At 50.7% G+C, this 69,582-nt stretch overlaps 5 protein-coding genes across 8 annotated transcripts in view; 3 read left to right on the top strand and 2 right to left on the bottom strand.

Annotated features, from left to right (window-relative positions):
* Positions 1–602, bottom strand: part of LOC133342523 (ubiquitin carboxyl-terminal hydrolase 36-like) — a 1,512-nt gene extending 910 nt beyond the window's left edge. The window contains exons 1-2 of the mRNA XM_061551678.1: positions 537–602; positions 1–70 (exon numbers count right to left, since the gene is read on the bottom strand). The exon at positions 1–70 is cut by the window's left edge and continues 4 nt beyond it. Of these exons, the coding sequence (XP_061407662.1) occupies positions 1–70; positions 537–599 (133 nt within the window). The 5' untranslated portion in view covers positions 600–602. The remainder of the gene's footprint in view (positions 71–536) is intronic.
* Positions 603–1,480: 878 nt separating this feature from the next.
* On the bottom strand, positions 1,481–5,430 carry LOC133342507 (ubiquitin carboxyl-terminal hydrolase 36-like). The gene is made up of 6 exons (XM_061551660.1): positions 5,394–5,430; positions 4,208–4,323; positions 2,942–3,149; positions 2,427–2,627; positions 1,768–1,878; positions 1,481–1,587 (listed from the first exon to the last, which is right to left on the bottom strand). The coding sequence occupies exons 1-6, from the start codon at positions 5,428–5,430 to the stop codon at positions 1,481–1,483; spliced, it is 780 nt and encodes a 259-aa protein (XP_061407644.1).
* Positions 5,431–13,154: 7,724 nt separating this feature from the next.
* LOC133342740 (zinc finger protein with KRAB and SCAN domains 3-like) lies at positions 13,155–24,641 on the top strand. Of its 3 annotated transcripts, none has more exons than XM_061552096.1 (7): positions 13,155–13,538; positions 18,844–18,936; positions 19,020–19,519; positions 20,822–20,914; positions 22,032–22,118; positions 22,727–23,527; positions 24,520–24,641. In XM_061552096.1, exons 1-6 carry the CDS (start codon positions 13,351–13,353, stop codon positions 23,449–23,451), a joined length of 1,686 nt encoding a protein of 561 aa, XP_061408080.1. In that variant the 5' UTR covers positions 13,155–13,350; the 3' UTR covers positions 23,452–23,527; positions 24,520–24,641. The 3 variants fall into 3 exon arrangements, with proteins under 3 accessions (XP_061408080.1, XP_061408081.1, XP_061408082.1); XM_061552098.1 differs by lacking the exon at positions 13,155–13,538 and adding an exon at positions 14,085–14,168; XM_061552097.1 differs by lacking the exon at positions 24,520–24,641 and having other exon boundaries at positions 22,727–24,441.
* LOC133342506 (mRNA export factor GLE1-like) lies at positions 24,460–27,597 on the top strand. The gene is made up of 6 exons (XM_061551659.1): positions 24,460–24,710; positions 24,830–24,959; positions 25,170–25,274; positions 25,456–25,538; positions 26,015–26,078; positions 27,485–27,597. The coding sequence occupies exons 1-6, from the start codon at positions 24,460–24,462 to the stop codon at positions 27,551–27,553; spliced, it is 702 nt and encodes a 233-aa protein (XP_061407643.1). The 3' UTR covers positions 27,554–27,597.
* A 12,289-nt stretch (positions 27,598–39,886) lies between these two features.
* LOC133342739 (mRNA export factor GLE1-like) lies at positions 39,887–54,339 on the top strand. Of its 2 annotated transcripts, XM_061552093.1 has the most exons (20): positions 39,887–40,169; positions 41,811–41,955; positions 42,599–42,780; positions 43,814–43,958; positions 44,602–44,783; positions 45,813–45,957; positions 46,602–46,783; positions 47,764–47,908; positions 48,553–48,734; positions 49,139–49,193; positions 49,697–49,760; positions 49,956–50,071; positions 50,397–50,466; positions 50,663–50,805; positions 51,211–51,401; positions 51,514–51,643; positions 51,854–51,958; positions 52,140–52,222; positions 52,699–52,762; positions 54,170–54,339. In XM_061552093.1, the coding sequence occupies exons 1-20, from the start codon at positions 40,117–40,119 to the stop codon at positions 54,236–54,238; spliced, it is 2,451 nt and encodes an 816-aa protein (XP_061408077.1). In that variant the 5' UTR covers positions 39,887–40,116; the 3' UTR covers positions 54,239–54,339. The 2 variants fall into 2 exon arrangements, with proteins under 2 accessions (XP_061408077.1, XP_061408078.1); XM_061552094.1 differs by lacking the exons at positions 41,811–41,955; positions 42,599–42,780.
* Positions 54,340–69,582: the final 15,243 nt, after the last annotated feature.

The following is a 69,582-nucleotide window of genomic DNA, read 5'->3' as shown; positions in this document are numbered from 1 at the left end:
CGCAGGTGTATTCGTCCAGCGTCTCCTTGTTAAAAAACTCTTCAAATGCCTCCACAAGATCTGATGAGTTCTGTTGGTCGACAGAGTGAAACGCAAATGAGGACTCTAAGAAGCATTCCATGAACATCTGCAGAATGTTATTGTGACGGCAACTCCGAAAACCTGCATCTTGTATGAAATCGTACGACCAAAAAAAGAGATCACGTACGCTACCGGCAGTGTGTTTGGATGTTAAGTGGCTGATTCAGGTAGGCGTGTGTGTGGTGGATGTTGGCACAGCAGGGAGCACAGGTGGTGCATCGGCCAGTCATCTCGGTCAACCCATGGCACTTGGGTCTGTCCCGTGACCTGCCAGCGGGCGTTCGACACTTCATATGGCCTTAAAGCGCACTCAGGCTGGCACAAGCACCGTGGTGACAACACCGCCACTTAGTGGAGAATGGGGGTTGTTCACGTATGCGATGTATGTACGTTTAACTTATTTCGCACCGTACGTAGATCTTTAACTGTTAATCGATGACTTCGTCATTGCTTACATTAATATGGAGTGCAATGTCCAGGCACGTGTCAAAGGTGTCGGAGTGGTTGCAGCACTGCATGCACTCCACTGCAAAACACAAGCACACACGCATTAGGAAGGGACGTCACATGTTACTTAGTAAAACTAAATGCACGCTCCCCACTGACATTGGTAATTGGTAGTTTTCACCAACTGGTAAAAGGTTATTCTGTGTTACACGTGCGTGAGAGTGTGCAAACGCTGCGACGCGAGCACGTCTACACTGTGATGGTGCACTTGCTGCTCGCGGTTAACAAGTTTCTAGAGGAGTGCGCACAACTCACCACGTGATCGAAGGTAACCCCCGAAGATCTGGTAAATGAGGGTGGTAGCCTCCGTGTATCTGTCCAGCCTGCCAGTCACAGAGAACGACACCACACGGTGGTTACAGCAGCAGCAGTAGTAACACCTTTACCGGATGCACACGCGTGTGTGAGAGTTACACCATTGCCCGAGCTGTCGATTCACTCTTTCCCTTCAGCACTGCAACGCGTGCTCTGTAGCAACCAAACGTGGTAGTGTCTGCACAGGGCAGCCACCTTCACGGCACAGCCACAGAGCTGGGGGCACGCTGGCAGCCATCACGCGGTGCTGTTGCCCGGCGCTTTTGTTGTGCTCGGCGTGCCACGTGCCGCTCGTCAACACGAGGAATGTCGTCACGGGGCCACCGCACATCGAGACATCGATTTTCCGATATTTATCGGCAACGTGAAATGCGCAAACAAAAGGTGGCCCACGTCAGGGCCAAGGTGAAAGAACCGTGGTGCCAGCAGGGTCGGACCTCTGCATCTCCCAGGTTTTCACACAAAAGTGTGAGTAGCTTTTCACAGACGTTGAAGTACAATCGTGCAGAAAACCAAGAGGAAGCCGTGAGGTACCAAACTGCAGAACGACTGCCGCATGTTGACTGGCGCGCAGTACTCACTCGCTGTGGCCATAGAGGCATGAGGCTTGCATGCCATCTACCACGTATCGCAGAAACTCGTGGGCATCTTCCTGTCTCCCAATGCGCAGGTGTTTGGCGATGCCTGCAGAGAAATGGACATGGGGACAAAGTGACAGGTACAGGATCTGATGACATCCTTAAAGAGCTCCCCAACATATATGGCAAAAGGAGTGGTGCAAAGGACTTGGAACACAGATGGAGAAAGATCGCGGGGGATAACTTCTCCTGCGAGTGCAAGTGTGAACGTAGTATTGGGACTCACGCGTGATGTTCTTAGTTATGACCTTGGGTGTCAGCACTCTCTGCGAGTTGTTGAACGTGCTGACAATGTGATGCTCCATGACACACATCAGGCAAAAGTCGCTCTGTTGGCCTGCGAACGAGAGCACAGGTGGCACAATCCGTCAGCGCACGCCACTTGCACTCAGCCCAGCTGGGGAGTAACAAGAAAGGCTAGAATCCTGGCACCAGCAACAATCGCAATGAATGTTGCGTCTAAGTACCAATTGCATCACATCTGTCCGACCTATTAAAAATTATCGCCACATGTGCTCGTGTTTATCAAAATCATAATATTTATACTGGTGGAATCCGATAAGCTAAGAGGTTTTGTTTAAAAAATGTCGAGTAGGGGCACTGGGTCAGAACATTACAACACCAAACAATACAAAAAACGATCAGAGTACAAAGTATTGGAAAGGTAAACAAATCACCTTTTAAAAATCTACAAATAAAACTAAACTTATTTTTTCATCTTCCCAGATAAAGCCCACTGAGCTATTAGCTTCTTCAGAAGCGACCTGGACCACAAATGATGGCTCACGAAGTGGCTTATCATGTGGGAAATGTATCGCAGCAAAGTCACTGACATAATAACCTAACCCATGGGTAAACGAGAGTGCCAGGGGGGAGGGTACTTACAGGTGCTGCAGTGCTCTTGCAGCAGCAGGTAGTTGGCGAGCGGCGGCGTGTAGGCGAGGCACTGCAGCGTGGCGTTGAGGAAGCAGGTGTTCCCCAGGTTGCGCAGGCCGGCACCCTTGCAGACGTCGCTCTCCCACCTGAGGTTCAGCCGCTCCGGCGCAAACAGCGAGAGCCGTGCCGCTGGAATGCCGTCGTCCTCCTCTGCACAAAGGGCACGGTGGTGGCGGAAGCCGGTGTCATCGCAGGGCGCTGCACTGCCGATGGGGCTGGCGTGGATATTCAGTAGCCCCAGCCAGCACCCGTACTGCTACTCTTAACCACGAAGATTTTACTCCACATTTAAGTGTCAGGTTCAAGTTCGCGAAAAATATGATTTGCCTGTCGCGTTGGCTGCTGGGTGTTTTGAGCTCCCCGTGTTACTCGTGAACGGCAACAGCAGTGGCTCCAAAGCGGCCCTTGCGTTGGTGGCTGCCACCCTAATGAGATGCCACGACGTCGCGTGATTGCACACTCACCTTGGGGTGCAGGCACAGACACGCTGATGTTCTCTGTGGCTGGTACAGGGGAGGGCTCCGGCCGGCCATGGGGAAGGCAGCAGGGTTGCGTGCAGAGCCACTCGTCGGCCGCCGCCAGCACCTCGTTGGACGAGGTGGGGGCCAAGACCGTGAGGTCGTTGCCGGACGAGGTGCCCTCTGCTCCGCACGCCACAGTCGTGGTTGGGTCCTGCCACACAACGTAGTCAAAACATCCACAATTATTCCTCCCATCTGGACTGGGATCCCAACACACGTGGGACTGTTCTATCACCAAAAGAAATACAATTTTAGTCCATGAACCTATGGGAGATCTGCATGAATTGTCTCAGAAGCAAATATATATTTACAGTATACACCTGTATTTTTAAAGTAACCCCAAACTCACTTTAACTCGTAAAATATTATATGAAGAACGGCCATTGACTAAAGATGAACTAATTCAATTTGTTGTTATGCATGCGAGAGAGAAGGCAGCTGTAGTTTAAAAGAGGTCATAAATGCATTTCAGAAGATAAATCGAGCATTCATGTTAATCAAATTCATTTTTAACATTTGTTAAAATTAAACTAAATAATCCTCCGTGATTTGTTCAAATAAATACACTAATCCTGATTTTTCGGCCACCCTCTTACAAACGACGTCATGAAGGGCCAACTGTGATGTGCTCTGAAAAAGGGGCATTAACTGAAACGTCGCTTTTATATATTTAAGAATACTTTATATATGTAAAACACGTTTATACGGGAGGAATCCGATGAGCTATAAAGCTCTTTTTCACAGATGTCCAGTCGGGGCGGGTAAGAATGTTACAACAACGAACAACACAAACATCATAGGAGTGCAAAATACAGATTGGCCCAAAAGTTAAGACACAGGGTTACTTGATTTATCTTAACACTGACATTACATAGTTCTCATTATTTATTCGTAAAGTTAACAATTTAACTATCATTAATATTGATAACATCCTCTGTGACTGGTTCAAATAAATACGGTAACTTTGTGTCCTGACTTTTGGGGCAACCTTCTATAGGCGACGTTATGTAAATGAAAACAAATATTTGTGATGTGCTCTGCAGAAGGGCCATTGTCTGAAACGTCGCCTATCATTTTCCTGTAACAATTCCCCCACCCCCATGCACTCCCAGCGTTGTGATTGGCTGAGTGGCGCCAGCGGGCCCCGCCCCGCCCGCCACCCGGGCCCCGCCCCCTCACCTGAGGCTCCGCCCCCAGACGCGGCCCCGCCGCCGCCTGCGCGGCTCCCGTCAGCTCCGGCACGGCGACCCGCGCCGCGCCTCGGGCTTCATCCGGGGAGGGGGTCCCGGGCACAGCCCCGCGGGATCCCTCGCGGGGGTCGCCAACTGCAAGAAGAAGGAGAAGCAGAAGCACAGCGATCACATGTTACACTGCGGACAAACACACGGCTCTACATTTCCCACTGGAGACAGACATGGGCCTGTCGATCGCTTCTGAAGAACTAAATAGCTCAGTGGGCTTCACCTGGTTTAATAAAAAAAAAATAACCCGTAAAAACAAAGTTTTTCACTATAAATCCTTTATATGCGTGGCATCAGTTTCATTTTATTATTCATTTCTGTTTTTATTGAGTAAGAGTTTCATTTTTATCACATTGGTATTTTAAATAACATATGAATTTTTATTTTTCCTAAAAAATTAAACATTTTTTTACGAAAATAAATTGTCACACACAGCGAGTCTGTGTGCAAAATGCCAGCTCGATTGGATCACGGGAAGTGGGTTAAAAAGACGACCGAAAGATTTGCACGGTCGTAAGCGCGCAAGCAAGCAAGCGCGCAAGTGAACTTAATATAAAGGATTTAAAAAGAGTGGAGCTCATTTCGTTTTCGGGATTAACTTACTTTTCTCATACTTTTCACTTGTTGTTATTGGTGTAATTTCCTGAAATCGTTTAAAAGAGCTTTATAGCTCATCGGATTTATCCACGATTAATAAAGTTCATGATTTTGAATTGGTGAGTGACGGTTGGTAACTTACGGGTGGTCCATTGCCCCCCCCCCCCCATTGCCCCCCCCCCCCGTATGACGGTTGGTCACTCACGGGGGTCCTTTGCCCCCCCCCCCCCCCCCCCGTGAGTGACGGTTGGTCGCTCAGGGGGTCCTTTGCCCCCCCCCCCCATTGCCCCCCCCCCGTGGTGACGGTTGTCAACGCGACCGCTTCACCCCGACACGAATCACGGCCTACAACGACCACTTGGCCCAACCCCAAACCCCACACGCAGAGCTCGGCGTTTCGAGCCTTTCGAGTGACTATTTATCGCGAGATTGGTTATTTAAAGCGACCAACACGCAATTAAACCATACGGGTGGTGCTGCTGCTGCTGCTGCGTGGGCAGTGGCGAACAGGTTGCACCAGAACACAACCACTCAGCACGATCCGTGTCGATAGCGACACTGCGGCCTCCACAGGTGCAGGGGCACGTGGGTCATGGCCCCACTTCAACAGCGCCATCTATTGTGTCTGTTTCCCTTCGCAGCAGTGCTGTTGACGTGCTGTCGATTTAGTTTCACGTCGTCTTCTGACCAAATATGGACGAATAAATACTTTAACGATCGTTTTACCTCATCTATGTACAAAAACGGTACATTATTGAATGTGTCTGTTCGAAATGTTTAACATACTTCCCAACATGCAACAAACTTGATATTTGGCATGTGGGCAACTTCCAGACAGTACGCAATGGGAAAAATATAAAAATAGACTTTTGTATTTGGGGGGGGGGGGGGCACAATAATGATACATTTTGCACGGCCAGGGAGCGGTGACGTCACGCAGTATGCCTAGTGACGTCACGCAGTGTGCATACTGACGTCACGCACCCCCCCCCCCCCCACCCTCCGCGTATTAATCCAAGACAATAATCCAAGTCCCGGGCGAAGCCGGGTAGTAAAGCTAGTACAATATTAATTCTAGATCTAGTACAATATAATTAGAGTCACGTAGGTATATATTTTAATAAATTAAATCACGACGTTTCGGGCGCAACACAAGTGTCCGTCATCAGGTGGGACAACCACAGCAAGAAACAATTGCTGAAGTCCGTGACTTTACCGAAAGAACCAAAGAGTATGGATCCCTGCAGTCACGAAAATATCAAATCTAGAATATAATTAAACATTTAGCTTATTCTACTGTGCTGCCTGTCTCGTATGTGGTGTGCGTGTGTGCGTGTGCAGGTGTAGGGCTGTTATGGAGGGGCTGTTTGTACATAAGATCAAACGGCGAACAAACACAGTGGGCGGAGCTCCGGGAGTAAGCGAGGGGGGGTGCCCGCAACGACGTCCGCATCGGGCAGCCTGGGGGTAGGGCTGCCCGGGGTTGTGATCCTGGAGGGGGTATAAAAGGGGATGACAGAGAGAGCTCGAGGCTCAGTATTAGAACAAAGGAGGGAAGATTGAAGACCCGGGTAGCTAGAGCCCTGGACTCCCCTGAGACGCCGCCCTTGTCAGGGCCGCGCAGGACCGAGCCAGCGGCGTGGTCCCGTGAACCAGAGTCAGCACTCTGGGATTCCGGGTACCGTAGCCCGACTCACCAGTGTCGGGCCAGACAGCCTCCCCTAGCCCGTTAGTGGAGGACTCGGGGTAGGTCAGGGATAGCTAGTGGTGTATCCCCAGTTATACGGGTGAGGGGGCCGATACCCCCTCCAGTGCTGTCCTGTCGTGACGACCTGTAAAATAAATACACGTGTGCCTCAACCTCGGTGTCAAGCGTCCTCACCGGTACTTCACAGGGAAGAAATTGACATTTTTGGGGTAAAAATGTTGATAATTTCCCTTTAAAAGTCCGACGCTCACCTTGGGGAAGCTCTCGTGGCATAATCGGTCGATGGGATTCTCAGGTTGTTGAAAGTGTCGCCGCTGTTCACGTTCAAGAGAGCAGGGACGACGCAGAATCACACAAACACGTCTGCTCTTCTCGCCGTGCTGGAGTTCTGTGCCCGTTACGGGCCTCACGTGACCGTCGTGTCCCTTGGCAACGACCGCGATCATCAACATGGCGACATTCAAACTCGGCACGTGGTCCCTCGTCATCGTTACAACGTTGGAGACGCGAGAGGCACGTGGGGGGCACGGGAAGGGGCTCGTGGGGGGCACGAGGGGGGGGGGCTCGTGCCATCTCCCCCCCCCCCCCCGTGAGTGACCAACCGTCACCCCGTGAGTGACGCTGGTCAACGCGACCGCTGCTGGGTGGGCAGAGGCGGCCGGGGGCGGGAGGGAGAATGAATACACGTGGCCCCATCGTCTTGACTGTCAGCGAGTTCCTCTGATTATTACTCTTATTACTATTATCACCGTGGTCAATAGTAGCTCTGTATCCTATAATGCTGCTCTCTGTTGTGTGTAACGTGCAAGGTTTGCAGAAGTGTGTAACTCTGTGCAGTGTGCTCAAATGTGCATTCACGTGTTCATTGGAGAAACTTCGCCCCTTGTTAATGCGTGTCAGTGTTTATGTCTCCTAGAAGATTGGATGTTTTCTGAGAATCAAGCAGCACGAGTATTTGATTGTGACATTTTATTTTAAACCACTGTTTACTTCAACGGCTTCAATATAATTTAATTATCATCATGATGATGATTAAAATATAAAAGTCTTCATACCCTTTCCGACAATAACACAGGAGGTGTTACGAAGCGCAAACACCAAATAGACACCCCGACTACAGGGCATCGAGTCTGCATTGACCACACGTCGCGCTTGTGGTCAAGCATCCAAAGCGACGTGCTCTGATGATGCACGCCTTGTCCCTGACACGACAGTGGCCTCCAGCAGAGACGTCCTCCTTCATGGCCTTGACCCACCCACCAGTTGTCAGGCCAGAGAACAACGACACGAGGAGGCGATCGGCAGCACAGATGCGATGCAAACACCAATCCGTGAATGTGCGGTTAATGCAGACTCGACGCCTTGCAATCGGTGAGTCCATTTGGTGTTTGGGCGTCTTGACACCTCCTGCGTTTACACCATTGGAATATCATTTGCCAGTAAAAAATTATGATAATTGGCTTTTTACCCTTTTATCATCTGGTCCAACCCATGTGAGACTAGGCTCTAAGGAAAGCTGTCTCGGGTGTGGACCATCAACTTCAAGGACAGTGCACATTATCAGAGTTATGTTTTTTGTTTCCATCATGACTGCAGGTATTGTGGTCTATGCAAACATGACTCCTTGTAAAAAGGTGTCAGTTTTGTTGCCAGATAGAAGGGTAAAAACCCAATTATCACCTCCTGCGTTATTTCCGGAAAGGGTAAAACGCCTCTCTTCTGCCGACATCGCCATGTCGATACCGGCAACACAACTGGTCCCGTGGATGTGTAGCTCGTGATGTATATAGTGTATGCGGAGAGACAGATATGAAAGAGACTACGCCACTTGATCTGTTTCTATTTGATAAGCTCCTACCACTGTGAGGCAGTCGAGGCGTTCACTTGTGTGGGGTGCCACGGTGGCGAGGAGATGTTAACTTCCTCGCGTGGTATACAGGAGGTCGTGGGTTCGGTTCCGATTCTGACTCCTGCTGTTGTATATTTGGAGTTTGCGGTTTCTCTCTCCCCGTGATCGCGTGGATTTGTCTCCAGGTCCGTTTTCCCTCTACATTTAACAAACACGCGTCTCTTTATTTGCGTCTGCCATAAATGTCTCCGTGATAAGCCACTTCGTTGAGCTCTCACTTGTGACAGCCAGGCCGCTGCTGAAAAAAGAAACTCTACATAGCTCAGTGGGGCCTTACCTGGTAATTTTAAATATAAATACTTTGCTTTAGTTTATAATCTCAACCAGCACTGCTTCGCATTGAGCTGCATGCGACTGCACTGGCAGTGGTCTGTCTACAGACACAGGACTCACGAGGTGGCCTTTGCAGTCACGTCAGCTCATTTTCCCTCGAGCAAGAGACGACGGTGGTTGACTGTACGGTCCACAGCTTGAGTCGCGCTGTGGCTGCTCTTTAATGTACCTCTCTCTCTGCGAGTCTCTTATGGGTCTCTACGAGTCTCCATGTATCACAACGTGTGTGTGGGTTTGCTCTACGGTCCACAGCTTGAGTTGCATGACCACAGTCGCACTCCTGCTGCTGCGTGTTGTGGCTCGTCTCTAATGTTCCATTCGTTAAAACGTGCGCATCGTTCCGTTGATGTTCTGGTGCGGTTCCTGGTGACAGCGGTGTATTTGCGGAGGATTGTCCATGCCAGGAGGTGTGCGGTGGTTGATGCTTGGGTCTCGAACGCGGCGTTCATTCCGGACGTCCATGCTGTTCCACCGTTCGCCGGCGATCTTCCAGATCTGTGCGAGAGCCACAGCCCCGATCGATCATAGGTTTATCCACGTACTCGATAGCAGCGATTTCTCAACCCCTTTCATTGCAACGGGACACTTTCGAGCTCGCTCGATCTTCACGGCGGACCGAACCAAAGAGTCGGTCCTGCTAATTAGCACAACTTTGTGGCGGCACACCGCTCGAGATGCCACGAGGAGGTTGGGGCAGCTCAGAGGTCCTAGCGCCGAGCCGGCGCCACTGACACCGTGGGTTGGAGTGAGGGCTGCAGCCACTGCCTGTGATTGAACGGGTTCTCGAGTTTAACGAGTGGATGGCTTTGGCCCAACTAACAATGACTGCACCCATCAAATGTGTGTATACATTTTAGAATCAGGATTTTTACTTCATTTGGATAAATTCCACCGAAACATGCAATAAACGCCAATGTCGCAGCAGTGCGTTTGAAGGGAGGGAATGGGAGAGGAGGCCATGGGGGTGACGAGGGCCCGTCAGCAGCATAGAGCTGTGGATGAAGAGGAGAGAGTTGTGTGTGAAGGAGGGAGCTGTGTGTGACGGTGAAGGTGGAAACAATTGACTGGAACCCTTCCCTGTCTCCGCATGTTGGCGAGGGTAGCGTTGGCTACACCGTGCAGAACTCTCCGATGTTGCCCCCTGTAATGGGGGATTAGCCGTGAACATTCGTGTGTCCCCCTCTTGAAAGCCTTTTTGGGAACGTGTATTTCTCGTTTTCTTCCATGCAAGAGAGTTGCGAGGTCATATTCGTCGACGTCAAGGATCGGGCAAACCTGCGTCTCCGAAGCCACTTGCAGCTCTTTAAGCGACCGCTTCGTGCCGCTATTTATTAAGGACCCACCGTCTTGTATTCACGTGGCATGGCGGCTCTTGAAATTAAGATAGATGTTTTTTACTATCATTTACCAAATTAGAAAAATACAACGGCCCGTCCGTGCGGAAAGCGGCGTCATGTCGCGTGTTAAAAATAAATTGCTCGTGAATTCAAAATTGGTTCCACGACTCGTGACGGCCAAACAGCAGCGTGCTGCCACGCCTGGGAATGACCATCAAGGAGGAGTGAGCAACAGGAGCCTTGCGATGCGACCGTGTCAGCCACCACCACGACCACAGACTCTGCGGGACGCGTGTGTACTTTTTATTCGAAACAGAATATGTACAAAACACAGACGAGAGAACACGTTATTTTTGGAAGTGCCGTCTGTAAAAAAAAAACCTATACACCCCCCCCTTAACCCATTTCTGGTGCTGAGCGCACGCAGCCTTCGTGTAACAAAACCCATCATCGTTACCATCGTCGTAATCATCATAATCGATTAAAAAAAACAACCCCCTATCCCACCCAAGCTCCTACAGCTAAACGATACCACGCCCTCGAAACGTTTTGCGTCGACGGTATAAAACCCACCTCCCTGCCCCGCGCGTTTCATAATCATTGAGGGCGAGAGCGATCGTGGTGTAAAAGAAGAGGCGCTTGGAGAACACGAGAGACGCACACACGGACGGACAACACGAGACGACACGAGAGCGGCGACGGGCTACGGCGACGATCACAGCGCTGAGATGACGGACGACGATGCCGCCACGAACACACGTGTACAGAGCGACACAGCCACACGCGCCCGTGCGCATACACGGCCACGCGTGGCCACGTGTGGAGGGGGGCGGGGCGGAGGTGGTGGAGGGGCGATACCGAGAGCCTAAACCTCCGTGGTCATCACCTCGATAGTCATCTCATTGAAGGCCACCTCTGATCATCTGTGGTCACCTCCACGGTCATCATTTCGATAGCCATCTTGATGATCATGTCTATGATCATCTCCATTATCTTCACGGTCATTTCGAGGGCCATCTCCATGATCTCCATGGTCATTTTCATGATCTCCATTGTCAACTCCATGAATATATCGATGGTAATTTCCATGATCATCTCGATGATCATCTCCATTATCATATCTATGATCGTCTCCATTATGATGTCGATGATCATCTCAATTATGATTATCTCCATTATCATGTCTCCATCATCATCTCCATGGTCATTTCCATTTTCACATCGATTATCATCTCCATGGTCATCTCGATGGTCATCTCCATGGTCATCTTGATGGTCATCTTCATGATCATCTCCATGATCATATCGATGGTCATCTCGATGGTCATCTCCATGCTTATCTCCATGAACATCTCGATGGTCATCTACATGATCATCTCCATGATCATTTCGATGGTGATCTCGATCGTCATCTCCATGGTCATCTCCATGATGATATCGATGGTCATCTCCATGATATCGATGATCATCTCCATGGTCATCTCGATGGTCATCTCCATGGTCATCTCGATGGTCATCTCCATGTCAATCTCCATAATCATCTCCACGATCATCTCGATGGTCATCTCCATGGTCATCTCCATGATCATCTCGATGGTCATCTCCATGGTCATCTCCATGATCATCTCGATGGTCATCTCCATGATCATCTCCATGATCATCTCGATGGTCATCTCGATCGTCATCTCCATGGTCATCTCTATGATCATCTCGATGGTCATCTCCATGATCATATCGATGATCATCTCGATGGTCATCTCCATGATCATCTCCATGATCAGCTCAATGGTCATCTCAATGGTCATCTCGATGGTCATCTCGAGCATAAGCGAAACGTCCTACTCTGAAATGGTAATTTTCGTGGTTTGACGCTTGAACACACCGGTGGGCTAAAGCAGTGAACTATTAGTCTTTTATGAACGGGACACTTTCTTAGTGATTGGCCGTGGGGGGTGGTGGAGGGTTAGAACACATTAATAAAGAAGGCGATGTAAAGGCAATAAGGTTGTTTGTTATTAATGTTTGGCAAAGCGTACGTGTTACAAAATGACTGACTTTACTTATTAACCAGGCTACAGTGTACATGATAGACTGGCAGTACAAGCACCGAGCTTAATAAGCAGGCTACAGTGTACATGATAGAGTGGCAGTACGCTCACCCAGCTGAATGACAATGAGTACAGTGAAGATGTGAAGAATCGATTATTGGTGCGTGGGGTTTAAACATAATGATACATTTGTTTTCCAATCCTAAATGGTAATTGTAGTGTTGTAACGCTTGAACACACCGGTGGCGTAAAGCAGTGAACTATGATTGGTTCATCAACGGGACACTTTAGTACTGATTGGGCCGTGTGGGGTGGTTGGAGTGTTACAGCACGTGAATAAAGAAGGCGATCTAAACAGAATTACGGTGTTTATGAATAATGTTAGCGAAAGCCTAAGTGTTAGCAATCTACTAACTTAATAAAAGAACCAGGCTACAGGCAACATTATAGACTGGCAGTACACCCACTGTGCTTCATAAGCAGGTTACAGTCAGCATTATAGACTGTTAGTACACTGAGGCAGCTTAATAAGCAGGCTACAGTCTACATTATATACTCGCAGTGCACTGACGCAATGTAATAATGAGGCAACAGTGCACGTTATATACTGGCAGTCCGCTCATCCAGCTTAATGACTATTTGCACAGTAAACTTTAAAATAATTTATTTTTTGAGCGTGGGGTTAAAAAGTAATTAGACAGTAGTTTTGTCATTGGTATGTAATGTTTAAAAGATTTTGTAAGATTTAAAATGTATTGTCCGGCCGGGCAACGCTGGGTATATGGACTTTATACGACAAAGTCGTCGCTTGACACGGGTGGGGTGTGGAGGCGTAGTACTGCGCAGAGCCTCCGGCGTCGGCAAAATAGCCTGGCAGGCATGCGGCTGTGTCGGGGTGGTCTGTCCACGTGGGGCTCCCGCGCCCCCCTGTCAGACACCAACATGGACTCGTCCATCGCTGGTCCCACCTCCCCCACGGAAAATCATCGAAGTCAACGTACAGTAGGACAGTCCACACAAGCGGCATCAACAACAGCAGCAGCAGCAGCCGTCACCATTCGCCACTAAGTGGCGGTGACGTCCCCGCGGCGTTGGTGCCAGGCTAGGTGCACTCTTAGGCCACGCGAAGTGTCGAAGGCTCGCTGACAGGAGGTCACGGGGCAGAACCCTGCAGGTGCCATGGGGTTGACCGACTCGAGATGGCTGCAGACGCCACCAGCTGTGCCAACTCGCCGCGTTTTAGCCGCCCGCCTCTCCGCTCGTTGTTGTGAGCGTCCCTCACGAGCCTCCTCCTCCACAGAGGCCGATCTTGACACCGCCGGTACCGCTCATCGGCAAGTCCACTCAGCTCCACATCCTCCAACCAGGTACCTTTGTAGACCCGCAGTGATGCCCCATGCCGTGTTGGCAGTCCACTGCTGGATGAAGGCTTCGGGTCGCCACGGTGGCTAGGAGATGTTAACTACCTCGCCCGGTGTGCAGGAGGTCGTGGGTTCGACCCCGACGCCTGCTGCTGCTGCTGCTGCTCTAGATGTGGAGTCTGCGGTGTCTCTCTCCACGTGGTCGCGTGGATTTCTCTCCCGGTGCTGCGGTGTTCCCATCCACATTTAGAGTCGACGTGTTGAGAATATTTGGTGCTCTAAATGTCCACGCGAGAAGCCACTTTGTTGAGCTATCATCTGTGGCCAGGTCGCTTCTTATAAAAGCGCTATGGAGCTCAGCGGGACTTACGTGGTTAAAATTAAAAATATAAAAAAAATTAATCCGTAAAAACAAAGTTTTTCAATATAAATCCTTTATATGCGTGGCGGCTTGAGTCTTCTCGTCCTCTGGCTTGAGATGGCTGCCACCTAGCCATCTCGTGGTTGAAATAAAATAACAGTAAAAATAACAGCACCACCATTCCACGTACACAACATCTGCCGTGATCCTGACTGCAGTGCTCTCCTCGATATGGTCGATGAAAGTGAACTACGTGACGGCCGCTACGTTAAAAGGTACCACCTTGATGAGTCTGCGACTATTCCATCCAGAGTTATTGTCAAAAAACCACAAACATCCCAGAATCCTCTTCGTTTGGGGTCCAAATGTTGTCGCTTATTATATCCCATAAGAAACGTCGCATCGAATCAATGTAATTGAATTCTACTCGCCTGGACGAGCGGAATTGAATGGTGAAACTGGTTTTGCTGTGCTGTGTTAAATCAGATATTTGCATGACTGCATGTGTATTATTTTGAGAATAGCAAAAAACCGTCATCCCCATATTACATAGTGTTTTATTGGTCGCTCGTCTATTTCACTTCCCACAGCTTAACCACTCATATATTTTGATGCCGCTCGACGAGGCGAGTAGTACGAGTACCCCCTTGATGAGTCTGCGACTATTCCATCCAGAGTTATTGTCAAAAAACCACAAACATCCCAGAATCCTCTTCGTTTGGGGTCCAAATGTTGTCGCTTATTATATCCCATAAGAAACGTCGCATCGAATCAATGTAATTGAATTCTACTCGCCTGGACGAGCGGAATTGAATGGTGAAACTGGTTTTGCTGTGCTGTGTTAAATCAGATATTTGCATGACTGCATGTGTATTATTTTGAGAATAGCAAAAAACCGTCATCCCCATATTACATAGTGTTTTATTGGTCGCTCGTCTATTTCACTTCCCACAGCTTAACCACTCATATATTTTGATGCCGCTCGACGAGGCGAGTAGTACGAGTACCCCCTTGATGAGGTCTGCGACTATTCCATCCAGAGTTATTGTCAAAAAACCACAAACATCCCAGAATCCTCTTCGTTTGGGGTCCAAATGTTGTCGCTTATTATATCCCATAAGAAACGTCGCATCGAATCAATGTAATTGAATTCTACTCGCCTGGACGAGCGGAATTGAATGGTGAAACTGGTTTTGCTGTGCTGTGTTAAATCAGATATTTGCATGACTGCATGTGTATTATTTTGAGAATAGCAAAAAACCGTCATCCCCATATTACATAGTGTTTTATTGGTCGCTCGTCTATTTCACTTCCCACAGCTTAACCACTCATATATTTTGATGCCGCTCGACGAGGCGAGTAGTACGAGTACCCCCTTGATGAGTCTGCGACTATTCCTTCTAGAGGTATTGCCAAAAAACCACAAACATCCCAGAATCCTCTCCGTTTGGGGTCCAAATGTTGTCGCTTATTATATCCCATAAGAAACGTCGCATCGAATCAATGTAATTGAATTCTACTCGCCTGGACGAGCGGAATTGAATGGTGAAACTGGTTTTGCTGTGCTGTGTTAAATCAGATATTTGCATGACTGCATGTGTATTATTTTGAGAATAGCAAAAAACCGTCATTTCCATATTACATAGTGTTTTATTGGTCGCTCGTCTATTTCACTTCCCACAGCTTAACCACTCATATATTTTGATGCCGCTCGACGAGGCGAGTAGTACGAGTACCACTTTGATGGGTCTGCGACTATTCCTTCTATAGCAGGGGTCTCAAACTCAAATTACCTGGGGGCCGCTGGAGGCAGTATCTGGGTGAGGCTGGGCCGCATCAGGTATTCCACAAAAAAAACTTTGCTAAAAAAATCAAACTTCTCAAATGTCATTACTAACAGTTATTTAACTTCAATGGGTTCTTCTGAACATGAATAGAATATTGAAGAACATGAACGGTTCTCATGAACATGGCTTCTCTTGCCTACTTCTTGCTGCCGGAGACCTGGCAGCGCTTCCTCTCACATAGCTGAGCCACATTTGGCTTGAGGGAGGAAGCAGTTGCGACCCTCAGTATGGCTTGAAGATGATCATCAGTAAGTCTGGACCTGTACTTGGACTTATTGAAGTTCAAGGTGGAGAAGAGCTTTTCACACAAATATGTGCTCCCAAAAAGGCACATGGTCCGCTTGAACATTCGGGAAAGCTCAGGGAAGCTGGGGTTCAATTCTCGCAAAAATTGCCCAAGCTTGTCGTCTTTCCCACTCGCCTCCCTGAACTTGGCTTTGAGGTCAGAGTTGCACTGCAGGTCAATGAGCTCCATTTGAAGCACAGGAGGGGCATCTTGCACATCAAAGGAGAAGGGATCCGCAAACATTTGAAAAGTGGCTCTGTGCGTCTTGAAGTCTGCAAATCTGTGATCAAATTCCTCCTGTAGCCTCAAAATGGCATCAACATACTTCTCACCACTGAATGGTGTGCCTGCATTCAGGAGTGCCTTGCATGCTGGGAAATGGCAAAGGTTTGTCTGAGAGAGCTGGGCTTTCCATAACACAAGTTTTGTGGAGAATGCTCTCACGTTGTCATAGGCAGCACTGACGAGCTGCCCCTGGCCTTGTAACTTCTTGTTCAGTACATTCAGCTCATGCGTGATGTCAACAAGAAAAGCGAAGTCCATGAGCCATTTGGGATCACTTAGCACAGGAACAGCCACCCCATCCTTCTTCCATGAAGGCTTTCACTTCTGCTCTCAACTCAAAAAATCTCTTCAAGACGTTTCCCCTGCTGAGCCAACGTACCTCGGTGAAGTAGAGCACATCCTCATATTCTGACTCCATTTCCTCTAAAAAAGTACGGAACATCCGGTGCTTTAAGCCCCTGGATCTGATTTGGTTGATGCATTTCACAACAACAGACATCACATTGTCAAACTTCAGGCATTTGCTGCAAAGGGCCTGCTGATGGATGATGCAGTGCAGAGCAATGGCCTCCTCCACACCCTCCTCTTCTAGTTTTCTTTGAACAAGTGCCACCAGTCCATTTCTCCTCCCTGTCATTGAATGCGCTCCGTCGGTTGTTATTCCAACAAACTTCTTCCATGGCAAACCGGCATTCACAATGGCATCACACAGCTGGCAAAATATCTCCTGAGCGGTGGTGTGGCCATGCATTGGAATTACTGTGAGCAACTCCTCCATCACTTCAAAATTGTCATCAACACCACGGACATATATTGTGAGCTGGGCAGTGTCAGTGATGTCTGAACTCTCGTCAAGAGCGACTGAGTATGCATTGAAAAATTTGGCTTTCTCACGCAGTTGATCATAAATGTCACTTGACAGGTCAGAAATGCGCTCTGCCACGGTGTTAGCAGAAAGGCTGATGTTGCTAAACTGACCTTTCTTTTCCAGACAGACTATACTTGCAGCCTGTAAGATGCACTTTTTGATAAACTCGCCTCCTGTGAATGGCTTTCCTGCCTTAGCAATCATCTCACTAACCACGTAGCTTACTTCGACTGCTGCATTATTCTCTTTGGTTGCTTTCTTGAAGACATTTTGTTGCCTCAGTAGACATGTTTTAAGATTAGCAACCCAGTTGGCTCTCTCATCTCCCTGGTATTTTGCATACTCCTCAGCATGTCTAGTTGAGTAATGACGTTTGAGGTTGTATTCCTTGTGCACCGCAACTTTTTCTGAACAAATAAGACACGTCGGGGTGCTCATGTGCTCAACAAAGAAATATTGCATCTCCCACTTTTCCTGAAATTGTCTGTGCTCGTCACCAACCTTTCTCTTCACTGCAGGCTTTGAAAAAGACATGATTGGGGCTGTGTGACAAGATATATCTTCATTCCACTTGCTGTCGCTCACGCAATAAAGTTTCAGTCAATTGTTTAGCCAACCAGCGACGCACGGAGACGTAATTTCCGCAAATTCACGTTATTTCCACTTTTTCCGCCTTTGCTCAAGATGCCACTTTATTAATCACTGACACAAAGACTGATACCGTCACTGCAGTATAGCCTAAATAAGTCCCACTGCATTGTAAGTGGCATGTGTGTGCTGTTTTAAGCGTCGTTTTACAGTGCGTTTCGGGACCTGTGCTCGTTGTACCTGCGCTGTCATATGTACTTAGCGTTCCGGCACCTTGTGATTTACAAATGAAGCACTGGATACATCATGACCTGCCCGAAAGAGAGCGGAAAACTATGAATTTCACCCTCCTGCTCTCCGCACATCCAAAGCCACTCTTTACTCTCCCGGCTCTCTCTCTCACTCACTCTCACACGTACACAAACACACACACGACCCCGCCCCCCATGTCACTCACATGCATGCCGCATTCACTGGACAGGCACACAGTAGGAAACCAGAGCATCATAACATTGTCCCACACAGCAGCTAACAGCGGGGTTGCTACAATATAAAACTCGCGGGCCGCACTAACATTAAACTTTCATATTAAGGTGGGGGCCACAAAATATCGTCCCGAGGGCCGCAATTGGCCCGCGGGTCGCGAGTTTGAGACCCCTGCCTTAGAGCCTAGTCTCACATGGTGTTGGACTAGATGACGCCTTTTGGCGTCAGGAAAGCTGTCTCGGGTGTGGACCAATCAACTTCAAGGACAATGCATACATTATCAGAGTTATGTTTTTTGTTTGCATTATGACTGCAGGTATTGTGGTCTATGCAAACATGACTTCTTGTAAAAAAAAGGTGTCAGTTTTGTTGCCAGATAAAAGGGTAAAAAAACAATTATCATATTTTTCTACTGGCAAATGAGGTTCCAAAGGTATGTACACAACAGAGAGCTAACTGTGTGGTTGCTTTTGGGATTTCACGCTGCCCTTTTTGTTAATGGCCAGCTTTCAGCATTGCAAAATGGCATCGTTTGGCAGTGTTGTGACTCGCACATTTATGTTCTTGCTTGTGCTTGTGGCTGACCGCAGCCTTGATCCCAGCCCTGCAACAACCGTGACCTCAACACAGACTCCACGCCTATCTTCTTGCACGATACCCATAAAGAGGAGATTCTACATCAGGTGAGAACCTGCTCAGTTCCTTTTTCAAACAGCTAACCAAATTAATGACGCAACTAACGTGATATGTTTGCACGTCCCACCAGAATGGCGTGCGCGATGGCAACCCCAGTGCTTGAGCCTAGCAGGGACTTCCCGGCGTGGCTGGAGGCGCAGGGCGTGAACGAGGAGGTGGCCCGGGCCATGGACTCTGAGCTGGGCATCCGGGACTACGGGGTCCTGCGCGCCTGCATCGGGGACGGCCTCGTGCGTGCCGAGCTGCTTTCCACGGCGCGCGACCGCCTGCCCTTCGGCTTCTACGCCGTGCTGCGGCAGGTGGTGAAGGCCCTGCAGGGTGCCGAGCTCCACAACGCTGGGACGTCACCCTGGGACGCTGCGCCATCTCCGGGCGACGTGACGCTGGGAGGCCTGGTGGACGTGCTGCTCACACTTTTCAGCGGCTTGAGCCGAGAGCTACTGGTTTGCGCACAGAGGCTGGGAGACTTTGATGGTGCTGGGGCCAGTGCCGGACGCTCCATTTCGGACAGCAAGGAAATAATTTTTGAGGAAAAAGCAATGGATGATGCAGATGATCAAGATGTCGATGGTAAAAGTGCATTCGGCTCGCAAAGCAATAATATGTTTACGTTTAAAGTTGTACAATGAGATGTATTCACGCGGAGTATGATAAGTGACGTCGCGAAATGACGTCTAATGTAATGACATCGCCTTAGCAGACAAGGCCTTCAGTGCTGGTTGTCACCTATCCTTGTATCAATTTAGTCGATTTTATTATAGATAAGTTCATAATAGCAACACGACATTTGTGCTAAAATTTTGCTCATATTGGATCATCTTCACAGGAGTTATCGTGGCCTTCTGTTATTGGCAGACGATAGAGCAAATGCATTCACGCTAAACTAAACTATTCTTATTTTACCAGCTAAGGCCCACTGAGCTATATGGCTCTTTTTCAGAAGCGACCTGGCCACAAGAGTGATACCTCGACGAAGTGCCTTATCATCACGTGCAATTGTATGGCAGTCAAATACTTGAACGCATGATGTTGATTCTTAATGTTGAGAGAAAAACCAGAGGACCCGGAGAAAAATCCACTTGACCACGGGGAGAACACGCAACATCCAAATATACAGGCGTCTAGGTCGGGATCGAACCCACGACTTGTATACCAGGCGGGGTATTTAACATTTCCCCACGCTTTTCAACCTCATTTGTCAAGTCTATAAAAAAACGTTTTTGAGCCAGATACAACTACCTGCTCTTTTGGCAGAATCATTTCAAACTGATGAAAAAAAACACTTACGTGGTCGTATTTCTGCCAAATATTAGCCAAAGCAAGCATTGAGGCAGTGCTCATCTCTTTTTACAGCACTGATCCAATGGTGAATATTCCATATTCCTATGGCGGGGGCCAGGCTATTATAGAACAACAATTGTTAACTTCCCTACAAAGTCGTACTCATTTTATTGATCCCGGAGGGATGATGACCAAGTCATTCCACCGACCAGGATATAAAATTCCCAAACTCCCGATGGCGATCCGCTTGCTCTACTGCTGAACCACCTGGCCGGAACGCTTACGTCACTGATCATTTTCTTGGTTCTTTCGGTAAAGTCACGTAGAAGGGAAATAATAAAATAATGAGAATAAAACATAATAAAATACAATTCTCACGACGTTTCGGCCACAACACAAGCAGTCGTGAGAATAACATTTTATTATGTTTTATTTTTATTCTTTTATTATTTCCCTTCTACGTGACTTTACCGAAAGAACCAAGAAGATTAATCCCTGCAGTCACGAAAGCTTTAAATCAAAATTCACTGATCTTTGTTCATTTCTCCCCCTCCCCAAATGTTTGTGTGCCTTGCTCTTTGGCCTACACAGAAAATGATGGGCACACCCGGGCCTCATCAGAGGCAGGAGACTGCAGCCCAAACCCGTCGCTGCACATGATCAAAACCGAGGCAAGCTGCGCTGGTGAGTACTTTAAGACGAATAAAAGTGTACACTGTCCCATCCTATCTGTCGCCCCCTGTGATTGGCTGATTTGAGGAGACGAGGGTTTTAGTAACATGATGTGATTATGAAAAAATGACAAGGTTTGATAGAATAGCAAACTAAGACGAGGAAAAATCTTGAAGATGGAACAAACAGTTTTAGAAATGATCGTTGAATGCAGACTCCAGTGGTAGAACGCATTACAAAACCTTCAGAGGCGTGCACTCATCAGCGCGGTGAAGTATGGTTGGTTGAAGGACCCCTGTGACGGAGCACGGCGTGTGGAGGCCCTCTTCCAGCAATGGCTTGACAAAAATGGCTGTACATGTGTACACATGTGGTCATGTGCCGCCCAGGATAGAAACAGACACGTGCACGTGCGGAGGACCACGTGTACGTGCAAGTGTAATTCATCCTCAATAATGTTGAACGATTGCTGTTAATTTTTTTAAATTTACATTTTATGCATTTTTTTATTATGGTAAGCGCACAAGCCCGATAAAACGTGTCGATGATTTCTGCGGAGGGGTACAGAAAAACCAAGGGTGGCGGGGGAGGGGGACTTTTGGCACTTGAACATGTATAGGTGTGGGGAAGGAATGCTCGCTACCCCACCCTAACGGGGGGGGGGGGGGAATGGGAGCTTATGTTTATGGGGGGGGGGAAGATGAGCCGGGAGGAAGTAACCAACATTCTAGGGGGAGATCGGGTATAGTGGGAGGGGACTTGGAAATGGACCATGCTATAAATCATATAACATACATGCGGCTTTATGTGTTGGGGTGACAACCTCTCCTCTTCTGGGTCTGTGTTATCTCAACTGACGAAAGGATAAAAGTGGGGGTGGCGGGGGGGGGAGGGCAGTTCATTTACATTTTCTCTGATTGCTCTTTCCATCTTCTGTTGTTTTGTTCACGTTTACACACGATCGTTCACTTGATCTACGTAAAGTCTTCTGTAATTATCCGCCATCGCAGCCCAAGCTTCGGGCTGGGCACCTGTGAGAAAGAACTTCCCCTGGCTCATCCTGAGATGCAGCAGTGCCATTTTTAAATGTCTGCGTTAATCCACACGTCCGTTGTCTTCTGCCATTCAGACGGTGATCATCAGAGTCCCACGTCGGACCAGAGAGACTCCAGCCCCAGCCAGACGCCGCCCAGGATAGAAAGAGACGCGTGCGGAGGTAAAGATGAGTTGAAAATAAACAAATGTCTTACCGCGTGGAGATGTGACGATGCAAGCATTCATCGATTAATGTTGATTCTCACGCAGATACGTGCACTCAATTGTTTGTGTGGGAATGTTTTTTGCTTTTCGTATACGGCGAAATGTCCCGTGGTTAAAATTGTCTCCAATTATATTCGTGCCTTTGTTTCTCCAATCCAGTGCCATTATCACATTGCAACAGGTACTCATTTAAGGCCAAATCAACCTGGGTGGAGGGTCCCAGGACCGTTTCAAGAATCCTTAGATACTGATTTTCGCCATGGCTGGCAATCAAATCCATGTCGCCAGATTGGTATTGCAGTGCGCTAACCACTACGCCACTGCTCCCCCTCAAGACAAAGACAGACGCGCATGCCTAATGGACAAGTACTGCCCTTTTGTCAATCCGCTGCTGAATGAAGATAACCCCACGTTGGTCAGATCATGGGGGTTATTTGAACATACTTCATTGTTCCTGGTCAGTGCGGGTGGGTGAAGGAATTGATTTTGCCCTGTCGTGGCCATAAAATAAAACATATCCACAATATGACGTCTAAAGTGACTTCTCTGATTATTTTTCCCAAGGTAATGTGGGCTTTGTCATCCAACAAGTGACCTCGCTTCAGGAGATGGGACTGGACCTAACGAATGCAACCAATGTTGACTCCTATCCCTGGCTTCAACAGCAGCAGCAGCAACAACAGCAGCAGCTGCCGGTCGACAAAATACAAATTGACACTGGCTGCACGGTCCCGCCCATGTGTGCCGCTTACCTGCCCAAGCCGCTCACTGAAGATCACATTGACAGGCAGGATGAGGCACCGTCCAGGAGCGACACTCTGCCTCCTGCCGCCGCCGCCGCGTACCGCGTGCCGAACTTTAAGCTGGTGCGGCGGCGGCGCATGCTGCCGGTTCCCGTGCCGGCGATTGCGGGCGGTGAAGACAACAAGCCGTTCCGGTGCAGCGTGTGCGCCCAGCGCTTCTCGCAGCGCGGCAACCTCGAGACGCACCTGCGCACGCACACGGGCGAGCGGCCGTACCGCTGCGCGACGTGCGGACAGGCGTTCTCGCAGAGCGCCCACCTTAAGTCGCACCAGCGCACGCACACGGGCGAGAAGCCGTACCGCTGCAGCATGTGCGGGCAGAACTTTTCATACTACTGCAGTCTCAAGCGTCACCAGTACACGCACACGGGCGAGAAGCCCTTCCAGTGCTCGGAGTGCAATCGTGCATTCCTCGACCTGAGCAGCCTCAAAAGCCACCTCAACGTCCACCGACGCTACAAGCTCTCGCAGGGGCGGTGGCGGTGATGCTGGGATAATTGCCGCCGAGTCGAGGGTTGGATATAACACCGTGTGCGAAGCTCAAGCCGTTATCTTGGCTCAAGTAATAACCTTGAACAGAAAGCCTTGACTGAAACATACATAGCGAGTGTTTGTGGGAACCGTAATGCTAATCCTTCACGAATCCCCAGGCTCAAATCTATCTGGCTTGACCACCTGAATGTGAAATTGTAGTTGTTGCTCTGCGAAAGAAGAAGGCAAAACCAAATCCCTAGCCCCTTTCGTAATAAAACCTAGTCCTAATGCAATACAATACGAGCCCTAGCTTAGCAAAGACCTTGCCATAACCAACTTTTTCCTTACCCCGGAATTAATCCAAGGAATCCTTTAATGCTACCCCTAACCCTGACAAAATATTCTATCTCAAGTTTTAAACTCTAGCCACCTCTCTCCGAGCCACAGGCCACACTGTAATGTTTCCAATCATTAATTAATTAAGGCCAGGGTTGACAAACAAGGCATTGCTGTGAATACGGCGCCCGACAGGTGACGGATGAGCTTCACTTTTTGAAAACGCATGCCGTTACGGTGTCTTCGATGGACACCTGGTCTCGGTTTCAAATGACACTTGCGTTTCCCAATGAGCTCTTACTTGGTGAAACAAATCTGTTACTGACCAATGGCAACGAATGACCACCGAATGCCACCTCGGCTACAGGAACCGATGGATGGATGACGGATCGAAGGGATTCATGTGTTTTTACGGGAAGACAGACCAGGCAACACACAGCCGTTATGATAGATAATTGATGCACCGCAACAAGAGTGACAGGCTCATCACCAGTGATGATTTGTATCTGGGGCCAATAAGCCCATCCTTATTAACAACAGTTAACCCCCTGATGTGTCCTTCACTCATAGGCACTCGCGTTCAAGTTCAAGAGGTCATCATGGACAATGCCATTTATGCCATGCCACACCTCGCTGTCATTGCTTTCACTTCGGCCGGATCCTGCATTCCGGCAGATGGACTTAATGTTGAGGGTGTCGTTTTTTCACCTCACCCTCACTCCCCCTGCGTCTCTGCTTCTACAGAAGCAGAGCGAGGAGGAGGTGGGGTGGAACCACGCGGCGGCGTTCCCCATCGCGGCTGTCACCGTGGAACTGTGGCACCGGCACCCAGCCATCGGGGAGCTCCTGTTCGCTGACCTGCTGAGCAAGTGCCCCTACTTGGCCCCTTTCTTCCCTCGTCCCACGCCTGGGCAGAGCCAGGAGGACGCTTTCAGGTGAGGGCACTGGGGACATGGGGTGGGGGGTGGGGGGTGAGGAGTGAGGAGTGAACGGTGAGGGCTATGGGTGCACATGGCGTGTGCGTGATGCCCGTGTCTCCCCCCATCACCCGCAGGATCCTCGGTTACCGCTTCGAGGATGGGACACTAGAGGACGAAGACTTGTTCCTCCAGAGAATGTCGGGCATGGCGCGCCTGTACGCGGCCATCGTCTCTGCACCCGTGTCTCCCTCCAGTGGCGACAAGGTAGCCTCACCTTGCTCCAAGAATCAGACCTCACTCTCTTCGTCACGTACAGTTTGGTTCGCTCTGCTAGGCTACGTGTGACATTGTATGCATGCGATTTGCTTAAATCATAAGCCATTGGCTCCGTGTAGCGCAAGTACGAGAATGGGATTTTAAATTGACGAATCCCTCCCACCCCTACCCCACGCGCGTTGTGTGCGTGATTCGCAGAGCCACCCCCACGGCGTGAGTCACGGCTGGTCCTGGCTCACGCGGGTCCTGGATATGGAGCCCATGGCCAATGTCACCCCCACCGTGCTCTTCGGCTTTCTGGAGGTACGCAGGAGAGCACGCACGAGAGCACACTCGCATGAGCACACAGCTCGCTCACACAGCGCACGCACGAACACACGGCGCACACACACGAGCACACGCACGAGCACACAGCGCACAAGCGTTGTGATAGAGACGAGGCTGCCCTGTGACTTGTTGACGTGCTCCTGGCGTGTGTGAGCAGGTGGCAGGCAGTGCCATGGAGGTTGCATACGGCGATCAGCTCTGGGAGCTGCTCGATGTGTTAAGGAAAGAATACATCCCAAGGTACCTCTCACCCAGTGGCAGAACCTAGTCACCATCTCACCTTCACAGAGCCATTTATATTTGCACGTGTTCCTTGCATTTACGCCTGAAGTCGCGATTTTCTTTCTGTTTTTATGTTGTGGCAATAGACTGAATCACCTCGTCAAGTCGCCAGCTAATATCAAAGTAGCATTGCACTTGGACAAAGAGAAGGGTCCTTACACAGCCGTAACTTTCCCCTGCGGATCATAAACTCTGGCTCTTGGAAGACTCTTCACCAGCCCAGTTTTGCACCCACAGCAATTGGCAGGGAGGCAGTAGCGATGTGATCGACGTGACTGAAGTCAGCTGTCGACAGCAGGCTCCCGTGACAGTGTGTCTCTGAACGAGCTTCAAGCTGTGGTTGGTGATGCTCACCGGTTATGGACTGGAGCCGGGAGTTTGTAAGAATCGATGGATGTGCAACTAAACTCGCTGCGTCTGTTCTTGTCCTGCAGAATCGAGAAGGTGTCCACCCCGCAGCAGATGGGAGCTGTGGTCAGACTGAGGCTGTTCCTCGAGGTACCGGCTTTGACGACACAACTTTGACACATGCATATATTTTCCAGTGTCGTTGTCAAGACTCGCACAGCAATATGTGTAACATTACCTTAAGTCATAACAGCTGCGGAAGTTGACATCACGTAATGATATCTGAAGTCACTCAGGAGCTCCCTTTATCCATACTCGCAGCAATAGCCATCTTATCCTGAGTGGGCACATTGCGAGTTGGTCAGGAGACGTCAGTACAGCAGCGGATTTAACTTAACTATGCGGAGCTGTGTTTATCCAAATATGTTATGGGTTTTCTCCGGAGACTCTGGATTCTTCCCAATCGACAAACTTGCCTTCACGGAATTCGCCAAACATCCCAAAACAGGGCCATCCTGAAGTAGTGTTAACACTCAATGTGGCCGAAGTTACATTCATTCAGGGCATAGTTAGTACCATGTGTGTGGGTGTAATTATTGTCAAAGAATTTGTAAGTACATGTCAATCACATGAATGTTAGAGTTCGAAAATCCAAATTAGATGAAAACCTGAGTTGAACAAAGGTATTTTTCTTTGTGAAGTTATCTGTGACCAGGATAATACCTTTAACTCGCTACACTTGAGACTCCGGTTTAATCACAGGTGGCTGAAACCTCAATTCAAACCCAGGATCTGAGTGGTGCTGGCTTTGCACTCAAACACATAATTAGCCCCATATCCACTTAGTCACTTAATGCAAATTTTTCCGTGTCGGGAAGTTGGGAAACACTTCCCAGAAATAAATTAGTAATTCTCCTTTCATCGTGGCATGCGTACACACAAAGGGAGGGTTAATCGTTAATTGCCTGAATCACCAGGTCTCCCCTTCACACGGGGTTTCGAGTACATCATCAGGGATGTGTGCCAGTCCTACCCCAGGCTTGTGTATAACTCACAAATGACATCATTCCCAACCGCATTACACCAGGGATAGTGGGTGAGGTCATTACAATCATCGACCTCACACCTGAATGGGAGGAGCAGGAGGATGGGTGAAAGGTGATTGGCCAGGAGGGTTGAAGGGGAAAGGCAGGGAAGGGTTGAGGGAAGAGCTCGATGGTGGATCGGGACATTTGCCAGGCAACTCTTCACGCGTGTGCCGGACTGATCAATAAACACACAAATAGAACAACCACGCACGCGTCTAGAACTTCTCTACAAGTTCGGTTTGGGCTGAAAAAGCCTCTGACCGGCGTGCATTGCTTCCTGCACAAGAATCATCAGCTACATTAAAATAACTTTGTAAAATATTCACGTTAACAGCACTCAAGAGACCAGAGCGAGGCATTCTATTGGCACGCTGCCACTGGTTGGCCCTTCAAACCCCACGTGGGGCTGCTGGGCTGCCAGGAGTGTCCACATTAATCCCTGTGTGTGTGTGTTGTGTTTGCCTGCAGGACTGTTTTGTTAATCGGGAGATTCCTTTGCCAAGCGGGCATCTCTCAGAAGAATTTCGGAAGGCTTAACAAGATCACCTTCACACCTGTACATTATGTAAATATATATTTTTGTATGTAAGTAAAACCCTACGTGTTCAACTGTCAATTATTTATTCGTAAATGAAATAAAAATCCTGAAATTGTTACATTTTGTCATGGTTGCTTGTGTAATGTAGGAATTTGGGCGGGCGACGACTTGACGGGTAGCACACTTTTATTAACACCAACTCACTAACACGTGTGACCAACTGCAGCCATGCTACGAGGTTCCCCCGGCTACACACACACGGGCTCTTACGCCCCGTAGCTTCTAGGGAACCCACCCCAACTGGGGTCTGGGTCTCGACCACTGGGTCCCACAGCCTCGCCCTTACAAGGACGTCAGGCCGCGGGTCCCACGGTCTCGCCTCTGAGCCGCACAGGGTCCCAGCCCTTACAAGGACAGCGGGACTAGGGGTCTCAGGGCCCTGTCTCTTCCAACTCCGTCTTCGATCTTCACTGGTTAACAACTCCCCGAGCGCTCCCGCGCATCCCCCTTTATAGTGCTCCGCTCCCGGGGAGACGGAGCCCATGCGGACCTCGATTAGAGCACCCACCCCAGTTGACCAATCAACACGCGCTGCCACACGATCCTTTTTCCCATCTTGTGTCAGTGCACACAACCACTCACCACGCGCCGGCACATGATCCATCACTGTCAGCGCGCGTCACCACTATACCACGCGATGTAGCCACACCCGACGCGCTCACACACGCTCCCCCCTTGTCAGCGCGTACCGCCACTACACTTGTATGCAATATCTACAATGGTTTGTGTTCCTGGTGTGTAAACAGAAAAAACTAACTGCAAAACACGCACAAATAATCACGAAGATGAATAGCAAAACAAAAACTCACTGGGCATGACGCACCAACCGGGCCTTGATATGGGAAAAGGCAGCGGCAATAACCACGATGTGTTCATTGCCCTTTGCTGAAGGCTACCGAATGTTTGCAAGGCTCAACCAGGACACACAGTGAGTTGGTCGCCCCTCTATCTGTCCCCCTCCTACTTTACATAGCCATGCCTACACTGCCAACTGTTAATATACTCTGCCCACTGATCATAGGCCTTACTAGTCCATCTATCAGCAACGCCGGAGGACCCAGAGAAAAATCCGGGCTTCCACGGCGTTGGGGGGCGCAACCGTCGGAGTGGCAAAGCCTGCCCGATAATAATCCTATACGATGCAACTCTCTTTGTCCCGCGTTGAAATAATCGTGTCAGCTGCGTTGCGAAAACGAGACTAACGCGACGAGGCGAAGTGGATGTGGCCGAAATGACTCCCAACGATTGGTGGGAAATGGTGCACCGCGTGCATCATCACCACCATCACCACCACCGCAATCACCACCACCATCACCACCGCCATCACCACAGTCATCACCATCACCACCACCATCATCATCACCATCATCACCATCACCACCACCATCATCACCATCATCGCCACCATCATCATCGCCACCATCATCATCGCCACCACCATCGTCGCCACCACCATCATCACCATCATCGCCACCATCACTCTACCACAACCGTTCTCATCAAACAAGCGGAGGGTGAGGGGGGGGTAGGGGGTGTGGGGGGGGGGGGCTCGGCTCTCCCAGGAGGCCGTCAGAGCTGCCTCTTCAATAACGAGGTCGATCCTGGGGGGACATCCCGGGACAGGTGGCAACCCGAAGCAGACAGTCCCTGCGTGCGTTCACCTCGCCACCTCCGCACGCCGAGAGATTCGGGCGAAGGTTGCGGATTCTGGGACTCTGGAGTCGAGATTTATCATCTCAGGGAGGGAGGGGGGGTGAGAGTCTGCCTCGTTCGTGCCATCTCGGTTGCGTCGTTTTGTCCGATTGTTCGTGTCGTTTGTTCCGTCTGCGTTGGTGGTGTCGGTGTCGTTCCGTCTGCGTTGGTGGTGTCGGTGTCGTTCCGTCTGCGTTGGCGGTGTCGTTCCGTCTCGTGATTCCCGAGCCGACTGTCCAGCAACTCTGTTCGTTGCGGGTGCCTCCGCGTGCCGGGTTAAAAGTAATAAGAAGAATCGACACTCGTTCGCGGGCGTGAACATACTCTATGCAACATACCTGGAGCCAAAAACTAATCAATGTAAATAATCGATAATTAATCGATGAATAATCGTTACCCCCGTTTTCTCCGGAGTATAAGACACGATCCGGGAAGTAAGACACCACTCCAGATGTCTTCCCGGTATAAATAAAGTTAACACCGTACACAGCTACCGGAGTATAAGACGCACTCCCAAACTTTTGCTTTAACGTAGCGTGACGGGGGGGGGGCAGGGGGGGGGGGTTATTGAGTGCGTCTAACAATCCCGAGATTATTCTCATCGTCTATCCCTGGGCTGCTGGGGGGGGGGGGGGCTAGGAAGGGGGGGGGGTGATGCTGTGAAGGAGCGAGGTGGAGGCGTGTGCACCACACACACGCGTCCTGTGTATTTGTACATATCGCAGCGAGACGAGGTGCTGTTGATGACGACGGGAACAATCGAGCATTGCAAGGAACTAAAAGAGGATGTGGGGATGATTGATGACCTTGGGTGGTGGCCTCGGTTCTTAACTAGCGGGACATGACGTGAGGTCACCACTTGTGAGTCAGTGTTGCGAAGGCCAGGGCGGGGGTGGGGTTTAATGTTTGCGTAAATATTACAATGCCTCGCGTGTGCGTGGGGTCTAGTAGGAGGAGGGAGGAGATGATGAGACGTCAACCAGCCGGAGAGGCGGTGAGTGCCGTAGGCTTTGCACGGACCGACCAGGAGCAGAACTAAACTATTTTGTCAGTGTTATTGTATACCAGGTAAGCCCTCTGGCTCTCACAAAGCAGATGGCTCGACGAAGTGGCTGCTGATATCATCGCGAGTCAATGTGTTGCTGCACAAATAATACTCGAAACCCCGTGATGTTGATTCTAGAACGTGGAGGGGAGAAGCCGGAGACAAACAAATGCACGCGACCGCGGGAAGAGAGACACCGCAAACTCCAAATATACAGCAGGGTTCAAGGTGGGGATCGAACCCACGGCATCCTGCATACCAGCGAGGAAGTTAACATCTCCTAGCTACCGTGGCAGCGAGCGCGGGGGCACGAGGTGCCACCCCCTCCCCCCGCTGGTGGCCAAAGCTACGAGCTGGGCCCCCCCACCCCCGACAACCACTATGATATTTGATTTCAACAAGGGCGTCAAATAACAACAAAAAACTTGAGAACGCTGTTTACATTTTTTTTAATGAAAAGTATTCCATTTACGTTCCACGTTTTATTTCAATTCAGTTAAGAGCAGTAACGTAATGCTACAAAGAGGTGACTACGACTACGGAGCTGTAGTGGCTGCATTGTGTAGATGGAGCGCCTCCTACAGCATTAAATGTTCGCGACCGTGAGCGTACGGAAGATGTGGTTAGGGCAAGAGGAGTCGCGATGTCTAATAATCGCCTCTAGGGTTTGACTGTGCGAGACAAATCAAATATTGGGGCCTCACCTTGCTGCACCCGCTGAGCTGATAATGTAGTCACTACACCACTGATAATGTAGTTACTACACCACTGATAATGTAGTTACTACACCACTGATAATGTAGTCACTACACCACTGATAATGTAGTCACTACACCACTGATAATGTAGTCACTACACCACTGATAATGTAGTTACTACACCACTGATAATGTAGTCACTACACCACTGATAATGTAGTCACTACACCACTGATAATGTAGTAACTACACCACTGATAATGTAGTCACTACACCACTGATAATGTAGTAACTACACCACTGATAATGTAGTCACTACACCACTGATAATGTAGTCACTACACCACTGATAATGTAGTCACTACACCACTGATAATGTAGTTACTACACCACTGATAATGTAGTCACTACACCACTGATAATGTAGTCACTACACCACTGATAATGTAGTAACTACACCACTGATAATGTAGTTACTACACCACTGATAATGTAGTCACTACACCACTGATAATGTAGTCACTACACCACTGATAATGTAGTCACTACACCACTGATAATGTAGTCACTACACCACTGATAATGTAGTCACTACACCACTGATAATGTAGTTACTACACCACTGATAATGTAGTCACTACACCACTGATAATGTAGTCACTACACCACTGATAATGTAGTCACTACACCACTGATAATGTAGTCACTACACCACTGATAATGTAGTCACTACACCACTGATAATGTAGTTACTACACCATGATAATGTAGTCACTACACCACTGATAATGTAGTCACTACACCACTGATAATGTAGTCACTACACACTGATAATGTAGTCACTACACCACTGATAATGTAGTCACTACACCACTGATAATGTAGTCACTACACCACTGATAATGTAGTCACTACACCACTGATAATGTAGTAACTACACCACTGATAATGTAGTCACTACACCACTGATAATGTAGTTACTACACCACTGATAATGTAGTCACTACACCACTGATAATGTAGTCACTACACCACTAATAATGTAGTCACTACACCATTGATAATGTAGTAACTACACCACTGATAATGTAGTCCACTACACCACTAATAATGTAGTCACTACACCACTAATAATGTAGTCACTACACCACTAATAATGTAGTCACTACACCACTAATAATGTAGTCACTACACCACTGATAATGTAGTCACTACACCACTGATAATGTAGTCACTACACCACTGATAATGTAGTTACTACACCACTGATGATGTAGTCACTACACCACTGGTAATGTAGTCACTACACCACTAATAATGGAGTCACTACACCACTGGTAAAGTAGATACTACACCACTGATAATGTAGTCACTACACCACTGATAATGTAGTCACTACACCACTGATAATGTAGTTACTACACCACTGATGATGTAGTCACTACACCACTGATAATGTAGTCACTACACCACTGATAATGTAGTCACTACACCACTGATAATGTAGTCACTACACCACTGATAATGTAGTCACTACACCACTGATAATGTAGTTACTACACCAATGATGATGTAGTCACTACACCACTGATAATGTAGTCACTACACCACTGATAATGTAGTCACTACACCACTGATAATGTAGTTACTACACCACTGATAATGTAGTCACTACACCACCGATAATGTAGTCACTACACCACTGGTAATGTAGTTACTACACCACTGATAATGTAGTCACTACATCACTGATAATGTAGTTACTACAAAACTAATAATGCACTGTGTAACAATTTGTTTTTGTTCTTGGGCAGTAAGCCCACCAGTTCATCTTAGTTCCAGCTGCCTAAGTGCATATATATCTGCATTTTTCTGAGATGGCATCAAGATGCTGCAAGCATCCGGCAGACGCATTTTGCTATATCTGTGGCCAATTTTTCAAGACAAGAGCGAAAAAGTACTCTGTGGAAGCATCTGCTAAGATGTGCTGAGGCCGACAAGGCATATTTCGGCATGCCTGTCGGGGATCAAGACAAACCCTGGGCACCTCATTTCACCTGTGAGCAATGCAACAAAAACTCTGGAAGGTAAGATTGACAATTGTTGCTCAGGATTTTATGTTGTGAAATTTGTTTTAAAAAATTACATTGTAAAAGTTTTCCAATGTTTATTTCTAGATTTGAAGCTTTCGTGACTGCAAGGATTCATACTCTTAGTTCTTTCGGTAAAAGTCACGTAGGTAAAAAATGAATTTAAAATTAATAAAAATAAAACAATAAAATCAAGACGTTTCGGAGGCAACACAAGTCTCCGTCATCAGGTGGGACCGTCACAGCCAGATTAGCTGCATCAAGTGAGGCAGAAATTAGCCGGAACCCTGTTCCGGCTAAAAGAATGATCACAGCTAACCCCGCGCGGCATCTCCCGTAACCTGTCAGGGGATTCAATCCCAAAATGTACTGATTACGAAGATAACGTGAAATGTTGCGAGAATCTCTTACACACTAGTCATGGGTGAAATAAATGTATTTTTGTAGGATGGTATTGAGGGGAAAAGAGAGCCATGAAGTTCGCTATCCCAAGAATTTGGCAAGAACCCACTGACCACTCAAGTAACTGCTACTTCTGCATGGTGGACCCTTCCAAACGTAGGACTGGCAAGAATGCACCTATCACCTTCCTTCATCCATCACCCCGGCGCCACACTGCCATGAGCTCCCCGTACCCACTCCTCCGGAGAGAGAGCAGCCGTCTTTAGAAGAGAGCAGCAAGTCAGAGCGCAAGGAAGACATTGTAGATCCAGATGACAATTTCAGAGGTGGAGCTGAGGAGAGAAACCCAGACCTCAACGACTTGATCAGAGATCTTGGTCTCACCAAGTCCAATGCTAGGCTTTTGACGTCTAGGCTCAAGCAGTGGAACTTGTTGGATGAAAGTGTGCAAGTTGCAAGTAACTTTCGACCTTGCGATTGCCCAGGGGTAGTGGTGCCGGCGACGACGGCGGAGGTGACAGTGATGACGATGACGGCGGTGATGGCGTTGATGTCGAAGTGCGGAGGAGCTGCGATTCCGTCACCGGTAATCTGATGCCACCTGGCAGGGGATGAGAGAATCAGTTTCATTATTCAGTTTTCGTGTCTATTTAACTGTGGCATAATTATTTGTTGCCGCGTGTGATTTCAATGTCTGATATGCAACAAATATTGTGCCAAATGTAACCAAAATTGTGCTGTTCTGGTTATGCATTGGGTGGCGTGTCGAGACGTGAAGCATCCATTAGGAACTATATTTTCAGCGAGCAGTGCACATTTGTGACAGGCGAACGACCCTCGGGATCGGACATGACAAAAATACTCCTTGAGAATCTGTTATCCGATTGGTTGAGTAATCGAACCGGTAATTGGTAGGGAAATCAATCACTCAAATCACTCAAATAAAACATACAATAAGATATCGCAGCTCTAGCGGTGAGTGATGCAGGGTGTAGTGGTGGTGAGCGGTGCGGGGTGTGGTGGTGAGCGGTGCAGGGTGTAAGATGGTGAGCGGTGCAGGGTGTGGTGGTGGTGAGCAGTTCAGGGTGTGGTGGCGAGTTGTAGCGAGTTGTGACGTGTCTTGGTGGTGAGTTGCGGGGAATGGTGGTGAGTTGTGGGGAGTGGTGGCGAGTTGTGGTGAGTTGTGGCGAGTTGTGACGTGTCTTGGTGGTGAGTTGTGGGGAGTCGTGGTGAGTATGGCACCGCTCACCTCCCCGTGCGTGGGACGTCTCTCTGTGCCACGTCGCGCGTGCGAACCACACAGCGAGCAGCACCGCCCCGACGAACGGGAGGAGGAGCCGGAGTCATTGGAGGGATCCTAGGAGTGCGCGTGGGGGAGGGACATGGGGAAGAGAGCCAAGCAGAGCGGCTTAGGACAGACATTACGGACTCGACTCCCCAGCAACTTATACCCTGGGATTCATTTTCTAAATGCTGCTAGGCTGGCTTGCAAGTAGGCACTTGGCATTAGGCACTCCCACTAGAACACAAGGTATCCCTGGTCCGCAATAATCCTATATTATTGTGCCATGCAATCCTATCTTGGGTAGCGAAAACAACAGTCGTTGCCTTATGGACAGACCCCCCCCCCCCTCCCACCATAGGAATGTGTAATTTCCACCGCTGGTTCTCAGCTGCAAACCAGAAATGAGTACCTCTGTAACTCTCATTTGAGCTGGAAATCACTTTGCCTTTAAAAAATAGATATGTGTATTATATTATTCCTACACGGGTTTACCGTGGAAAGCCTCACTATATCTTCCTTCCTTTGGAGGGCCCTGCCAAGTTTCCGCAGGAAGGGGGCGGTAATTGCTCTGAACAATGCCAATTGATTAACTCGACTGACATTGCTATGGAACCTACGAACAGGTTCCTGAGTGTAAGACGCTCGGGGGGGGGGGGGGGGGGGCAGCGTTGATGGCAGTGGCTATCGTGAGTGAGAGGAGCACCAACAGGGCGACCTGAACACCGGAACCCTGTTCCGGCTAAAAGAATGATCACAGCTAACCCCGCGCGGCATCTCCCGTAACCTGTCAGGGGATTCAATCCCAAAATGTACTGATTACGAAGATAACGTGAAAGGAAACAAATCAATGGTCCCCGACAGAAGTCTTGGAAGGGGGAGTGGGGGAGTAAGTGACATGGTCCGAGTCATTGTGTGGCTGGGCTAATGGCTTAGCAATTGCGGTAGAGACAACACGAGTGGCTTACAGGCGAATTGGTAGGGTTATAGATGAGGGCGATGGCGACGCACGCCTGTAATATGGCACCGTGGAGGCAGCAGCAGTGAGGGTTGGTGGGTCTCGCACAGATGGTGTCAAACTTCCTTCCCGTGGGCGTCGAGGAGGAACCCGTGCCCTGGCTCCTCAGGAGGAAGCGGTGCAGCAAGAACATGGACTCCACTTGTGACGTCCGTACGGGATAGTGGTGTGCCCCTAGCATGCGTGGGGTTTCTCCTGGTGCACTGATTGGTTGGCTGCGGACCGCAAACACTTGGACAATTGAACCTTATGGCGGACCCCAGGGTCTCGAATAAACGGAAGTCAAAATCGTAAATAATTAATTATAGGTCATTCCATCCCACCGCGCACATAAACGCCACGACCAGCCTGGCGCGGATCATTCTGTTGTCGTGTCCAAGCGCAGCAGCGAGGACGAATGAGCAGAAGAGTTGAACAAGGGAATGCACTCCATGCTCGGGTATGGGCAGGATCATAAGTCTTATCCAAAGCTAATCAAACTGCCTACACGACTCAAGTCCTTTATTTGTCATAACGGGGTATGCAAACTAAAGTGAAACTGCTCTCTTATCTTCATTGTTATTTGTGACCTACAAATGTCTGCAGCCAGGATCAATCGATGACAATCCTATTACCTGCAGATATTTAACAGATGATATGTGTGGCACCATTAATTCCTCCTGTTTGATATGCATCTGTGCAGATGTTTTTTTTGCGGTTAAGCCATAGTCCCCACATACCGCTCGTATCAATGCGGATAAGAGGAGCGGCCACCCACTACTCTGTAGAGTAACATTGGTATAAACGCTTGTTACAATCATGGGTGGAAAAAAACAGATTTTTCCAGAGGCAGGCATCGGGTTTTTTCTTTAATACAATTAAACCCAATTTCCGAGAATTAAAACCTGGTTTAATGAACACAAAACTCTGATCCAAGGCTGAGGCTGCTTCCTCGTCGGTGCTGCTATCGTACTCGGAGGGCCGTCGGGCACGGGGTAGTCGTAGAATGCGGCGGGCAGGTTGGTCTTGATGAACACGAGCTTCTCCACAATCGTGGGCGCCAGTGAGTTCCTTGGCTTGGAATGGATGAAGCCCATCGTTGAGAAGTGCGGTTCTGCAATTAGAACCAATTAAACCGGATTTCTCCCAATCTCAGATGATTGGGTTTAATATAAAAAGACAATTAAACCCGATTGTAAAAAACCCGACTGTGCCACCCTTGGTTACAATATGAACAGGGCATTGAAAACGCGTACTATTTTACGTACTGTTTACAAAGTGTGTTCACAAATCCACACTGAGAAACACGATGATTGACAGAGGGGTGTACATTTTTTTTTCGATAGTAAGCAGTTTTCAGTTTTAAAGGTATCGTTTAACAAGACAACACTTGCCACCATCCTTCAAACCCATTGGTGAAAAAGAGCAAACATTTTGTTCATGTTGTTTACTTTATGGTTCTTTCGGTAAAGCCACGTAGAAAGAAAATACATTAAATAATAGAATACGACGTTTCGATTGCAACACAAGCAACCATCATCAGGTACGAATGAATGAGAAAACAAGCATAGTAAACTTAGAAATATAATGCAACACAACCCAGAGAGTCGGCTAACACAAGAGTCAACATCCTACCTGGCTGATGAACCTTGATTTGAAGCTTTCGTGACTGCAGGAATCCACTCTTTGGTTCTTGCGGTAAAGTGACGTGGGTAGGAAATCAACTACATCACGACGTCTCGAACGCAACACAAGCGTCCGTCTTCAGGCGAAACGTCGCGACTTACTTTAGTTTATTTATAAGGACGTGACTTTACCGCGAGAACCAGAGAGTTTGGTTGATGGACGTTCTTCCAAAGAATGCTAAATTTGCGAGAGACTAAACATAGACACGGAGACACACAGACAGACACACAAGTAGAGAGAGAACACACAGTGAAGATGCTTGACAGGCTGCTGCTGCTGCTGCTACTGATTGAAGGCCTCTCCACACCGTGATGAACAAATGGTAAACGCCTGTTAGGCACAAAACGACGAGAGGCCAGCACTAAACAATGGCTTAAACTATTGTCACAAAAATATAATTGTCTTCATATTGTTAGTTCCAAATAAATACGAAATGCTAAAGTTACTTCATTTGCGATGCTTAGAATGTCGTCCAGCAGAGCATCGCATGGTCAAGGCCGAGTTTAAGAATAGAAGGCCAATTTGAAAAGATCATCAATAAGAGAGGCTTCATCGATCTCGTGAACATGATGTGTCGTGCAATCCGCACCACCCGACAAAGTCAATTAGCAAGGTTTGCCACGTAAAGAAGGCGATTAAAGGTAATAACTGTACATGTCGTGGGTTTACTCTCCAACACACTATTTGGTGTTTAGTTTACGTGACAAACCTTACTCATTGGATGTGTCGGGTGGTGGCGGACTTGACGACACATTCATATTCACGCGATCTAATCCACAAACCTCTACTATCGATTATATTGGTCGCGAAAACCTCCTCCGCTTTGTTAAACTTGACAACCTCAGATCGCGGTCGTTTACCAACGATGCGAGCCCGAGGCCTGGCGCAGGAGGCCTCCACCACCTCCACCTCCTCCACCACCACCTCCACCATCACCACCTCGTCCATCACCATCTACTCCATCACCACCTCCATCACCACCACCTCCATCACCACCACCTCCATCACCACCACCTCCATCACCACCACCACCATCACCACCACCTCCTCCACCACCTCCACCATCACCACCACTTCCATCACCACCTCCACCACCTCCATCACCACCACCACCACCTCCATCACCACCACTTCCACCACCATTTCCACCACCACCTCCACCACCTCCACCACTTCCACCACCATTTCCACCACCACCTCCACCACCACCTCCACCACCATTTCCACCATCACCACCACCACCTCCACCACCACTTCCACCACCACTTCCACCACCACCACCACTTCCACCACCACCTCCACCACCACCTCCACCACGTCCACCACCATCACCACCTCCACCACCACCACCACCTCCTCCATCACCATCACCACCACCTCCACCACCACCATCACCACCTCCATCACCACCACCTCCTCCACCACCACCACTTCCACCACCACCTCCACCACCACCACCACCTCCACCACCACCACCTCCACCACCATTTCCACCACCATTTCCACCATCACCACCACCACCTCCACCACCACTTCCACCACCACCACTTCCACCACCACCTCCACCACCACCTCCACCACGTCCACCACTTCCACCACCACCTCCTCCACCACCACCACTTCCACCACCACCACCACCTCCACCACCATTTCCACCACCACCACCTCCACTCGTAGCAGCAGCAGCGGCAGCAGCTGGGCCCGCGTTGGCCTTGCCACTGATCACACGACGAGGCGATTGCTTGGGTCGTCGCGATTAACGGTCGCGATTCTAATCAGTAATCGATTTCTCTCCAGCCCACTCTCTCCACTTCGTATTTACTCTTCTATCGATCTGGCGTGCCCACTGTTGCTCGCTCTATCAGCCTCAATGTCAGGTGAGAGAAACATTTTCGCGGTCGCGATTCGATTCTAATAGTGCAATCGATTAATCTCGGGTAGTGTTAACGTGAGTCGATTATTGATCACGTGTCATTCGGTCTCCGTTTACAAACAAAACATTTGTAAAATGAACAGGGCACGTCTCATGGCGGACCCTCATCGATAGGACAGCCGCAGTTGGAGTTCAACCAAATAACGCTGCGAACCTGAGTCGATCAGGGCGCGATGAGGACTCGATTCGTTGATAATCGATTAATCGAGTGGCGGTCACGTGGTCGGCGCGGGGCGTGGCCTGTGGGCGTGGCCTGTGGGCTATGGGCGTGGGATGTGGGCGTGGCCTGTAGGCTGTGGGCGTGGCCTGTGGGCTATGGGCGTAAGATGTGGGCGTGGCTTGTAGGCTGTGGGCGTGGCCTGTAGGCTATTGCGTGGGATGTGGGCGTGGCCTGCAGGCTGTGGGCGTGGTGACGTAGGCTGTGGGCGTGGCCTCACTTGACGCGCGGCTGGGCAGGTGGAAAGCAGCAGCGCCTCGATCTTGATCCTCATCTTCCTCAATCTCCCTCCTACATCTTGATCCTTCTCCTCAATCTTCCTCCTCCTCAATCTTGATCCTCCTCGTCGGCGATCTTCGTCGCTACCCGAAGGGCGATCTTCGACCTTCGCGTTGTGCCGCCTCGACTCGCCTCTCGTGCCCCCTCCCTCCCTCCCCCCGTGCGGACGAGCGGCCCCGCCATGGGAGCGTGCTGCTCCTGCACTCGGCAGCGCGAGCGTCCCCGCAAGAAGAGGTGAGTCGGACGCTGAAGCCCCACGCGGGCCCCGTGTGAGTTGGACGCTGAAGCCCCACGCGGGCCCCGTGTGAGTCGGACGCTGAAGCCCCACGCGGGCCCCGTGCGAGTCGGACGCTGAAGCCCCACGCGGGCCCCGTGTGAGTTGGACGCTGAAGCCCCACGCGGGCCCCGTGTGAGTCGGACGCTGAAGCCCCACGCGGGCCCCGTGTGAGTCGGACGCTGAAGCCCCACGCGGGCCCCGTGTGAGTTGGACGCTGAAGCCCCACGCGGGCCCCGTGTGAGTCGGACGCTGAAGCCCCACGCGGGCCCCGTGTGAGTTGGACGCTGAAGCCCCACGCGGGCCCCGTGTGAGTCGGACGCTGAAGCCCCACGCGGGCCCCGTGTGAGTCGGACGCTGAAGCCCCACGCGGGCCCCGTGCGAGTCGGACGCTGAAGCCCCACGCGGGCCCCGTGTGAGTCGGGCGCTGAAGCCCCACGCGGGCCCCGTGTGAGTCGGACGCTGAAGCCCCACGCGGGCCCCGTGTGAGTCGGACGCTGAAGCCCCACGCGGGCCCCGTGTGAGTCGGACGCTGAAGCCCCACGCGGGCCCCGTGTGAGTCGGACGCTGAAGCCCCACGCGGGCCCCGTGTGAGTCGGACGCTAAAGCTCCGCAGTATAAACACTGGGGAGGGGTTGGTGGTGACCATTGTTATAATTACTGTAGGTGTGGGCCAGCATAGGTGTGAGTATAATCGTCGCCTCCTCATCCCACAACTTCTCCACGGTGTCGCGTTTTATTCGAGTCACTCTACTGCTGGATGAGGACCCCCCCACACCGTGTGGGTCGTGGGGGTTATTTGACCATACTTCACCACTCTGGGCAGTGCGGGGTTGTGAAGGCGGGGGACAGCATAGGTGTGGAGTATGTAAGTGCAGTACAACGATGTTTCTGCACAGACCTACAGATCACATTGCAGCCCCCGCAGTCTCCAGCAGCTGCTGTGATCAGTGGTCGCCGATCCAAGCTCTGATCGCGCTCATTCACAGTGACAACAAATGCTGCTTCTGAGAATCCGTACTTTCATCAGCGTTGGAGCAAACAAATACATTGGGCAGGTTGTTATCACTGTCTCATCGCCAAAGTCGGGCTTGCTTGAACCAATACTGGTGATATGCAAGGCCGTAATTATTATATATATTGGGGGGGGGGGGGGACACATCCCCCCCCCCCCCAATATTCAAATATGCTCAAAATGTCCCCCCCAATATATTGCTATAAAATAGATTTCTGTTTATATGATTGTGGTTATGGTTGTACTTTATAAATCCCTAATCTCTGCCATTACATACAATGAAACAAGAAAAGATCAAAAATAAAAAAACAGAGCAATGTAATACAATACAATATTAGACATTATTGTTAAAAATACATAAAATTTAAATCCCACGTGTTAGTGAATTTTTTTCAATATTTTAGGCAAGAAATTCGTTTTCAAATTTAGATTTTGTTTCTGGGGGTTGACCCCCTGGAAGATTTGGTCCCCCCCAATGTTGACTCCATGACTACAGCCTTGGTGAAATGCCACACGTTTTATGAGATTGAGATCCATTGCTTGGACGAACTCAATGCTGACATTAAAACCGAATCACTTATTGCAGATATTGTAAGAAGCACCGCTGCAGGCATAACCGTGCCAAGAATGGCATTGATGACCACGCCGATGCATCCTCTCCCACCACCAGCGAACGCTCGGCGTCACCGGTGGTGCAGGAAGGTGCAGCCACCTCGGGCTCGTGTGGAAAGGTAAGAATCATCACCATCATCGTCTCACACGAACACAACATCTCGTGCATTCAGCCACATGGTAACCGACATAGAACCATCCACCGCGGAGATGAAATTATAAAATAAGTTTGTGTGTAGGTGCCAGCTGGACTCTTTTTCATTGTCGGACTGAGAGAATTATTTTGAATTGTTGGACTCTGAAAGGGAGTGACAGATTGGGGAGGCCTTCATCCAACATCAGTTTGACTATGGCTGATGATTATATAACTGACAATTGTTGAATGATTCCTCTGTCATCATATCATCACCAGCTATTTTCTATCCACTTCCAAATAACGGCCCGACACACATCACCACTCCCCATCACATTCACGCAATGCCTCAATGTTTCTGGCTCCTGCACGAGCACTGAACTCATTGCTCCATCTCCGCGGTGGCCGTCCTCTTTCCATTTTGGCTGCCATTCAATTACCAACCCCGTCCATCTGTTCTCGCAATGTATCCTGCACAATCCAGGTTCATCGGAACGGCTAATTGCATGGTTCAAACGTGACTTTCTACGCGTCTTGGTGCACACTTTAGCTTGCGCTCCCTTATCTCTGCACTACACGTGTGCACTCTCTATCTAGTGCGTAAACCATGAACGTGATTCCCTCGACAGGAGGCGCCGGCAGAGTGCCAGGTCATTGTGCCGCTCTCCCCACTTGACATCGCTGGACGACCATTGCCCGATGGGGATGTCGAGCCCCCCCACGCCTCCGCTGAGAAACCCCTTCTCCTGGTCGAGGAGAAGGTACCCAGCGTGGAGGAGGCGGAGCGACGCGACAATGAGCCGGAAGTCAGGTAGGGAGGGGAGTGGGAGATGCAGCAGTAGCGGTGGGTGCTGGGGTCTGGTTAGGGAGAACCAGTCGTCTGGACAGGCAGTTAGACAATTACTGTAGGTGTGGGCCAGCATAGGTGTGAGTATAATCGTAACCTCCTCATCCCACAACTTCTCCACGGTGTCGCGTTTTATTCGAGTCACTCTACTGCTGGATGAGGACCCCCCCACACCGTGTGGGTCGTGGGGGTTATTTGACCATACTTCACCACTCTGGGCAGTGCGGGGTTGTGAAGGCGGGGGACAGCATAGGTGTGGAGTATGTAAGTGCAGTACAACGATGTTTCTGCACAGACCTACAGATCACATTGCAGCCCCCGCAGTCTCCAGCAGCTGCTGTGATCAGTGGTCGCCGATCCAAGCTCTGATCGCGCTCATTCACAGTGACAACAAATGCTGCTTCTGAGAATCCGTACTTTCTTCAGCGTTGGAGCAAACAAATACATTGGGCAGGTTGTTATCACTGTCTCATCGCCAAAGTCGGGCTTGCTTGAACCAATACTGGTGATATGCAAGGCCGTAATTATTATATATATTGGGGGGGGGGGGGACACATCCCCCCCCCCCCCCAATATTCAAATATGCTCAAAATGTCCCCCCCAATATATTGCTATAAAATAGATTTCTGTTTATATGATTGTGGTTATGGTTGTACTTTATAAATCCCTAATCTCTGCCATTACATACAATGAAACAAGAAAAGATCAAAAATAAAAAAACAGAGCAATGTAATACAATACAATATTAGACATTATTGTTAAAAATACATAAAATTTAAATCCCACGTATTAGTGATTTTTTTTCAATATTTTAGGCAAGAAATTCGTTTTCAAATTTAGATTTTGTTTCTGGGGGTTGACCCCCTGGAAGATTTGGTCCCCCCCAATGTTGACTCCATGACTACAGCCTTGGTGAAATGCCACACGTTTTATGAGATTGAGATCCATTGCTTGGACGAACTCAATGCTGACATTAAAACCGAATCACTTATTGCAGATATTGTAAGAAACACCGCTGCAGGCATAACCGTGCCAAGAATGGCATTGATGACCACGCCGATGCATCCTCTCCCACCACCACCGAACGCTCGGCGTCACCGGTGGTGCAGGAAGGTGCAGCCACCTCGGGCTCGTGTGGAAAGGTAAGAATCATCACCATCATCGTCTCACACGAACACAACATCTCGTGCATTCAGCCACATGGTAACCGACATAGAACCATCCACCGCGGAGATGAAATTATAAAATAAGTTTGTGTGTAGGTGCCAGCTGGACTCTTTTTCATTGTCGGACTGAGAGAATTATTTTGAATTGTTGGACTCTGAAAGGGAGTGACAGATTGGGGAGGCCTTCATCCAACATCAGTTTGACTATGGCTGATGATTATATAACTGACAATTGTTGAATGATTCCTCTGTCATCATATCATCACCAGCTATTTTCTATCCACTTCCAAATAACGGCCCGACACACATCACCACTCCCCATCACATTCACGCAATGCCTCAATGTTTCTGGCTCCTGCACGAGCACTGAACTCATTGCTCCATCTCCGCGGTGGCCGTCCTCTTTCCATTTTGGCTGCCATTCAATTACCAACCCCGTCCATCTGTTCTCGCAATGTATCCTGCACAATCCAGGTTCATCGGAACGGCTAATTGCATGGTTCTAACGTGACTTTCTACGCGTCTTGGTGCACACTTTAGCTTGCGCTCCCTTATCTCTGCACTACACGTGTGCACTCTCTATCTAGTGCGTAAACCATGAACGTGATTCCCTCGACAGGAGGCGCCGGCAGAGTGCCAGGTCATTGTGCCACTCTCCCCACTTGACATCGCTGGACGACCATTGCCCGATGGGGATGTCGAGCCCCCCCACGCCTCCGCTGAGAAACCCCTTCTCCTGGTCGAGGAGAAGGTACCCAGCGTGGAGGAGGCGGAGCGACGCGGCAATGAGCCGGAAGTCAGGTAGGGAGGGGAGTGGGAGATGCAGCAGTAGCGGTGGGTGCTGGGGTCTGGTTAGGGAGAACCAGTCGTCTGGACAGGCAGTTAGACAATTACTGTAGGTGTGGGCCAGCATAGGTGTGAGTATAATCGTAACCTCCTCATCCCACAACTTCTCCACGGTGTCGCGTTTTATTCGAGTCACTCTACTGCTGGATGAGGACCCCCCCACACCGTGTGGGTCGTGGGGGTTATTTGACCATACTTCACCACTCTGGGCAGTGCGGGGTTGTGAAGGCGGGGGACAGCATAGGTGTGGAGTATGTAAGTGCAGTACAACGATGTTTCTGCACAGACCTACAGATCACATTGCAGCCCCCGCAGTCTCCAGCAGCTGCTGTGATCAGTGGTCGCCGATCCAAGCTCTGATCGCGCTCATTCACAGTGACAACAAATGCTGCTTCTGAGAATCCGTACTTTCATCAGCGTTGGAGCAAACAAATACATTGGGCAGGTTGTTATCACTGTCTCATCGCCAAAGTCGGGCTTGCTTGAACCAATACTGGTGATATGCAAGGCCGTAATTATTATATATATTGGGGGGGGGGACACATCCCCCCCCCCCCCCAATATTCAAATATGCTCAAAATGTCCCCCCCAATATATTGCTATAAAATAGATTTCTGTTTATATGATTGTGGTTATGGTTGTACTTTATAAATCCCTAATCTCTGCCATTACATACAATGAAACAAGAAAAGATCAAAAATAAAAAACAGAGCAATGTAATACAATACAATATTAGACATTATTGTTAAAAATACATAAAATTTAAATCCCACGTGTTAGTGAATTTTTTTCAATATTTTAGGCAAGAAATTCGTTTTCAAATTTAGATTTTGTTTCTGGGGGTTGACCCCCTGGAAGATTTGGTCCCCCCCAATGTTGACTCCATGACTACAGCCTTGGTGAAATGCCACACGTTTTATGAGATTGAGATCCATTGCTTGGACGAACTCAATGCTGACATTAAAACCGAATCACTTATTGCAGATATTGTAAGAAACACCGCTGCAGGCATAACCGTGCCAAGAATGGCATTGATGACCACGCCGATGCATCCTCTCCCACCACCAGCGAACGCTCGGCGTCACCGGTGGTGCAGGAAGGTGCAGCCACCTCGGGCTCGTGTGGAAAGGTAAGAATCATCACCATCATCGTCTCACACGAACACAACATCTCGTGCATTCAGCCACATGGTAACCGACATAGAACCATCCACCGCGGAGATGGAATTATAAAATAAGTTTGTGTGTAGGTGCCAGCTGGACTCTTTTGCATTGTCGGACTGTGAGAGAATTATTTTGAATTTTTGGACTCTGAGAGGGAGTGACAGATTGGGGAGGCCTTCATCCAACATCAGTTTGACTATGGCTGATGATTATATAACTGACAATTGTTGAATGATTCCTCTGTCATCATATCATCACCAGCTATTTTCTATCCACTTCCAAATGACGGCCCGACACACATCACCACTCCCCATCACATTCACGCAATGCCTCAATGTTTCTGGCTCCTGCACGAGCATTGAACTCATTGCTCCATCTCCACGGTGTCCGCCTTTTTCCTTTTTGGCTGCCATTCAATTACCAACCCCGTCCATCTGTTCTCGCAATGTATCCTGCACAATCCAGGTTCATCGGAACGGCTAATTGCATGGTTCAAACGTGACTTTCTACGCGTCTTGGTGCACACTTTAGCTTGCGCTCCCTTATCTCTGCACTACACGTGTGCACTCTCTATCTAGTGCGTAAACCATGAACGTGATTCCCTCGACAGGAGGCGCCGGCAGAGTGCCAGGTCATTGTGCCGCTCTCCCCACTTGACATCGCTGGACGACCATTGCCCGATGGGGATGTCGAGCCCCCCCACGCCTCCGCTGAGAAACCCCTTCTCCTGGTCGAGGAGAAGGTACCCAGCGTGGAGGAGGCGGAGCGACGCGACAATGAGCCGGAAGTCAGGTAGGGAGGGGAGTGGGAGATGCAGCAGTAGCGGTGGGTGCTGGGGTCTGGTTAGGGAGAACCAGTCGTCTGGACAGGCAGTTAGACAATTACTGTAGGTGTGGGCCAGCATAGGTGTGAGTATAATCGTAACCTCCTCATCCCACAACTTCTCCACGGTGTCGCGTTTTATTCGAGTCACTCTACTGCTGGATGAGGACCCCCCCACACCGTGTGGGTCGTGGGGGTTATTTGACCATACTTCACCACTCTGGGCAGTGCGGGGTTGTGAAGGCGGGGGACAGCATAGGTGTGGAGTATGTAAGTGCAGTACAACGATGTTTCTGCACAGACCTACAGATCACATTGCAGCCCCCGCAGTCTCCAGCAGCTGCTGTGATCAGTGGTCGCCGATCCAAGCTCTGATCGCGCTCATTCACAGTGACAACAAATGCTGCTTCTGAGAATCCGTACTTTCATCAGCGTTGGAGCAAACAAATACATTGGGCAGGTTGTTATCACTGTCTCATCGCCAAAGTCGGGCTCGCTTGACCCAGTACTGGTGAAATGCAAGGCCAATATTCAAATATGCTCAAAATGTCCCCCCCAATATATTGCTATAAAATAGATTTCTGTTTATATGACTGTGGTTATGGTTGTACTTTATTAATCCCTAATCTCTGCCATTACTTACAATGAAACAAGAAAAGATGAAAAATAAAAAACAGAGCAATGTAATACAATACAATATTAGACATTATTGTTAAAAATACATAAAATTTAAATCCCATGTGTTAGTGAATTTTTTTCAATATTTTAGGCAAGAAATTAGTTTTCAAATTTAGATTTTGTTTCTGGGGGTTGACCCCCTGGAAGATTTGGTCCCCCCAATGTTGACTCCATGGCTACAGCCTTGGTGAAATGCCACATGTTTTATGAGATTGAGATCCATTGCTTAGACGAACTCAATGCTGACATTAAAACCGAATCACTTATTGCAGACATTGTAAGAAGCACCGCTGCAGGCATAACCGTGCCAAGAATGGCATTGATGACCACGCCGATGCATCCTCTCCCACCACCAGCGAACGCTCGGCGTCACCGGTGGTGCAGGAAGGTGCAGCCACCTCGGGCTCGTGTGGAAAGGTAAGAATCATCACCATCATCGTCTCACACGAACACAACATCTCGTGCATTCAGCCACATGGTAACCGACATAGAACCATCCACCGCGGAGATGGAATTATAAAATAAGTTTGTGTGTAGGTACCAGCTGGACTCTTTTGCATTGTCGGACTGTGAGAGAATTATTTTGAATTTTTGGACTCTGAGAGGGAGTGACAGATTGGGGAGGCCTTCATCCAACATCAGTTTGACTATGGCTGATGATTATATAACTGACAATTGTTGAATGATTCCTCTGTCATCATATCATCACCAGCTATTTTCTATCCACTTCCAAATGACGGCCCGACACACATCACCACTCCCCATCACATTCACGCAATGCCGCAATGTTTCTGGCTCCTGCACGAGCATTGAACTCATTGCTCCATCTCCACGGTGTCCGCCTTTTTCCTTTTTGGCTGCCATTCAATTACCAACCCCGTCCATCTGTTCTCGCAATGTATCCTGCACAATCCAGGTTCATCGGAACGGCTAATTGCATGGTTCAAACGTGACTTTCTACGCGTCTTGGTGCACACTTTAGCTTGCGCTCCCTTATCTCTGCACTACACGTGTGCACTCTCTATCTAGTGCGTAAACCATGAACGTGATTCCCTCGACAGGAGGCGCCGGCAGAGTGCCAGGTCATTGTGCCGCTCTCCCCACTTGACGTCGCTGGACGACCATTGCCCGATGGGGATGTCGAGCCCCCCCACGCCTCCGCTGAGAAACCCCTTCTCCTGGTCGAGGAGAAGGTACCCAGCGTGGAGGAGGCGGAGCGACGCGACAATGAGCCGGAAGTCAGGTAGGGAGGGGAGTGGGAGATGCAGCAGTAGCGGTGGGTGCTGGGGTCTGGTTAGGGAGAACCAGTCGTCTGGACAGGCAGTTAGACAATTACTGTAGGTGTGGGCCAGCATAGGTGTGAGTTGGTGTGTGTGTAGGTTTTAGTGAGTGTTGGTGGGATGGAGTGTAGGTGTGAGTGAGTGTAAGCGTGAGCGAGTGCAGGTGTGAGTGAGTGTAGGTGTGATGAAGTGTAGGTGTGAGGGAGTGCAGGTGTGAGGGAGTGCAGGTGTGTTCTTTGTGTAGGCTCATGTATGAGTGTGAGTGTCAGCTAGAGCTCGTGTACAATGGTGTTGGTTCCGGCTAGCGTAAGGGTACGTAGAATGACACTAGCGAACACTTTTGTGATCATTTGTTGTTTTGTTTCAGCTCTGAAAATGTTATCCTCGAGATCATCACTGAGGAATTCTGCTCTGGAATCATGGTGAGAGTCTTGGTGTAGCGAGTTTAGAGTCTCAGCCTGGTCACCAATTATCACGTAGCATTTGTTATGCCACTTGCTTTGGTAGTTTGGCACAGCAGTTTGCACGCTGCGCTGCGAACCCAGCAACCTCAGTTGGATTCCCAGCAAAGGCTAGATTCATTGGAGGGGGCTATCAGGGCTTCCGGACTGTACGTTTGTAACGACGTTTCAAACGTGCGGCATAGCCCGAACACGCAACCTTGGCACCCATCTACACGACAATCCGGCATATCCTGCTGACGGGACTCGGATCATCAACACCGGCCCAGAGATTCCCTGATGGAAAACATTGGTCCCACAAGCTCATAGGCCGATGAACTAAAACGTTAATTTCTCCATAGGCTGCGAAACAGATACGTGTCCTTTGATTTTTTTAAGTCGGAACATTCATCAGCTATGAGAATGCATTTGGCGGCACACCCTTATAAAACACAGCGTGGTTTGGTGCGGTTTGCTGTCTGCAGAGCATCGGAGATGGTGGCGAGGATGCACCGTGCCTGGCACACGAGTGCGAGCCGCTGGAGCAAGGTGAGGCGTCGTTCCCTCTATTATAACGGGTTGTGTGTGGATCCCCGGTTATAATGGACCGTGTGTGGGACCCTGGGAATTATGACCCATATGTGGAACCCTGGTTTTAATGGGTGGTGTGTGGGTCCCTGGTTATAACGGGCTGTGTGTGGGTCCCTGGTTATAACGGGCTGTGTGTTGCATCGTCTGCCACAGCGGGTGGAGAGTGGGCGGAGAGCAGCGTCCCACAGCGCCGCCACGACGAGCTGCAGCGCCACTTGGCGGAGACGGTGGAGAGCCTGAAGGAGCTCAATGGCAGCCAGGACCTCGAGGTATGCGGGAGGTCATGGGGTCAATCCCGATTCTGACAACTACTGTATACTTGCAGTTCACATATTCTCTCCTCATGGTTGCGTGGATTTTTCTCCAGGTCCTCCGATTTTTCCCTCCACATTTCAGAGACGTGTTTTAGAGTATTTGGCTGCTATAAATATCCATGCGATATTTCACTAAGTGGAGCTAGCAGTTGTAGCCGAGTCTCTTCTGAAAAAGTGCTATATAGCTCAGTGGGCCTTACCTGGTTAAATAAAACTAGTGTTAGTTTAATAGTTGAGTTTGAATAGTGTGAGTGTACCTGTGTGTGTGCGCGATGGGCAGACCAAGGTCATGAAGTTCGAGCTGGCCAAGGCCTCATCAATACCCGTCAACCAGATCTCCAACACATCTGGTGAGAGCCGTCCCCTCCCATCTCTCTTGAAACGTCGAGTCTCAGTCTGCCCCAGCTCCCGCAGTGTAAACGCACAATCAAGCAGCTTGCATGGCAGTCATTGTGTCACGACTGCGATAGTGCAGCGCTATTATATAACACACGTCCCCCTGTTTCTACCTGGGCCCCCCCCCCCCCCCCGTGTCCTCGTGTGCAGGTTCTCACCTGCGCGTCATCACCGACAAGCTGGACTTGCTGTTGAGCGGCAAGGCCGTCGTGTCGGGCACGCGCTCCACCAACGTGTCGGACCACCCGCAGGGCCTGCTCTATGTCCTGCACCGGGTGACTGAGAGGCTTGTGGTACGTCGACATGCCCCCTCGCAAAGCCCCGCCTCTTGCCTCGCATTCAAATGCATTTCACATCCACGCACCTCCACGTTACCACCGTCGTCATCGCCGTCATCCACCGACATCTGCTTCTCACCTTTGCCTTGTGGTCGCTGCTAGGATCAATTGACTTGAATGTGTTTTCATTTATTCTCACGGTTCATTCATCGATGCTTCTTATACCAGAAAGCCACAATTCGTCTCATTAATGCTTTTTTTCAATGGGGTTCCTCTTGCAAAATGTTGCACGTTTAATTGGGAAAGCTAAATGAGAAAGATTATTTATCACAAACTAAATAAGTGCAGCAAATTGGTTTTCTTCGGTTGTTCCGGTTTTTTCACCTCACCCTCACTCCCCCTGCGTCTCTGCCACTACAGAAGCAGTGCGAGGAGGAGGTGGGGTGGAACCACGCGGCGGCGTTCCCCATCGCGGCTGTCACCGTGGAACTGTGGCACCGGCACCCAGCCATCGGGGAGCTCCTGTTCGCTGAACTGCTGAGCAAGTGCCCCTACTTGGCCCCTTTCTTCCCTCGTCCCACGCCTGGGCAGAGCCAGGAGGACGCTTTCAGGTGAGGGCACTGGGGACATGGGGTGGGGGGTGGAGGGTGAGGAGTGAGCGGTGAGGGCTATGGGTGCACATGGCGTGTGCGTGATGCCCGTGTCTCCCCCCATCACCCGCAGGATCCTCGGTCACCGCTTCGAGGATGGGACACTAGAGGACGAAGACTTGTTCCTCCAGAGAATGTCGGGCATGGCGCGCCTGTACGCGGCCATCGTCTCTGCACCCGTGTCTCCCTCCAGTGGCGACAAGGTAGCCTCACCTTGCTCCAAGAATCAGACCTCACTCTCTTCGTCACGTACAGTTTGGTTCGCTCTGCTAGGCTACGTGTGACATTGTATGCATGCGATTTGCTTAAATCATAAGCCATTGGCTCCGTGTAGCGCAAGTACGAGAATGGGATTTTAAATTGACGAATCCCTCCCACCCCTACCCCACGCGCGTTGTGTGCGTGATTCGCAGAGCCACCCCCACGGCGTGAGTCACGGCTGGTCCTGGCTCACGCGGGTCCTGGATATGGAGCCCATGGCCAATGTCACCCCCACCGTGCTCTTCCGCTTTCTGGAGGTACGCAGGAGAGCACGCACGAGAGCACACTCGCATGAGCACACAGCTCGCTCACACAGCGCACGCACGAACACACGGCGCACACACACGAGCACACGCACGAGCACACAGCGCACAAGCGTTGTGATAGAGACGAGGCTGCCCTGTGACTTGTTGACGTGCTCCTGGCGTGTGTGAGCAGGTGGCAGGCAGTGCCATGGAGGTTGCATACGGCGATCAGCTCTGGGAGCTGCTCGATGTGTTAAGGAAAGAATACATCCCAAGGTACCTCTCACCCAGTGGCAGAACCTAGTCACCATCTCACCTTCACAGAGCCATTTATATTTGCACGTGTTCCTTGCATTTACGCCTGAAGTCGCGATTTTCTTTCTGTTTTTATGTTGTGGCAATAGACTGAATCACCTCGTCAAGTCGCCAGCTAATATCAAAGTAGCATTGCACTTGGACAAAGAGAAGGGTCCTTACACAGCCGTAACTTTCCCCTGCGGATCATAAACTCTGGCTCTTGGAAGACTCTTCACCAGCCCAGTTTTGCACCCACAGCAATTGGCAGGGAGGCAGTAGCGATGTGATCGACGTGACTGAAGTCAGCTGTCGACAGCAGGCTCCCGTGACAGTGTGTCTCTGAACGAGCTTCAAGCTGTGGTTGGTGATGCTCACCGGTTATGGACTGGAGCCGGGAGTTTGTAAGAATCGATGGATGTGCAACTAAACTCGCTGCGTCTGTTCTTGTCCTGCAGAATCGAGAAGGTGTCCACCCCGCAGCAGATGGGAGCTGTGGTCAGACTGAGGCTGTTCCTCGAGGTACCGGCTTTGACGACACAACTTTGACACATGCATATATTTTCCAGTGTCGTTGTCAAGACTCGCACAGCAATATGTGTAACATTACCTTAAGTCATAACAGCTGCGGAAGTTGACATCACGTAATGATATCTGAAGTCACTCAGGAGCTCCCTTTATCCATACTCGCAGCAATAGCCATCTTATCCTGAGTGGGCACATTGCGAGTTGGTCAGGAGACGTCAGTACAGCAGCGGATTTAACTTAACTATGCGGAGCTGTGTTTATCCAAATATGTTATGGGTTTTCTCCGGAGACTCTGGATTCTTCCCAATCGACAAACTTGCCTTCACGGAATTCGCCAAACATCCCAAAACAGGGCCATCCTGAAGTAGTGTTAACACTCAATGTGGCCGAAGTTACATTCATTCGGGGCATAGTTAGTACCATGTGTGTGGGTGTAATTATTGTCAAAGAATTTGTAAGTACATGTCAATCACATGAATGTTAGAGTTCGAAAATCCAAATTAGATGAAAACCTGAGTTGAACAAAGGTATTTTTCTTTGTGAAGTTATCTGTGACCAGGATAATACCTTTAACTCGCTACACTTGAGACTCCGGTTTAATCACAGGTGGCTGAAACCTCAATTCAAACCCAGGATCTGAGTGGTGCTGGCTTTGCACTCAAACACATAATTAGCCCCATATCCACTTAGTCACTTAATGCAAATTTTTCCGTGTCGGGAAGTTGGGAAACACTTCCCAGAAATAAATTAGTAATTCTCCTTTCATCGTGGCATGCGTACACACAAAGGGAGGGTTAATCGTTAATTGCCTGAATCACCAGGTCTCCCCTTCACACGGGGTTTCGAGTACATCATCAGGGATGTGTGCCAGTCCTACCCCAGGCTTGTGTATAACTCACAAATGACATCATTCCCAACCGCATTACACCAGGGATAGTGGGTGAGGTCATTACAATCATCGACCTCACACCTGAATGGGAGGAGCAGGAGGATGGGTGAAAGGTGATTGGCCAGGAGGGTTGAAGGGGAAAGGCAGGGAAGGGTTGAGGGAAGAGCTCGATGGTGGATCGGGACATTTGCCAGGCAACTCTTCACGCGTGTGCCGGACTGATCAATAAACACACAAATAGAACAACCACGCACGCGTCTAGAACTTCTCTACAAGTTCGGTTTGGGCTGAAAAAGCCTCTGACCGGCGTGCATTGCTTCCTGCACAAGAATCATCAGCTACATTAAAATAACTTTGTAAAATATTCACGTTAACAGCACTCAAGAGACCAGAGCCGAGGCATTCTATTGGCACGCTGCCACTGGTTGGCCCTTCAAACCCCACGTGGGGCTGCTGGGCTGCCAGGAGTGTCCACATTAATCCCTGTGTGTGTGTGTTGTGTTTGCCTGCAGGACTGTTTTGTTAATCGGGAGATTCCTTTGCCAAGCGGGCATCTCTCAGAAGAATTTCGGAAGGCTTAACAAGATCACCTGTACATTATGTAAATATATATTTTTTATGTAAGTAAAACCCTACGTGTTCAACTGTCAATTATTTATTCGTAAATGAAATAAAAATCCTGAAATTGTTACATTTTGTCATGGTTGCTTGTGTAATGTAGGAATTTGGGCGGGAGACGACTTGACGGGTAGCACACTTTTATTAACACCAACTCACTAACACGTGTGACCAACTGCAGCCTATGCTACGCGGTTCCCCCGGCTACACACACACGGGCTCTTACGCCCCGTAGCTTCTAGGGAACCCACCCCAACTGGGGTCTGGGTCTCGACCACTGGGTCCCACAGCCTCGCCCTTACAAGGACGTCAGGCCGCGGGTCCCACGGTCTCGCCTCTGAGCCGCACAGGGTCCCAGCCCGTACAAGGACAGCGGGACTAGGGGTCTCAGGGCCCTGTCTCTTCCAACTCCGTCTTCGATCTTCACTGGTTAACAACTCCCCGAGCGCTCCCGCGCATCCCCCTTTATAGTGCTCCGCTCCCGGGGAGACGGAGCCCATGCGGACCTCGATTAGAGCACCCACCCCAGTTGACCAATCAACACGCGCTGCCACACGATCCTTTTTCCCATCTTGTGTCAGTGCACACAACCACTCACCACGCGCAGGGCACATGATCCATCACTGTCAGCGCGCGTCACCACTATACCACGCGATGTAGCCACACCCGACGCGCTCACACACGCTCCCCCCTTGTCAGCGCGTACCGCCACTACACTTGTATGCAATATCTACAATGGTTTGTGTTCCTGGTGTGTAAACAGAAAAAACTAACTGCAAAACACGCACAAATAATCACGAAGATGAATAGCAAAACAAAAACTCACTGGGCATGACGCACCAACCGGGCCTTGATATGGGAAAAGGCAGCGGCAATAACCACGATGTGTTCATTGCCCTTTGCTGAAGGCTACCGAATGTTTGCAAGGCTCAACCAGGACACACAGTGAGTTGGTCGCCCCTCTATCTGTCCCCCTCCTACTTTACATAACCATGCCTACACTGCCAACTGTTAATATACTCTGCCCACTGATCATAGGCCTTACTAGTCCATCTATCAGCAACGCCGGAGGACCCAGAGAAAAATCCGGGCTTCCACGGCGTTGGGGGGCGCAACCGTCGGAGTGGCAAAGCCTGCCCGATAATAATCCTATACGATGCAACTCTCTTTGTCCCGCGTTGAAATAATCGTGTCAGCTGCGTTGCAAAAACGAGACTAACGCGACGAGGCGAAGTGGATGTGGCCGAAATGACTCCCAACGATTGGTGGGAAATGGTGCACCGCGTGCATCATCACCACCATCACCACCACCGCAATCACCACCACCATCACCACCGCCATCACCACAGTCATCACCATCACCACCACCATCATCACCATCATCACCATCACCACCACCATCATCACCATCATCGCCACCATCATCATCGCCACCATCATCATCGCCACCACCATCGTCGCCACCACCATCATCACCATCATCGCCACCATCACTCTACCACAACCGTTCTCATCAAACAAGCGGAGGGTGAGGGGGGGGTAGGGGGTTGGGGGGGGTAGGGGGTGTGGGGGGGGGGGCTCGGCTCTCCCAGGAGGCCGTCAGAGCTGCCTCTTCAATAACGAGGTCGATCCTGGGGGGACACCCCGGGACAGGTGGCAACCCGAAGCAGACAGTCCCTGCATGCGTTCACCTCGCCACCTCCGCACGCCGAGAGATTCGGGCGAAGGTTGCGGATTCTGGGACTCTGGAGTCGAGATTTATCATCTCAGGGAGGGAGGGGGGGTGAGAGTCTGCCTCGTTCGTGCCGTCTCGGTTGCGTCGTTTTGTCCGATTGTTCGTGTCGTTTGTTCCGTCTGCGTTGGTGGTGTCGGTGTCGTTCCGTCTGCGTTGGTGGTGTCGGTGTCGTTCCGTCTGCGTTGGCGGTGTCGTTCCGTCTCGTGATTCCCGAGCCGACTGTCCAGCAACTCTGTTCGTTGCGGGTGCCTCCGCGTGCCGGGTTAAAAGTAATAAGAAGAATCGACACTCGTTCGCGGGCGTGAACATACTCTATGCAACATACCTGGAGCCAAAAACTAATCAATGTAAATAATCGATAATTAATCGATGAATAATCGTTACCCCCGTTTTCTCCGGAGTATAAGACACGATCCGGGAAGTAAGACACCACTCCAGATGTCTTCCCGGTATAAATAAAGTTAACACCGTACACAGCTACCGGAGTATAAGACGCACTCCCAAACTTTTGCTTTAACGTAGCGTGACGGGGGGGGCAGGGGGGGGGGTTATTGAGTGCGTCTAACAATCCCGAGATTATTCTCATCGTCTATCCCTGGGCTGCTGGGGGGGGGGGGGGCTAGGAAGGGGGGGGGTGATGCTGTGAAGGAGCGAGGTGGAGGCGTGTGCACCACACACACGCGTCCTGTGTATTTGTACATATCGCAGCGAGACGAGGTGCTGTTGATGACGACGGGAACAATCGAGCATTGCAAGGAACTAAAAGAGGATGTGGGGATGATTGATGACCTTGGGTGGTGGCCTCGGTTCTTAACTAGCGGGACATGACGTGAGGTCACCACTTGTGAGTCAGTGTTGCGAAGGCCAGGGCGGGGGTGGGGTTTAATGTTTGCGTAAATATTACAATGCCTCGCGTGTGCGTGGGGTCTAGTAGGAGGAGGGAGGAGATGATGAGACGTCAACCAGCCGGAGAGGCGGTGAGTGCCGTAGGCTTTGCACGGACCGACCAGGAGCAGAACTAAACTATTTTGTCAGTGTTATTGTATACCAGGTAAGCCCTCTGGCTCTCACAAAGCAGATGGCTCGACGAAGTGGCTGCTGATATCATCGCGAGTCAATGTGTTGCTGCACAAATAATACTCGAAACCCCGTGATGTTGATTCTAGAACGTGGAGGGGAGAAGCCGGAGACAAACAAATGCACGCGACCGCGGGAAGAGAGACACCGCAAACTCCAAATATACAGCAGGGTTCAAGGTGGGGATCGAACCCACGGCATCCTGCATACCAGCGAGGAAGTTAACATCTCCTAGCTACCGTGGCAGCGAGCGCGGGGGCACGAGGTGCCACCCCCTCCCCCCGCTGGTGGCCAAAGCTACGAGCTGGGCCCCCCCCCCTTGACAACCACTATGATATTTGATTTCAACAAGGGCGTCAAATAACAACAAAAACTTGAGAACTCTGTTTACATTTTTTTATGAAAAGTATTCCATTTACGTTCCACGTTTTATTTCAATTCAGTTAAGAGCAGTAACGTAATGCTACAAAGAGGTGACTCCGACTACGGAGCTGTAGTGGCTGCATTGTGTAGATGGAGCGCCTCCTACAGCATTAAATGTTCGCGACCTTGAGCGTACGGAAGATGTGGTTAGGGCAAGAGGAGCCGCGATGTCTAATAATAGCCTCTAGGGTGCGACTGTGCGAGACAAACCAAATATTGGGGCCTCACCTTGCTGCACCCGCTGAGCTGATAATGTAGTCACTACACCACTGATAATGTAGTTACTACACCACTGATAATGTAGTCACTACACCACTGATAATGTAGTTACTACACCACTGATAATGTAGTCACTACACCACTGATAATGTAGTTACTACACCACTGATAATGTAGACTGATAATGTAGTCACTACACCACTGATAATGTAGTCACTACACCACTGATAATGTAGTCACTACACCACTGATAATGTAGTCACTACACCACTGGTAATGTAGTTACTACACCACTGGTAATGTAGTCACTACACCACTGGTAATGTAGTCACTACACCACTGGTAATGTAGTCACTACACCACTGGTAATGTAGTTACTACACCACTGATAATGTAGTCACTACACCACTGATAATGTAGTCACTACACCACTGGTAATGTAGTCACTACACCACTGGTAATGTAGTCACTACACCACTGATAATGTAGTCACTACACCACTGATAATGTAGTCACTACACCACTGATAATGTAGTCACTACACCACTGGTAATGTAGTCACTACACCACTGATAATGTAGTCACTACACCATTGATAATGTAGTCACTACACCACTGATAATGTAGTCACTACACCACTAATAATGTAGTCACTACACCACTAATAATGTAGTCACTACACCACTGATAATGTAGTTACTACACCACTGATAATGTAGTCACTACACCACTGATAATTTAGTTACTACACCACTGATGATGTGGTCACTACACCACTGATAATGTAGTCACTACACCACTGATAATGTAGTCACTACACCACTGATAATGTAGTTACTACACCACTGATAATGTAGTTACTACACAACTAATAATGCACTGTGTAACAATTTGTTTTTGTTCTTGGGCAGTAAGCCCACCAGTTCATCTTAGTTCCAGCTGCCTAAGTGCATATATATCTGCATTTTTCTGAGATGGCATTAAGATGCTGCAAGCATCCGGCAGACGCATTTTGCTATATCTGTGGCCAATTTTTCAAGACAAGAGCGAAAAAGTACTCTGTGGAAGCATCTGCTAAGATGTGTGAGGCCGACAAGACATATTTCGGCATGCCTGTCGGGGATCAAGACAAACCCTGGGCACCTCATTTCACCTGTGAGCAATGCAACACAAACTCTGGAAGGTAAGATGGACAATTGTTGCTCAGGATTTTATGTTGTGAAATTTGTTTAAAAAAATTACATTGTAAAAGTTTTCCAATGTTTATTTCTCGATTTGAAGCTTTCGTGACTGCAAGGATTCATACTCTTAGTTCTTTCGGTAAAGTCACGTAGGTAAAAAATGAAATAAAAATTAATAAAAATAAAACAATAAAATCAAGACGTTTCGGAGGCAACACAAGTCTCCGTCATCAGGTGGGACCGTTACAGCCAGATTAGCTGCATCAAGTGAGGCAGAGATTCCAAGATGCAAGCCCTTAAATACAAGTTGGTGGGGGAGGAGAGGAGGGGGAGCTTATCAGAATGTGGTAGCCAATGAATGGAACGTATCGGGAGGGAGGGGGGCGGGGCTAAAAGAAGGCACTAAGTGCTGCGTAGAACGTATCGGGAGGGGCTAAAAGAAGGCACGAAGTGCTACGTAGGCGTCGGCGACGTGGACGTGTTTGTGTGAAAGTAACTATTGTTGCACATGCTAACGTATTGGACGAGGAGGGGGGGGGGGGGCTAAAAGAGAGTACGGGGTGCAAGTGTATGTGGACATGTATATGTAGAGGTGTTACGGGAGGGCAAACAAACACACCGGGCGTGGTTATGCCCGTACGCGAAGAGATGCTTACATCCACGTCCGCACTGTTTAGCCTGGGGGGCAAATACGGCGCTGGGATTCCCCACGGCCCCACCCCTCGGTGGGGGAGTTGCTATATAAGGCGGTGAGCCGGAGGGCTCGGGGTTCAGTGTTCAGCTTAAACCAGCGAAGAAAGAAGACCGGCTAGATAGGCCCTGGGACTCCCCTGGTTCGCCGTCCTTCTCAGGACCGACTAAGGCAAGCCAGTGGCGTGGCCCCGAGAGCCCAGAGCCGATGTTCTTCTAAGAGCCGGTCTGGGGATTCAGGGTGCCGTAATCCCAGCTTAACCAGAGCTGGGTCAGCTAGCCTCCCCTAGCCCTGTAGTGGAGAACCTAGGAGTAGGCTAGTCAGGACAGAGATTGTGGGATCTCCCTGTTAGACGGGTGAAGGGGCCGATACCCCTTCGAGTGTTGTATATCTCGGCCTGTAATATACAACTGTGGTCAATAAATAAGTGTGCCTCCGACTACGTCGTCCAAGTCTCCTTGAACCTACAACTGGCGTCAGAAGTGGTCTTCTAAGGATGGATACGAGACGAACGGCTCGTACCAGGGAACCGGGGGAGGAGGACACCTCGGCCGACTCAAGAGCCCGAGATTGCTGAAGGCGAATCCGACCAACCGGGGCCGAGTCCACCCACACCGCAACGGCAGTACGGGTGGGGACCGTCGGTTGACGGACTGCGGCTGGCTCACTCCCGCCTGGCGGAGCTACTCTACGCGGCAGCCGCCACGTTTGGGGAAATCACTCGCCTGGGGGCTGGAGGAGCTGCACGGGGCGAAGTCGGACGACACGCGACACCAGTTCCTGCCATTTCAACGGGGCTGGAAATCGGATTTGCCGCCATCAATACAGTGGGTGCTGAGGGCGGGGCCGGGCTACGTCAGGTGACCGACATTCGCCAACCAGAAGTCGCCAGGTCATCAATAGCGGCCAGCTCGTCACGAGCAGTACAACCGCCGATGGCGCCCTCCCTTCCCGCCGATACTGTGCGGTTTGGCGGGAACGACGGGGCGCAATCTACGGCTGCGGATGCCGCGTTCCAGCAGCGATTGCCGCCCCTCAAAGAGTTTGTGGGGGAAGACGGTGACTGGGGAGCCTTCCGAAGACGGTTCCTCGCTCACCAAGAAATGTCACAATGGACGGATGACGAAGCACTACGCGCGCTACCGGCGATGCTCGACAGTGACGCCCTCGCTACCCTCACCTCGGCGCCAAGAACGGCGCGCGCCACGCTGAAAATGGCGCTTCAACTCCTGTCTGCAGTCTACGGACCACCTTCTGACTGCAGACAGCTGTTTTACAAACGCCAGTGGGGCGCCAAGGAATCGCCCCTGGCATACCGCACAGCTCTCCTGGCCCTGGCGAAGGCGGCTTTCCCGCGGATGGACTGAGGAAGGGGTGGATGCCATGGTGGCAGAGAAGATATTGCTGTTGGCGGACGATTTGGACATTGTCGTCTTGGCGCAAGACGACAAGGAGATGTGTTCCCTGCGGGCCACGCGGCACATCCACGCAAACTTGCTGTCCCAGCGTCGCAAGGCCAGCAAGGCGGCGGCCAGGCATACCGTGGCTGCAACCACCCTCCCATCGGAAGAGGTCTGCGCTGTGGGTCGCCCGACGGAGTGGAGATCCGGGGGACGACCAGCTTGGGACGGACCGAGCCGCCAGGATCAGCCCAAGCCGTCTGGGGCGCCTCAACCCAAGCCTCACCAGTGTAGTGGTGATACGCGCTGACAGTGGGGATTGTGGGGTAGCGCGTGGTGATTGGCTGTGTGCCGGTGACGCGCGCTGACGGTGAGGGATCACAGGGCAGCGTGGGGTCATGGGTTATGTGGTGGTGATTGGCTGTGTGTTGGTGACGCGCGCTGACAGGGAGTGATCGTGTGGCAGCGCGGGGCGATTGGTTGTGGAGTGGTAACACGCGCTGGGGAAACGGATCGTAGGAACAGCGCGCCGTGATTGGTCGACTAGTGGGTGCTCACATCGCGGTCCGCAAGAGGGCTATATAAGGCGGTGCGCACGGGCGCTCGGGGAGTTGGTGACCAGCGAAGACTGAAGACGGCGGAGGAAGAGATAGGGCCCTGCGGCACCTAGTTCCGCTGTCCTTCTAAGGACCGGGGCTGTGTGTGACCCAGAGGCGGGACCCTGGGACCCGGAGCCGAACGTCCATGTGAGGGCCGGCTCGCGGAACCCAGAGGTTGTGACCCACCCCCAAGCTTGGGGTGGGTCTGTAGGCTCCATGGACATTACGGGGCTGGAATGCAGTGTGAGCATGCAGTGTGAGCATGCAGCGTAAGCTATAGTAACTACACGTGTCAGTGGAGTGTGTAGCAGGAGAAGTAGTGACCACAGGTGTCAGTGGAGTGTGTAGTGTGAGAATAGAGACCACACGTTGTATCGTAACAAGTCAAGATTTAATAAAAGAGTGTGCTACCCGTCAAGTGGTTTCCTGCCGTCATTCCGAATACTTCAACTGGCGTCAGAAGTGAAACAGTCTTCCAGGCATGGATACAAGGAAGACCCGTCGGACTCACGGGAATGACCGCGAGGATAACCTTGACGACTCGGGCCAGCTGGCATCGGGGGGAGAGGACGAGGAAATGCCGACGCCGCAGGACCCTCCAAGGGCGCCGGACGAGCGACTGAGGACCGAGGCCGTACTCCGCGAGGCGCACTCCCGTCTGGCAGAGCTGCTGTTCGCCGCCGCGTCCATCCTGGTAGAAATCAACACAGCGGGAGGAGCGGGGACGTCGACGGACATTCAGCAAGCGCGGCCCGCAGATTCCCGCCAAAATGACTTGGCGATTCCCGCCATTTCAACTGCGCGGCCATCTTTTGGCGGGAACGGCGAGCAACACGTGGCGGCGGTTCTCCACGCGCGCCCGCTCACGTCATCAACGCACGCCGCGGACCGCCATCAGCCGCCCGCCATTGGGGCCGCCATCTTGCAGACCGACGGTGCGGCAGAGAGGAACCACGTGGCAGAGGACGACTTCATTTTCCAGCAGCGCCTTCCCACATTGTCAGCCTTCAAGACGGAGGGCGGGGACTAGGGCGCATTCCAGCGCAGGTTTCTGGCGCATCAGGAGATGTCGGCCTGGTCCGACGCTACGGCGCTGCGGGCACTGCCTGCCATGTTGGACGACGACGCGCTCGCGGCCTTCAGGTCCGCACAGAGGTCGGACCGCTCCACGCTCAAGGCGGCGCTGGGTCTCATGGCCAAGGTCTACGGACCTCCCTCGGCGTGTCGCCATCACTTTTATGCCCGACGGAAGGCAGACACGGAGACCGCCCTCGCCTACCGCACGGCGTTGTTGGCTCTCGCTGACGCCGCGTTCCCTCGTATGGACGAGGAGGGCCAGGACGCGATGGTCTTGGAGCAGCTGCTCAAATTGGCGCAGGACCTGGGGGTCCCTATCAACACGGCCGACGAGGTCGATATTTCTTCGTTGCGGGTCGCAACAAGTATACAGGCGTACGAGGTCCTCCAGCGTAAACAGGGGGCCGTCTGCACTGCTGCCGTGGCCTCAGCTCCGGGCCCGGTCGTCACCGAGCCCCAAGTCATCGGCCCACGGGAGGAGGCGTTCACCGCTGGACGACCGGGGGACTGGAGGTCGGGGGGTCGTTCGCCTCTGCGATCGGCCCGCAAGCCGGAGCAACCGAGACCTCCGACGTCCCTCATCACGTGTTACAACTGCGGCCTCCGGGGCCACGTGGCGTCCGGTTGCCGCGCTCCTCGTCAGCGCGCCTTGGGACCTCGGCTGGACGACGACCAAGGCCCCAAGTCATCCCTACTACCCCCGGCAAGTCGCGGCACTTCACATGCTCGGCCTACATGCACGACACACATGGGCCGTCGCGTTGCGGCGGAGGAAGGCCGGTTAGGGATCGGGGATTCGGTTCGGCGAGGTGGGTTCGTGCGGGACCGAGGGGACATTGAATGGTCTGAGTTGGGGCACAGGATAGTGGCTGCGTCGGCGGGATCATCGGTCGTTACGGGATTCATTGACGGGGTCGAGGTCAGGGTGTTGGTGGACACAGGGGCGTAGGCGACTATTATATCAGACCTCATTTACAACATTCTCCCCGTCCAATGTAGACCTCTGCTCCCGGTGGACGTGCCATTTTACGCGGCAAATGGGGGCTCGTTGGGCATTGTCGGCCAAATTAGGGCGTCCATTTGCATTGGAGATATTAAATTGTCGGGACCCGTTTTCGTTTCTTCTTCCTTAGCGGTCCCTTGTCTGTTGGGCACAGATTTCTTGGCTAAAATGCCCATTAAAATTCTCATCGATCAGCGTTGCATTGAGTTACCATCGGGTCGCCGTATTTCATTTTTGACGAATCCTACCGAAATTCGGACGGCGTGCGCTACGATACAAGCGCTGGCGACGCAGACCGTGCACGTGCCCCCGGGTTCACAGATGTTAATTCCCCTCCGGTTGAGAAAACCATTGGTTGGAGAGACCTCGGAACGAGGCATGCTTTTGGGTCCTTCTAATAGGGCTGTGGGGGGTCTCTATTTGTCGGTGGCTCACACTTTGGTTCGGGCTGACAGGGACCCATTCGTGATGGTTTTAAACGCTGGTTCGCGGCCGGCCGTTATTCAGCAGGGCACTGTACTAGCTCACGCGGCACGGGTCCCTGCGGAGGAGCGCCTAGTTGCACAGGTTGACCCAAGCCCGACGCAGAACAATCCATCGAGGGAGGACCTTGAATGGGTCGATTCGCTGTGCGCGGACTCGACCCATTTGTCAGCGGTACAGTTGGGTGCGCTGCGTGCGTTACTGATTGAATTTTCGGACGTCTTCAGTAAGCATAAATATGACATTGGGTGCACGGACCTGTTGCACCACCACATTGAAACAGGCGATGCGGCACCGGTCAGGCTAAATCCCTTCCGGCTGAGTCCTGTTGAAAAGGAACACGTTCAGTCGGCCGTTAACGATATGCTGGCGGCCGACATTATTTCGCCTTCTTCCAGTCCATGGGGAGCACCTATTGTGCTGGTTAAAAAGCAAGACGGGTCCTTGCGATTTTGCGTAGATTTCCGTCGCCTGAATAAGATATCCGTGGCTGACGCGTATCCGCTCCCCAGGATGGACGAGTCCCTCGATGCATTATCTGGCGCGCGATATTTTTCGACTCTGGATTTGTTGTCGGGATTCTGGCAGCTGCCACTCGACAACGAGTCTAGACCCAAGACGGCATTTCGGACTCCAGGGGGCCTGTTCCAGTTTAACCGGTTACCCATGGGTCTTCACTCTGCTCCCGCGACGTTTCAGCGCCTTATAGAGTTGGTTTTGTCGGGCTTGCAATGGGATACTTGCTTTATTTACCTAGACGATGTCATTGTTTTCAGTAAAACGTTTGAGGAACACCTCCAGCGATTGAGAGGGGTGTTCTTGCGGATGCGATCGGCTAAATTAAAGTTTAAACCGGCCAAATGCCACCTTCTTCATAAGTCTGTGAGGTACTTGGGCCACATTGTCGATTCTTCGGGGATCTCTACTGATCCCGCGAAGACGAACTGTGTCAGTTCATGGCCAACGCCCACGTCGGTTTCGGACGTGCGCAGTTTCATCGGTTTTGCTTCTTATTACCGCCGATTCGTTGAGCATTTCGCCACCATTGCAAAACCCTTGCACGCTCTAACGGCAAAAGGAGTCAAGTTCCGATGGGGACCGGAGGAGGAGGCCGCATTCTGCTCCCTCCGGGATGCCTTGGTGGGTGCCCCGCCCTTGCGTTACCCTGATTTTACAAGTCCCTTCTTGCTAGACACGGATGCTAGCAACACGGGCATTGGGGGGGTACTCTCACAGGTCATCGGGGGAGTCGAAAGGGTGGTTGCCTATGGTAGCAGGGTTTTGTCGCCGGCGGAGCAGTGCTACTGCGTCACCCGTCGCGAGTTGCTGGCTATTGTTTTTTTTGTACAACAATTTAGACCATACCTCTATGGCCGTCACTTTACGGTCCGGACGGACCACGCGGCACTTCAGTATTCATTGCGGGTTGCCCAACCCTCGGGCAAATTGTCACGGTGGTTGGAAGTCCTCCAGGACTATCAGTTCACGACCACATACCGAAAGGGGTTGCGCCACACTAACGCCGATGCCCTGTCGCGATTGTCGCCTTGTCACAAATGTGCGTGCTTAATGGGGTCGGCGCGCTGTAAACCGCCAGCTGCGGAGAGTATGGGGGCGTTCGCCGTGACCGCGGATGCACCGATCGGCGATGTTCCCGCTGCCCCGGAAGGAGTGGAGTCGCTGCTCTCATTGTCGCTGATTGAGTGGGGCCGTCTCCAAATGGCCGACAGCTCCCTGCTCGCGCTGTGCCGCAGGGTGGGGGGTCCCGAGGAGGGCCGGGAACGGACTGGCTCCTGGGTGCTCAAGCAGGGCCTGTTAATGAGATGGGACAATTTGTCCCGGCGGCACGCACTCGTGGTGCCTTCCGCTGTGCGGGGGAAAGTTGTCCTGGCCGCACATGAACGCCTCTTGCATTTAGGGGTCAACAAAACGCTTGTGACTATTATTGGCCGGGGATGGGGAGTGATGTGGTGAACATTCTAAAGGGGTGCGTTGATTGCGCCAGACGAAAACCGCCGGCCGTGGTGTCGAATCCACCGCTGCAATCTATTCAGGTTTCGCGCACTAACGAGCTCGTTGCGCTCGATATTTTGGGGCCTTTTCCAGTCACGCCGAGGGGAAATAAGTACCTGTTGGTTGGTGTCGAGTACTTTACCCGGTGGCCTATGGCGTGGCCACTCGCCAACCAGTCGGCGGCGGCTGTGACGGACGCCTTTGTCCAGGGCTACGTCCTGGACAACGGGGCTCCCGAACGCTTGCTAACCGACCAAGGGAAAAATGTTTCTAGTAAATTGCTGCAAGAGGTGTGCGACCTATTGGGTACTAAGAAGGTGCGTACCTCCCCGTACCACCCACAGACAGACGGGATGGTGGAGCGACTCCACAGGACTTTAACTTATATGCTGTGCCAGCAGGTGTGCGAGGCACATGTTGACTGGGACCTGCAGGTCCCGGGGGTCCTCGCCGCGTATAGAATGGCCCCCCATGCAGCAACGGGATTTTCCCCATTCTATCTGATGTATGGTCGGGAGGCCGACCCGCCCATGGAAACGCAGCTGGGACTATCCGCGCCACGAACGAATTCGAAATTGGCTGAACATATTAAATTTAACATTCATAAGCTGACCGAGGCAAGGGAGGCCGCACGGCTTAATTCGCGGGCTCGCCAAATTGCCAACGAGCGTTTGCGTGCACGGAAGGTGTCCGTGCACATCTGGAAACCAGGCGATAGGGCCTGGCTGCACTGCCCTCAGGCACCTTTGGCTACGTCGCCTAAATTGTTGAAGCCATGGCGGGGACCCGTGGAGGTCGTGCGGGTTGCACGCCCCCAGTGTGTTCAGATAAAATGGGGAAAGCGCCGTTGGTACGTCCACCCCTCCCGACTGAAACCGTTCTCGCCTCCATATGGCCTCCCTTTGTGTCGTGAGGGCCGAGCATGTGACGTGACCGACGACCCGAGGGGGGAAATGTCTCCGCCTGATCCTCACATGTCTCCGCCTGATCCGCTCCCAGGTGTCTCGGAACTGACAGCTGCCGACCACCGGCGGCCGGATCCCTGCGGCGCGCCCGGTCCTTCCAGGCCCGATCCGCGCCTTCCAGGGCTGCCGGAGCCACCAGACGGTCATCAGCGTCCCGTCCCATACGATGGACCGGCCAGGCGGACTCGCGCTCAGTCGCGCAACTTTTCTTGACCAACCGAATGAGGGGCCGATGCGGCCGGAGCGCCTCGTCACTGCGTTCCTCTTCCGCTCGACCGCTCCATCATCCCGGTGGAGGAGCGAGCGGAGCGGGGGGGGGGATCGATAGTCACAGAGACACTGGACACGTTCCTTTTCTCGGACTTGCTTTTATTGTGTTGTTCGTCGGTTTGTACATAACTTGTTGTCTAGGTGTTGTGTTGTTGTTTTTTTTATTGTGTTGTTGTCGGTTTGTACATAGGTTGTTGTTTGGTGTTATGTCATTGTGTTGTTGTTGTTGTGTTACGGGGCACACTGGGGGGGTTGGGGTTTTGTTGTGTTACTATTGTTGTTGTTGTTGTGTTGTTTAGCAGCCGGGCCGGCTGCGAGCTATGTGGGAGGGGGTGATGTAGTGGTGATACGCGCTGACAGTGGGGATCGTGGGGCAGCGCGTGGTGATTGGCTGTGTGCCGGTGACGCGCGCTGACGGTGAGGGATCACAGGGCAGCGCGGGGTCATGGGTTATGTGGTGGTGATTGGCTGTGTGTTGGTGACGCGCGCTGACAGGGAGTGATCGTGTGGCAGCGCGGGGCGATTGGTTGTGGAGTGGTAACACGCGCTGGGGAAACGGATCGTAGGAACAATGCGCCGTGATTGGTCGACTAGTGGGTGCTCACATCGCGGTCCGCAAGAGGGCTATATAAGGCGGTGCGCGCGGGCGCTCGGGGAGTTGGTGACCAGCGAAGACTGAAGACGGCGGAGGAAGAGATAGGGCCCTGCGGCACCTAGTTCCGCTGTCCTTGTAAGGACCGGGGCTCTGTGTGTCCCAGAGGCGGGACCCTGGGACCCGGGGCCGAACGTCCGTGTGAGGGCCGGCTCGCGGGACCCAGAGGTTGTGACCCACGCCCAACCTTGGGGTGGGTCTGTAGGCTCCATGGACATTACGGGGCTGGAATGCAGTGTGAGCATGCAGTGTGAGCATGCAGCGTAAGCTATAGTAACTACACGTGTCAGTGGAGTGTGTAGCGGGAGAAGTAGTGACCACACGTGTCAGTGGAGTGTGTAGTGTGAGAATAGAGACCACACGTTGTATCGTAACAAGTCAAGATTTAATAAAAGAGTGTGCTACCCGTCAAGTGGTTTCCTGCCGTTATTCCGAATACTTCACCAGCAAACTCCGGCGAGTCGTGGCACCACACATGTTTGGCCTACGCACACACCTGTGACACACGCACGCACTGCAACGAACGGGGGTCAGAAATCGCCTGTCGTTGCGTCGAAATGTGCCACGATGGGGAGGGCGTTCCAACCGGGCCAGTGGTCTGAGTTGGCCCATCGCGTTGTTGCCACGTCGGCGGGGTCGTCGGTCGTTGTGGGGCATATTGATGGGGTTGAGGTGCGGGTCTTAGTTGCTACGGGAGCATCGGCAACTATTGTGTCCGATTTAATTTATAACATTCTCCCCGTTCAAAGCCGTCCTTTGCTCCCCGTTGATGTTCCATGCTATGCTGGTAACGGGGGCTCGCTGGGCATTATCGGACAAATCCGTGCGCAAATTTGTATTGGGGACATCAAATTATCCGGCCCGATATTGGTCTCCTCCTCGCTGGCGGTTCCGTGCCTGTTGGGGACGGATTTCTTTGCCAAAATGCCAATTCGAATCTTGATCGACCAGGGTTGCATCGAACTCCCGTCGGGCCGACGTATGATGTTCTTGTCCTCCCCCGCTACTGTCCGTACGGCATTTGCGACGGTACAGGCTGTTGTATGTGTTGGGTTATGAAATTTTTGATAAAAATAATAAAAATTAATAATTTTCCGAAAAATGCGCAAATCGCATTAATTATGATAGTATGTGTATTAACATGCATAAACTATGATAATGCATGTAATTATATGCATAAATTATGATAATCGTAGTAATAATCGTAGTAATTTATGCGGATGCTTGCGATTATGTTAATGTGGGCAGTTGTGATAATTAGGCTCAGCTTCGTTTATCCAGAGTTATATCAATCAGGATAACACGATTATCATCGATTAAACATTTGCCGATTATCTTAGTGTGTTTGTTATTTTTAGGTCACCAGTTTCAGATCTCATCACAGGCAACAGCTCTTATGAATAAGATAGTTTTGCATGGACTTGGAAAGAAGCACTCGAACAGTTGGTGTTAAGCAATTTTATTCTAACAAGCATGTGATATTCTATCATGCAGGTCAAACATGCGTCAATAATTCATG

This window comes from Lethenteron reissneri, chromosome 15 (assembly GCF_015708825.2).
Source record: "Lethenteron reissneri isolate LAM-NWPU_2019-01 chromosome 15, ASM1570882v1, whole genome shotgun sequence".
Lineage (NCBI taxonomy): Eukaryota > Metazoa > Chordata > Hyperoartia > Petromyzontiformes > Petromyzontidae > Lethenteron > Lethenteron reissneri.
Note: the sequence above shows the minus strand (reverse complement) of the source record. Positions and strands in the feature narration are given on the sequence as shown.

What these genes read in the sequence shown, in the direction of transcription:
- LOC133342507 (XM_061551660.1), bottom strand. Translation starts at nt 5,430, where the DNA reads ATGACCCACGTGCCCCTGCACCTGTGGAGGCCGCAGT. An exon ending in GCAAGAGCACTGCAGCACCT is followed by an intron (nt 1,879 to 2,426) that starts GTAAGTACCCTC and finishes TCTCGTTCGCAG; the next exon opens with GCCAACAGAGCGACTTTTGC. An exon ending in CATAACTAAGAACATCACGC is followed by an intron (nt 1,588 to 1,767) that starts GTGAGTCCCAAT and finishes ATTTCTCTGCAG; the next exon opens with GCATCGCCAAACACCTGCGC.
- LOC133342740 (XM_061552096.1), top strand. Translation starts at nt 13,351, where the DNA reads ATGGGGTTGACCGACTCGAGATGGCTGCAGACGCCACCAGCTGTGCCA. An exon ending in AACCGAGGCAAGCTGCGCTG is followed by an intron (nt 20,915 to 22,031) that starts GTGAGTACTTTA and finishes TCTGCCATTCAG; the next exon opens with ACGGTGATCATCAGAGTCCC. An exon ending in AGAAAGAGACGCGTGCGGAG is followed by an intron (nt 22,119 to 22,726) that starts GTAAAGATGAGT and finishes ATTTTTCCCAAG; the next exon opens with GTAATGTGGGCTTTGTCATC.
- LOC133342506 (XM_061551659.1), top strand. Translation starts at nt 24,460, where the DNA reads ATGTTGAGGGTGTCGTTTTTTCACCTCACCCTCACTCCCCCTGCGTCT. An exon ending in AGCCAGGAGGACGCTTTCAG is followed by an intron (nt 24,711 to 24,829) that starts GTGAGGGCACTG and finishes CATCACCCGCAG; the next exon opens with GATCCTCGGTTACCGCTTCG. An exon ending in TGCTCTTCGGCTTTCTGGAG is followed by an intron (nt 25,275 to 25,455) that starts GTACGCAGGAGA and finishes GTGTGTGAGCAG; the next exon opens with GTGGCAGGCAGTGCCATGGA.
- LOC133342739 (XM_061552093.1), top strand. Translation starts at nt 40,117, where the DNA reads ATGGGAGCGTGCTGCTCCTGCACTCGGCAGCGCGAGCGTCCCCGCAAG. An exon ending in CCTCGGGCTCGTGTGGAAAG is followed by an intron (nt 43,959 to 44,601) that starts GTAAGAATCATC and finishes TTCCCTCGACAG; the next exon opens with GAGGCGCCGGCAGAGTGCCA. An exon ending in GGGTGACTGAGAGGCTTGTG is followed by an intron (nt 50,806 to 51,210) that starts GTACGTCGACAT and finishes CTGCCACTACAG; the next exon opens with AAGCAGTGCGAGGAGGAGGT.